Source organism: Piliocolobus tephrosceles, chromosome 4, assembly GCF_002776525.5.
Source record: "Piliocolobus tephrosceles isolate RC106 chromosome 4, ASM277652v3, whole genome shotgun sequence".
NCBI lineage: Eukaryota > Metazoa > Chordata > Mammalia > Primates > Cercopithecidae > Piliocolobus > Piliocolobus tephrosceles.
The window spans coordinates 52,875,600-52,938,852 of NC_045437.1; the positions used below are offsets into that span (position 1 = coordinate 52,875,600).

Below are 63,253 nucleotides of genomic sequence, written 5' to 3' on the forward strand. Positions count from 1 at the left end.
ACTAGAGTAGGATGGGCCCTTAATCCAATATGACTGGTGTCATTATAAGAAGAGGAAGAGATACACAAGGGCACACACCAGGAGAATGTCACATGACAATGGAAGCAGAGATTGGAAAGCTGTGTCTATAAGCCAAGTAACATCAAGGATTGCTGGTAACACCAAAAGCTAAGAGAAAGGCATGGAACAGACTCACCCCTTGAGCCTTCAGAGACAGCGTGGACCTACAGACACCTTGATTTCAGACTTCCAGCCAGAACTTTGCGAGAATAAATTTCTGTTGTTTGAAGCCCCCATGTTTGTGGTACTTTGTTACGACTGCCCAACTGTATACTATTTGGGTAAAATGAGATAACAAAATATTTCTAAAATGAAATCTAGCTCTAAGGTTGGTAGATTTTATGGATAGTAATTAGTAAGGGTGTGAAGGTAAGCACAATAAAGTATTTGGAGGACCTGGAAATGATTTCTAAAGCACGTCTTATTCCTCGAAGGTAAAACTCTCTAACCCAAACTCTAATATTTCATCTGAACCCATGTTAACCTCAACCCTTGGAGCAAAAACATGACCTATTTGATTCATTAAGCAATTAAATTCCTCATTAAACTTTTGCCACCAGACCTGGAAGAACAGGAAATCGTATTAGGGTGATGTTAGAAGATGTTCTTATTGTTTATTTTAATAGCTATAATAGTTTTAAAAGTCATGTACTGATAATAATGTTACATCAGCCTTTTAGGACACCTTTGAACACAAACTGTATTAACTCGGTTGGTTCATCAACAGTAATGGAATTATTATTGCTATAAGCCACAATTTCCATGGAAATTAAAATTGCAGTTTTTTAAATACTATAAATGATGTTTGGAAGTCCTGTAATCCTTGAATCAGAGAACTTACATTTTTATCTGTATTTTCAAGATCAATTGTAGTGTAAGAAGCACATTGGAAGAAAATCTATTCATATATTAATTTATAAAAGTGGTAAATATTGGAAAAGAAATTGCCGATGGTTGAATGCTGGGTCGTGAAAAGAACATGGGCTAGAATCGCAACATCCAGGTCCTTCCCAGACTCTGCTGCTTACCTGATGGTGGGACCTGGGGCTCCTCACTTCCTCTTTGGGCTTCGGGATTCCAAAACTGTAAAGTAAAGGTACAAAGGAAAGAACTGCATTATTTACAAGATCCTTTCAAGCTCTAAAATCCTGTTGCTTGTGGACAGTTTGTTCTCATTCCTCTGCAGCATATTTATATGGGCTCAGGATTTCATAGTCAGGTTTTCATCCTTTTTTTAAATCAACAAATCTCTCACTAACCTCTCATTCCTCTGCCTGCCAAACAGGCCAGCCAGAGGCTAGGACTGAAGGAAGGAGACTTGAAGCAGCGTCCTGCAACTGGTACTTCACCTACAATTTTGTAGTCTATTTATCGTACAACCTTGCCCAGTCCAGGAAACAAAGGAGCCTGAACTCCAAATAGAGCTCCCCTTGCCAAGCCATGCATCCATGAGGTTGCATCGCCCAGTGGCAGCACCTTTTCCTAATTGCACAAAGGCACCAAAGAGGTTAGCAGCAGTCTTGCTCCCACCCCACTGGGCTCCACAGTTTCTTTGAGAGGCTGCCAGATTACTTTCTTGCTTCAGAGAAGACAGCTGAAGAACATAATTTTTACTATTGCTATTAATTTATTACTGTTTATTATTATTCTTAACAATGATGAAAAGCTTACATGCACATGAACCTAGAGAACTCTCAAAAGAAACACACTAGCTATATAATTTCAAAATTGAAAAGTTGTCCTTATACCACTAGACTATACACATGACAACAATCTAAGTCGTTAGCTGTAGTTTAAATTGTTTAGCTTAAATTGTTAGTTTCATGATTTGTTCTATAATCATACTATCCTGATTATAGTGTATCTCTGTTTAACTTCTATCCAAGTTTCTTTTTTTTTTTTTTTAACATTTTTACTTTTAACTTTTGTGGGTACCTAGGACACGTATATATTTGTGGGGAACATGAAATGTTTTGATACAGGCATGCAATGTGAAATAAGCACATTATGGAAAATGGGGTATCCAGCTTCTCAAGACATTCATCCTTTGTGTTACTAACAATCCCATTATACTCTTTTAGTTATTTCAAAATGTACAATTAAGTTATTATTGAATATAGTCACCCTGTCAAGTTTCTGACATCAGATTGCTCTCACACCATGCAATTCACAGAAACTTGAAACTAGGACAAAAAATATATAGGCATGTAACACAGACTCAGCACAAGGAGTAAAGTGAAACCTCTTCCATGCAGGTGAGCTATCTCTTGGATGGATGGCCCATACCTCTATCCCCTCCTGAGCCACCTGGACTCCAAGTTACCTTACCTTGGAGACACAAGTAGATGCATTGGGTCTTGATATCAAGCTTCTGGCTGGGTGGTTTCCCTGAATCTTTTAAAGAGTTTTTAAATGATCCATCAAGATCCTTGTAAACACTGCCTCCATCATTGGTTGTCATTGGCTTGTTACACTTGGGGGAAGTCTAATTGGGCTGGATTGAGGCTAGTTCTTGTCCTTCCTTTTTTCCTAAATAAGACCCAAATAGGAATTCACTGTGAAGCTAATAATGTTAAGCTTCAGAAACCCCTCACTTGTACCAAACCCTTCCAAACTTCTGGGAGGGACATTAGCAATTCATTTACATGGTCAATTTTTTTGCAGTAAATAAAATATATTATCAGCAAAAACTATACAGCCAAAAAACACAGGCTAAAAATTATGACGCTGAACTTCTACTTTGGGCCAAAATTTAATAATAGGAACTGTATTTACCATCCCACCTGAAACAACAAAAAACTAGATATGCATATTGTGTGTGCACGTGTGTGGGGGGTGGTGGGCGGTGGGTTCAGACTTTGGACATCAGGCAGTGCAGGTTAGTGATCCCTTATTAAAAAAGGATGTAAGCTCTATGAGTGCCCCAGCTTACTGCCTTGAAAAAGTATACAGGCTTAAGTAGAGGGAGGACAAACCCAGTGGTCTGAGTTGAGTTGATGAAGCTGAGAATCTACTGAGGCCAAGATGGCAGGGCAGCGTGTGGAGAAGAGAGTTGCACAGAGAAAAACCTTTGAAAATCTGTAGGTAGGTCTATTTGTGTCTTCAGCTAAGTAATGATCAACATATGCATAGAGAGAAACCAACCAAGGCCAGGAAAAAACATCTGCATGATAAAAAAAAAAAAAAAATCCCTAGAGCTCAAAAAGGGGGAAAATCATTTAAAATCATTTGTGTTTCTAAGAGCCTGGTGGAAAGCAGAGGAGGGAATAACATTCCCCGGGCATGAAGTACTCAGAAGGATATCGCTTCAGGAATGTTCAAAATCATCTCTGGAGAAAAGGCTGATCTCTAACAAAGCTTAAAAATCAAGCTTTGAAATAAATTGTTCCCAAGTAACTGAAGTGCATCTAAGAACGAAGATCAAGAATATCTACAGAATACTAAAATAATCAGCACGCAACAAGGTAAAAATCTGAATTATCTTTTACATGCTGAAATTACATTTAAGCTTGGAAAACAGAAACATGGAAGATGTTAAAATGACTTAAATTGAACCCAGAGAATTATAAAATACAATATCTGAGGGGTTTTTTTAAGATACACTAGATGAGATTAACAGCAGATTAGAAACTACAGAAGAAAATATTAGTAAATTCAGAAATACAGAAACAGAAATATCCAAAATGAAACAATGAAAAAATTTAAGAAAGCATCAGCGAGTTGTGGGACAACCTCAAGTGACTAAATATACATATAATTGGAGACCATAAAGTGGAGAGGGAGGAGAAAGAAAACATATTTGAAGAAATAATGATTAGAAAATTTCCAAATTTAACAAAAACTATAAACACAGACTAAAGAAGCTCAAGGAACAACAAGCACAATAAACATGAATAAACCTACATCAGACACATCATAGTCAAATTGATTTAAACCAATGAGAAAAGAGATCTTAAAAGTGGCTACATGAGAAAAGCCTCATTCTGTGTAGAGGAACAAGAATGATGGTAGACATCTTGTTGGAAACAGAGTAAACCAGAGTTCAGTGGCAGCACATCTTTAAAGAACTAAGAGAAGAAAAAAAAATTAATGCCTAATTCTATAGCCAGAAAAGGTATCTTTAAAAAATAAGTTGACACAAAAACTTGTTCAGCATGCAAAAGGTTGTTAACGTTAGCCTAAAGCTGCCTCTTTACACATTTTAAGTTTAGCCTAACAGTTTCTCTGTACACAGTGAACTCTAACCTAACTGGATGAATAACCTACTCATGAGCCAATCACTGAGTTACAGCCAATCAAAGACAGCCAGCTGTTCAAACTGTGTTCAAATAAGCCAAATGCAGGGCTATAACCAATCTGGCTGTTTTTGTACATCACTTCTGTTTTCTGTACATCACTTTCCCTCTTCTGTCCATAAATTTTCTCCTACCATATGCTAGAGTCTCTCTGAACCTATTCAGTTTCAGGTGCTGCCCAATTCTTGACTCATTCTTTGCTCAATTAAACTCTATTAAAGGTAATTTGTCTAAAGTTTTTTCTTTTAACAAGGTGAAAGAATCCATACTCAGCAGACCTGCACTATAAGAAATGCTAAAGGATGTCTTCAGGCAGGAGAGAAATAGTGTGAAGTAGAAATCTGAATCTACACAAAGAAGTGAAAAGTATCCTGAATTGTCAACCTATGGGTAAGTATGAGGAATTTTTCATTTTTAAAATAAAACTGTTTAAAGCAAAAATAACACCATATTGTGGGGATTTCCACACATATGTTAAGTAAAATACATGACAAAATTGGCACAAAATTGGGAGTTTAAAAATGAACGAATATTATTGGAAGGTTATTATACTATATATGAAATGGTATAATATTACATAAAAGTAGACTGTGATAACTTTAAAAATACACCCACTTCACAGACACACACAAAACCCTAAAACTACTCAAAAATTAAAACAAAAAATTTTAACTAATAAGCCAACAGAGAAGATAAAATGGAATTTTAAAAATATTCAATTAGTTCAAAAGAGGACAAATAAAGAGGAAAAAGGAACACGAATAGAAGAGATAAGTAGAGGAAAATAGCAAGGTGGCACATTTAAATCCAGTGATCTCAGTAATCACATTCAGCACAACTGGCTTAAACACTCCAACTAAAAGGCAGAGATTGTCAGACTGGATAAAAAGGCAACATCAAGGCAGGAGAATGGTGTAAACCCGGGAGGTGGAGCTTGCAGTGAGCAGAGATCCGGCCACTACACTCCAACCTGGGCGACAGAGCGAGACTCTGTCTCAAAAAAAAAAAAAGGCAACATCAGACTATACACTGCCGACAAGAAGTGCACTTTAAATATGAAAATACAAATAAGTTTGAAGTAAAACATAGGAAAAGATTATACAATGCTAATTAAAAAAATGAAAACATTGTATCTGCAATGCTAGTATTCATTTCAGAAAGATTTTAAAACAAAAATATCAGAAATAAAAAAGGTAATTTAATAATGATTAAAGGGTCAGTTTAATATGAAGATATAACAATCTGAAACATTTATGAACGGAATAACAGAGCTTCAAAATACATAAAACAAAAACAGAACTAAGTTGCTGATGGTAGTTCATTCCTGTAATCCCACCTACACAGAAGGCTGACGTGAGAGAATTGCTTGAGGCCAGGAGTTTAAGACCAGCCTGGACAACATAGTAAGACCTTATCTATTAATTTTTTTTTTTTTTTTCTACTAGCCGGACATGGTGGCATGCACCTGTGGTCCTACCTACTCAGGATGATGAGGCAAGAAGATCACTTGAGGCTAGGAGTTTGAGGCTGCAGTAAACTATCATCACACCACTGTACTTCAGCCCAGGTGACAGAGCAGGACCGCATCTAAAAAACAAAAAACAAAAAGGGGGGGAAGCAGAGCAATATGGCTGAATAAAATCCTCTACTGATCATCCTCCTCACAGAAACACGAAATTTAACAATTATTTACACACAAAAAAGCACCGTCATAAGAAACAAAATCAGGTGAGTGATCACAGTACCTAGTTTTAACTTAACATCACTGAAAGAGACACTGAAGAGGGTAGAAAGGACAGTCTGGAATTACTATGCTACCCCTCTCCCATTCCCCAGCAGCGGACATGTAGTGTGCAGAGGGAATACGTGTGCTTGGGGGAAGGAGAGTACAGCAATTGTGGGACTTTGCATTGGAACTCAGTTCCGCCAACACCAGACAGAACTCAGCGGACACCCTACACAGGGAGCATTTAGACAAGCCCTAGCCAGAGGGGAATCGCCCACCCCAGTGGTCAAAACCTGAGTGTCAGCAAGCCTGACCACCATGAGCTAAAGTGCTCTAAATAAACTTGAAAGGCAGTCTAGGCCACAAGGACTGCATGTCCTAGTGCTGTGTTGGGCTCAGAGCCAGTAGACTTGGGGGGCACGTGACCTAGTGAGACACCAGCTGAGGCAGCTAATGGTGTGCTTGTACCACCCCTCCCCCAACCCCAGGCAGTGCAGCTCACAGCTCTAAAAGACGCCCCTTCCCTCTGCTTGGGAATAGGGGAATGTAAAGAGGACTATGTCTTCCAACTTGGATACCAGCTCAGCCACAGTAGGATAGGCACCAGGCAGAGTTGTGAGGGCCCCATCGCAGGCCCTATCTCCTAAGTGACATTTCCAGATACACCCTAGGCCAGAAGAGAACCCGCTGCCTTGAAGGGAAAGACACAGTCCTGGCAGGATTCATCACCTGCTAACTAAAGAGCTCTTGGGCCCTGAATACTCAGCAGTGTTGTGAGCCTTGGGTGAGACTCTGAGATATGCTGGCTTCAGGTGTGACCCAGCACATTCACAGCTGTGGTGGCTACAAGGAGAAGCTCCTTCTGCTTGAGAAAAGCAGAGAGAAGAGTAAAGGGGACTTTGTCTTGCAGCTTAGATACCAGTTTGGTCACAGTAGGGTGGAGCACCAAGCAGCCTCTTGGGATCCCCGATTCCAAGCCTCGGCTCTTAGACAGCATTTCTAGACCTACCCTGGGCCAGAGGGGAGCCAATTGCCCTGAAGGGAGAGATTCAGGATTGGTAGCCTTCACCACAAACTGGCTAAAGTGCCCTTGATCCTTAAGTGGACATTGTCACTGGCACTAGTCCTTGTGGGCCTGTGATGATTATTGACATGGGGAAAGACTCCTCTGCCTGGGGAAAGGAGAGGGAAGAGTGGGAAGGACTTTGTTGTGTGGTTTCAATGCCAGCTCAGCCACAGCAGAACAGAGGACCACATAGATTTCTAAGGTTTCTGAGTCCTGGTCATGGCTCCCTGACACTATCTGTGGACCCACCCAGGGCCTGAGGGAACTTGCTGCCCTAAAGGGAAGGGCACAAACCTGGCTGGCTTTACCACCTGCTGATTGTAGAACCCTAGGGCCTTGAGCAAATGCAGGCAGTAGCCAGGTAGTAGTTACAGCAGGCCTTGAGCAAGACCCCATGCTGTGCTGGCTTCAGGTCTGACTCAGCACAGTCCCAGTAGTGGTGGCCACAGGGGTGCTTGTGTCACCCCTCCCCCAGCTCCAGGCAGCTCAGCACAGAGAGAAAAAGACTCCATTTCTTTGGAAGAAAGTAAGGGAACAAGAGTCTCTGATTGGTAATCCAGAGAATTCTTCCATATCTTATCCAAAACCACCAAGGCAGAACCCCTACAAGTCTCCAAGAACCATAGTATTACTGGGCTTGAGGTGTGCCCTACCAAAGATATGGCTTAGATAACAACACCAAAGTCCCTTCAGATACCTGGAAGCCCTTCTCAAGAAGAACAGCTGCAAACAAGCTCAGACTGCAAAGATACAATAAATACCTAACTCTTCAATGGCCGAACACTGATGAACATTCATACGTATCAGGACCATCTGGGAAAACATGACCTTGCCAAATGAACTAAATAAAGCACAAGGAACCAGTCCTGGGGAAACAGAGATATGTGTTTATTCAGACAGATAATTCAAAATAGCTGTTCTGAGGAAACTCAAAGCAATTTGAGATAACACAGAGAAGGAATTCAGAATCCTATCAGATACATTTAACAAAGGGATTGAAATAATTAAAAAAGAATCAAGCAGAAATTCTGGAGTTGAAAAATGCAAGTAACATACCAAAGAATGCATCAGAGTTCTTAACAGCAGAATTAAGCAGAACAAACAATTAGTTAGCTTGGTGACATGCTTCTTGAAAATACACAGAGGAGACAAAAAAGAATACAACAGAATGAAGCACACCTATGAGATCTAGGAAATAGCCTTGAAAGGGCAAATCTAAGAGTTATTAGCCTTAAAGTGAAGGTAGAGAGAGATAGGAGTAGAAAGTTTATCCAAAGGGATAATAAAAGAGAACTTCCCAAACCTAAAGAAGGATATCAACATTCAAGTACAAGAAGGTTTTAGAACACCAAGCAGACTTAACCTAAAGAAGACCTACCTCAGCCGGCTGCAGTGGCTCATGCCTGTAATCCCAGCACTTTGGGAGGCCAAGGCAAGCAGATCATGAGTTCAGGAGATCAAGACCATCCTGGCTAACACGGTGAAACCCCATCTCTACTAAAAATACAAAAAATTAGCCGGGCGTTGTGGCAGGTGCCTGTAGTCCAAGTTACTTGGGAGGCTGAGGCAGGAGAATGGTGTGAACCTGGGAGGTGGAGCTTGCAGTGAGCAGAGATTGCACCACTGCACTCCAGCCTGGGCAACAGAGCGAGACTCTGTCTCAAAAAAATAGAAGATCTACCTCAAGGCATTTAATAATCAAACTTCCAAAAGTCAAGGATAAAGAAAGGATCCTAAAAGCATTCAGAGAAAATAAAAAAAATAACATACAATGGAGCTCCAATACATCTGCCCCAGACTTTTCAGTGGAAAACTTACAGGCCAGGAGAGAGCAACATAACATATTTAAAGTGCTGAAGGGAAGAAAAATTGTTATTCTAGAATAGTATATTCAGTGAAAATATCCTTCAAACATGAAGGAGAAACAAAGACTTTCCAAGACAAACAAAAGCTGAGGAATTTAATCAACATCAGACCTGCCTTATAAGAAATGCTAAAGGGAGTTCAATCTGAAAGAAAAGAATGTTAATGAGCAATAAGAAATCATCTGAAGGTACAAAACTCATAATAGTAAGTACACAGAAAAACATAGAATATTATAACGTTATAATTGTGGTGTATAAACAACTCATATCTTAAGGATAAAAATGAAAAGATGAACCAATCAAAAACAATAACTACAACAACTTTTCAAGACATAGGCAGTGTAATAAGATATAAATAGAAACAACAAAAGTTAAAAAAGGGGGAGATGAAGTTAAAGTGTAGTTTTTATTAGTTTTCTTTTTGCTTGTTTATGCAATCAGCATCAACTTGTCATCATTTTAAAACAATGAGTTATAAGATAGTATTTGCAAGTTTCATGGTAACATCAAATCTAAAAACATACAAGGAATGCACAAAAAAATAAAAGGCACCAGAAAAAAATCACCTTGACTAAAATGAAGACAGGAAAGAAGGAAGGGAAGGCCACAAAACAACTAGAAAGCAAAATCAAAAGACATAAAGTGGCTGAATGGATAGAAAACATGACCTAACAATCTGTTGCCTACAAGAAACACACTTCACCAATAAAGACATATATACTGAATAAAAATGGATGGAAAAAGATATTCCATACAAATGGAAACCAAAAAAGAACAGGAATAGCTATACCTATATCAGACAAAATAGATTTCAAGACAAAAGCTATAATAAGAGACATAGAAGGTCATTATACAGTGATAAAGGGGTCAATTCAGCAAGGGGATACAATGATTATAAATATATATGCACCCAATTTGGGAGCACCCAGTTTAGCAAATATCATTAGAGCTAAAGAGAGAGAGACCCAAAACAATAATAGCTGGATACTTCGATACCCCACTTTCAGCATTGGACAGATCATCCGGTCAGAAAATCAACACAGAAACCTTGGACTTAATCTGCTCTATAGACCAAATGAACCTAATAGTTATTTACTTAACATTTCATCCAATAGCTGCAGAATACACACTCTTCTCCTTAGCACATGGATCATTCTCAAGGATAGAACATATGTTAGGCCACAAAACAAATCTTAAAACATTCAAAAAATTGAAATAATATCAAGTACCTTCTCTGACCACAGTGGAACAAAACTAGAAATCAATAACAAGAGGAATTCTGGAAACTATACAAATACATGGAAATTAAACAATATGCTCCTGAATGACCAGTGAGTCAATGAAGATATTAAGAAGGAAATTGAAAAATTTATTGAAACAAATGAAACACAACATACCAAAACCTATGGGATACAGTAAAAGCAGTACTAAGAAGGAAGTTTATACCTGTAAGTGCCTATATCAAGAAAGCAGAAAAACTTCAAATAAATGATCTACCAATCTTAAAGTACTAGAAAAACAAGAACAAATCAAACCCAAAGTTGGTAGAAGAAAAGAAATAATAAAGATCAAAGCAGATATAAATGAGATTGAAATAAAATAATATAAAATATCAATGAAACAAAAAGTTGGCTTTTTGAAAAGATAAACAAAATGAACAAATCTTTAGCCAGGCTAAGAAAAAAAAAGAGAATAACCAAATAAATAAAATCCAAGATGAAAAAGGAGACATTATAACTGATACCACAGAAACTCAAAGGATCATTAGAGGCTACTATAAGCAACTACATGCCAATAAATTGAAAAACCCAGAATAAATTGATAAATTCCTAGACACATACAATCTACCAAGATTGAACTATGAAGAAATCCAAACCCCAAACAGACCAATAACAAACAATGTGATTTAAGTCATAATAAAAAGTCTCCCAGCAAAGAATAGCCTGGAACCCAATGGTTTTGCTGCTGAATTTTACCAAATATCTAAAGAACTAACACCAATCCTACTCAAACTATTCCAAAACATAAAGGAGGAGGGAACACTTCCAAATTAATTCTATGAGACCAGTATTACCTTGATACCAAAACCAGACAAAGACACATAAAAAAGAAACCACAGGCCAATGTCCCTAACAAACATTGATACAAAAATCTTCAATAAAATACTAGCAAACCAAATTCAGCAACACATTAAAAAGATCATTCATCATGACCAAGTGGGGTTTATTCCAGGGATGCAAGAATGGTTTGAAATATGCAAATCAATGTAATACATTATATCAACAGAATGAAGACAAAAACTACATGATCATTTCAATTGATGTTGAAGATGCATTTGATAACAAATTCAACATTCTTTTATGATAAAACAAAAAAACTCAAAAAGCTAAGTATAGAAATAACATACCTCAACATAATAAAAGCCATGTACAGCAGACCCACAGCTAGTATCATACTGAATGGGGGAAAACAGAAAAGCCTTTCCTTTACAATCTGGAACATAACAAGGATGCCCACTTTCACCATTGGTATTCAACAGAGTACTGGAAGTTCTAGCTAGAGCAATCAGACAAAGGAAAGAAACAAAGGGCATCTAAATTCAAAAAGAAGAAGTACAATTGTCTTTCTTTGTAAATGATATGACCTTATGTTTGAAAAAACTTAGACTCCACTGAAAAACTGTTAAAACTGATAGACAAATTCACTGAAGTTGCAGAATACAAAATCAACATTCAAAAATCAGTAACATTTCTATATGCCAATAGTGAACAATCTGAAAAAAATCAAGAAAGTAATCCCATTTATAATAGCTATAAATAAAATAAAATACATAGGAATTAACCAAAGAAATGAAAGATCTCTACAATGAAAGCTACAAAACATTGATCAAAGAAATTGAAGACACACAAAAAGATGAAAAGATACCCCATGTTCATGGATTGGAAGAATTAATATTGTTAAAATGTCCATGCTGCCCAAAGCAATCTACAGATTTAATGTAATCCCTATCAAAATACCAATGACAGTCTTCACAGAAACAGAAAAAAAAAAAATCCTAAAGCTTATATGGAACCACAAAAGACACAGAATAGCCAAAGCTATCCTGAGCACAAAACAAAACTGGAGGAATCATATTACCTGACTTCAAATTACACTACAGACCTATAGTAACCAAAATAGCATGGTACTGGCATAAAGACAGACACATAGACCAATGGAACAGAATAGGGAACCCAGAAACAAATCTATACGTCTACAGTGAATTCAGTTTTGACAAAGGTGCCTAAAACATACATTGGGGAAAGGCTAGGCCCTTCAATAAATGGTGCTAGGAAAATTGGATAAGAATAAAACTAGACCGCTACCTCTCACCATACACAGAAATCAAAACAAATTAAAAACTTAAATCTAAAACCTCAAACTACGAAACTACTAAAAGAAAACACTGGAGAACCTCTCCAGGACATTAGAGTGGGCAAAGATTTATTGAGTAATACCCCACAAGCACAGGTAACCAAAGCAAAGACAGACAAATGTAATTATCAAGTTAAAAAGCATCTGCCTGGCAAACAAAACAATCAACAAAGTGAACAGACTACCCACAGAATGGGAGAAGATATTTGCAAATTATCCATCTGACAAGGGATTAATAACCAGAATATACAAGGAGCTCAAACAACTCTATAGGAAAAAGAAATCTAATAATCCAATTTAAAAATGGGTGGAAGATCTGAACAGACATTTCTCAAAAGAAGATATACAAATGACAAACGAGTGTATGAAAAGGTGCTCAACATTTTGCTTTCTGTTCCCAGCAATGAGGACTATTTGAATCATCTGGATTTGGTTGATTTACTATCCTAAATCTTTATTTGAAATAGACCCTGTGTGCTACATTTGACACAGCTGCCCACAACTGACTTTAGCGTTCTCTGAATGCATCTTCATCTAGTTCTCCACGGTTCTCTCTAAAAATTCCCAGGTTCCTATTCCTACCCATCCATTTAATGCAAATGTCTACAGGGTCTTTTACTCGAACAGTTTCTCACATGCACTCTTGGTGAGCTCATCTACTTGCCTGATTTTAACTATCGTTGTTTGAAGATTACTCCCAAATCTGTATCTCTAGCCCAGACCTCTCTCCTGAGCTCCAGGTCTATATCTACCACTACCTTCTGGAGTCTCCACTTAGATGTAGCAAGGTACCCCAAGTTCAATACATCTAAACCCCATAGCCAGGTGTGGTGGGACATGCTTGTAGTCCCAGCTACTTGGGAGGCTGAAGCAAAAGGATCACTTGAGCCCCAGAGTTCGAAGCTGCCGTGAGCTAGGATCATGCCACTGCCCTTCTGCCTGGGTGACAGAGCAAGATCCTGTCAATGAATGAATGAATGAATGACCCTACTTCTTGCCCTGGATTTCCCTACCTCACTGAGTGGCCCCATCATCCACCCACATACCGTCACTATAAATGTCAAGAGTCACTTGAGTCCTCCCACTTCCTCACTTGGAAGATTTCTAAGAGTGACCCCCCAATGACCCTTGCCTTTGTATTTTCTCCTCTCTTTGAATTACGAATATGATTAGTTGCCATTCCCATGATTATGTTATGTTACATGGCAAAAAGGGAACTTTTTAGATGTAATTAATGTTACTAAATCAGTTGACTTTGGGTTAATCACAGAAGAGATTATCCAGTTGGGACCAGTTAAATCACATGACCCCATTAAAAGAGAATTTTCTCTGGCCAGTGGAAGAAAAGGAAGTCAGATAGATTCTAAGCATGAGAAGAATCTGATGTAAGCTGTTGGCTTGAAAATGGAAGAGGGGAATTTGAGAAGAAGGTGAGTAACCTTTAGAAGCTGAAAACAGTTCTCAGCTGACAACTAGGAAAGATGTGGGAATTGAAATCTGTCCCAAACCTAAATGGGCATGGAACTGGATTCATCCCCCAGAGCCTCCAGATAAGAACCTACCTTATCTGACATCTTGACTTCAGCCTTGTGGGACCTTAAGCAGAGAACCCAAGCAAGCCTTCTTTAACTCTGACCTACAGAACTGAGATGTAATTTAAAAAAAAAAAAGAATGAAAGGAAAGTACTCAACATCATTGATCATCAGAGAAATGCAAATCAAACCTACAATGAGATTTCATCTCGCCCCAGTTAAAATGGCTTTTATCCAAAAGACAGGCAGTTACAAATGCTGGTGAGGATGTGGAGAAACGGGAACCCTCATACGCTGTTGGTGGAAGTTTAAATTAGTATCATCACTAGGGAGAACAGTGTGGAGGTTCCTCAAAAACCTAAAAATAGTGGCTCATGCCTATAACCCCAATACTTTAGGAGGCCAAGGCAGGTGGATCACCTGAGGTCAGTTGAGACTAGCCTGCCTAACATGTCGAAACCCTGTCTTTACCAAAAATACAAAAATTAGTCAGGTGTGGTAGCACTTGCCTACAGTCCCAGCTACTTGACAGGCTGAGGGAGGAGAATCAATTGAACCTGGGAGGAGGAGGTTGCAGTGAGCCGAGATCATGCCACTGCACTCGAGCCTGGGTGACAGAGCAAGACTCCATCTAGAAAAAAAAAAAAAAACCCTAAAAATAGAGCTACCATATTATCCAGCAATCCCACTGCTAGGTATGTACCCAAAAGAAAAGAAATCAGTATATTGAAGAGATACCTGCATTCCCATGTTTATTGCAGCATTATTCACAATAGCCAAGATTTGGAAACAACCTAAGTGTCCATCAAGAGACTAATGGATAAAGAAAATGTAGTACATATACACAATGGAGTACTATTCATCCATAAAAAGAATAAGATCCTGTCATTTGTAACATAGAAGGAACTGGAGGTCATTACGTTAAGTGAAATAAGTCAGGCATAGAACGACAAGCTTCCAATCGGGTGTGGTGGCTCACACCTATAATCCCAGCACTTTGGGAGGCTGAGGCAGGTGGATCACCTGAGTTCAGGAGTTCAAGACCAGCCTGGCCAACATGGTGAAACCCTATCTCTACTAAAAATACACAAATTAGCTGGGCATGGTGGCAGTGCCTGTAATCCCAGCTACTCAGGAGGCTGAGGCAGAAGAATTGCTTCAACCTGGGAGGCAGAGGTTGCAGTTAGCTGAGATTGCACCACTGCACTCCAACCTGGGCAACAGAGTGAGACTCCATCTCAAAAAAAAGAAAGAAAAAAAGACAAGCTTCACATGTTCTCACTTATTTGTGGAAGCTAAAAATAAAAGCAATTGAACTCAGGAAGATAGAAAGTAGAAGGATGGTTACCAGAGGCTGGGAAAGGTAATCAGGTGGGTAGAGGGGAAGTGTGGGGATGGTTAATGGGTACAAAAAAAAAAACAGAAAGAATGAATAAGATCTAGTATTTGATAGCACAAGTCACTATAGTCAATAATAATTTAATTGTACATTTTTAAATAAGTAAAAGAGTATATCTGAATTGTTTGTAACACAAAGGATAAATGCTTGAGGGGATGGATACACTATTTACTCTGATGTGATTATTACACATTGTATGCCTACATCAAAACATCTCATATACCCCATAAATATATACACCTACTATGAACCCCACAAATATTAAAAATTAAAAAGAAACCAAACTAAAAGAAATAAACAATCCACAATCCAGTTGGAAATTTCAAGACTTTGAATTGATAGAAAAAGCAGACTGAAAATTATTAAGTATATAGAAGATTTGAACACCACTATCAAGCAACATGACCTAATTGGCTTATAACCTAATTATAGATTACTTCACTCAACGAAAGCAAGACACATTCAAGTGCTTGCAAAACACCACAGTGGATTATTTGTGGACCGTAAAAACTGTCTTAGACAATTTCAAAGGAATTAAATCATACAAACGATGTGTCCTAACCATGATGAAATCAGTTACGGAACGATCTTTGAAAATTCCCAAATATTTGCACACTAATTAACACACATTTCAATAACCCATGGATCAAAGACAAAAATCTAAGGGAAAATTATGAAGTATTTTGAATGTAATGAAAATGAAAATACAACATAGCAAAATTTGTTAGAATACAGCTAAAGCAGTGCTTTGAAGGAAATGTATAGCACTAAATACATATATTAGAAAAGAAAGGTCTGAAGTCAATGACTCCAGTTCACGCTTTAAACTAGAAAAAGAGGGCAAACTAAATCCAAAAGAAGAAAAAGAAAATAAATAATAAAGAGCAGAAATCAGTGAACTAAAAAAGAAAAATTGATGACAGTGAAATCTGATTATTTGAGAAAATAAATTGATCAACCTCTAGCTAGATTGATCAGAATAAAAAGAGAGGAAGACACAAGTTAACAATATTACGAGTGAGAGAGGACATCAGTATAGATCTTACATGTATTAAAAGGTAATAAGGAAGTATCATGAATAACTTCATGGCAATAAAGTTGACAACTTAGATAAAATAGACAAATTTCATTAAAGATACACAACATCAATGCTCATTTAAGAATAAATAAACAAGGGCCAAGCATGGGGATGTGTGCATGTAGTCCCAGCTACTCAGGAGGCAGAAGGAGGAGGATCTCTTGAGCTCAGGAGTTTGAGACCAGCCTGGGCCACATAGTGAGAACCCAACTCTAAAACAAAACAAAACAAAACAGAACAAATAAACCCTAAGAATAAATAGCATGAATAACTCTAAATCTAGTTTTAACATTGAATTTGTAGTGTGAAAGGCTATTCCAGGCTCAGGTTGGCTTTTTTGAGGTATTCTTCCTAACAATTTGACACAAATTCCTTCAGAAAAGTGAAGAGAAGGGAATTACTTTCCAACTCATTCTACTAGGCAAGCATGACCCTTATACAAAAAACCTCAGACCAATTTAAATACATTTAATCAAGTAGCAACATACGTTGAAATAAATTTGAAAAAGGTCTGGGGTTGGAAGACCAATTCGTAGGCTACAGAAACAGACTAAAAGGAAAACGGCAATTCTAATACTACAGTTACTTTTCTACTCCATGTAACTAAAATCATACAAGGGCATACTTAAGATATTCCAGAGGAAATGCAGAATTGGGAGGACTTAGCAGATGTGACTGAGGGTGGGGACAAGATGGAAGTTGCAGGCATTCTCAGGAATATTAGGGGTTCAGTTCCAGGCCACCATAATAAAGTGAGTATCACAATAAAGCAAGTCACATAAATTCTTTGGTTTCCCAGTGCATATAAAAGTTATGTTTTATAACTATGGCCTATTGAGTGTGTAATACCACTATATCTAAAAAAGTATACATACCTTAATTTAAAATACTGCTAAAAAAAAATGCTAGTGATTGTCTAAGCCTTCAGTGGGTCATAATCTTTTTGCTAGTAGAGGGTCTTGCCTTGATGTTGATAACTGCTAATAAATCAGGGTAGTGATTGGTGAAGGCTGAGGTAGCTGTAGCAATTTCTTAAAATAATAAAGTTTGCCACACTGATTGACTCTTCCTTTCACAGATTTCTCTGTAGCATGTGATGCTGACAGCATTTTACCCATGTAGTACTTTTAAAATCAGAGTCAATCCTTTCAAACCCTGCCACTGCTTTATCAATTAAGTTTAATTAATATTCTAAATCCTTTGTGGTCATGTCAACAACATTCATAGCATCTTTACCAGGAGTAGATTACATCTCAAGGAGCCAATTTCTTTGCTCATCCATAAGAAGCAACTCTTCATCTCTTCAAGTTTTATCATGAGATTGCAGCAATTCAGTCACATCTTCAAGCTCCACTTCTAATTCTAGTTCTCATGCTATTTCTACATCTGCAGTGAAGTCCCTCAATGAAGTCTTAAGCCCCTCAAAGTCATCCATGTAGGTTGGAAGCAACTTCTTCCAAGCTCCTGTTGATGTTGATTATTTATTTTTATTTTTATTTTTTGAGACAGTTTCCCTCTGTTGCCCAGGCTGGAGTGTAATGGCGCAATCACAGCTCACTGCAACCTCCGCCTCCCAAGCTGAAGCAATTCTAATGCCTCAGCCTCCTGGGTAGCTAGGATTACAGGCATGCACCCACCACGTCTGGCTAATTTTTGAATTTTAGTAGAGACGGGCTTTTGCCATGTTGGCCAGGCTGGTCTCAAACTCCTGACCTCAACTGATACACCCACCTCAGCCTCCCAACATGCTAGGATTACAGGCGTGAGCCACCCCGCCTGGCCTCATGTTGATGTTTTATTCTCCTCCCATGAATCACAAATGTTAATAGCATCTGGAATGGTAACTCTTTCCTAGGTTTCCAATGTACTTTGCCCAGATCCATCGGAGGAATCGCAATCTATGACAGCTATAGCCTTATGAAATGTATTTCTTAAATAATAAGACTAAAAAGTCAAAATTACTCCTTGATGCATGGGCTACAGAATGAATATTGTTTGTACAGGCATGAAAGCATTAATCTCCTTGTACATTTCCATCAGAGCTCTTGGGCAACCAGGAGATTGTCAAGGAATAGTAATATTCTGAAAGGAATTTTTTTTTTTTTTTTTTGAGCAATAGGTCTCAAAACTGTATTTAAAATAGTAAATCATGCTGTAAACAGATGTGTTGTTATCTAGGCCTTCTTCTGTTTATAAAGCACAGGCAGAACAGATTCAGCACAATTCTTAAGGACTCTAGGATTTTCAGAATGATAAATTAGCGTTGGCTTCAACTTCAAGTCACCAGCTGCACTAGCTCCTAATAGGAGTCAGCCTGTGCTTTGAAGCTCTGCAGCCAGGCATTAACTTCTCTCTAGCTATGGAAGTCCCAGGTGGCATCTTCTTCCAATACAAGGCTGTTTCATCTACATTGAAAATCTGTTGTTTCATGTAGCCACCTTCATCAATGACCTTAGCTTCTAGAAAATCTACTTCTAGATAACTTGCTGCAGCTTCTTACATCGGCACTTGCTGCTTCATTTTACACTTGTTAGAGATAGCTTCTTCCCTTTAACCTCGTGAACTAACTTCTGCTGGCTTCCAACTTTTCTTCTGCAGCTTCTTCACCTCTCAGCCCTCACAGAATTGAAGAGAGCTGAGGCTTTGCTCTAGATTAGGCTTTGGCTTAAACAAATATTGTGGCTGGTTTGATCTTCTATCCAGACCACCAAAAACAGCAATACGGCTGTTTTGCTTTCTTATCATTCATGTGTTCACCAAATTAGAAGTAGTACTTCTAATTTCCTTTAACTTCTTTAAATTCAAACTCGGCTTTCATGCCTGGCTCACTGCATTGTACAAGAGGCTTAGCTTTCAGCCTATCTGGGCTTTCAACATTCTTTCCCTAGTAAGCTTTATCATTTCTAGCTTTCAAGTGAGACACGAAATTTTGTCCTTTCCTTGAAAACTTAGAGGCCATAAGATTATCAATTGGCTTAATTTTAATAATGCTGTGTTTCAGGGAATAGGAGACCTGAGGAGGGGGAAGACAGAACTGCTGGTCAGTGGAGCAGTCAGAACACAAACGTTTCTCAATTATTTTGCTATCTTATATGGGCACGGTTTGTGGAGGCCCAAATCAATTACAATAGTAAGATCAAAGATCAATGACAACAGATCACCGTAAGAAAAAGTTTGAAACACTGCACGAATTACCAAAACGTGACAGAGACACCAAGTCAGCACACGCTATTGGAAAAACAGTGCCCACAGACTTGTCAGATGCAGGGTTGTCACAAACCTTTAATTTGTAAGAATACAGTATCTGCAAAGTGCCATTAAGATGAAGTATGTGGCCGGGCCCAGTGACTCATGCCTTTAATCCCAGTATGAGGCCAACGTGGGTGTATCACCAGAGGTCAGGAGTTCAAGACCAGCCTGACAACTTGGCGAAACCCCATCTCTACTAAAAATACAAAACTTAGCCAGGCATGGTGGTGCATGCCTGTAATCCCAGCCACTCGGGAGACTGAGGCAGGAGAATCGCTTGAGCTTAAGGGGTAGAGGTTGCAGTGAGCCGAGATTGCACCACTGCACACTGCACTCTATCCTTGGAAAGAGAGTGAGACTGCATCAAAAAAAAAAAAAAAAAAAAAAAAAAAGACGTATGCCTGTAACGATGGCAATGTGGAATTAGAAAAATGGTAGTGCTGGTGAAAGACAATAAACAGTATAGGCATACACTTGGGATTGGAAATTCAATGTTTTATTTGGAATGAGATGAGTTTAGAGTTCTAGCAAGATACCCAGTACTGTAATAGTTGATATTCAGTGAGTTCTTAGTGTCAGATAGTTGAAAAGGTGACTGAAGCTCAGGAGAGAGGGAAACATGGTACTGAAGGTCATGCCTATATAATTTATTTCATTTACCACCTCTCATCGTCAATTGTGGCTATTGCTACATTAAATACAGTAGTATACTTTTTAAAGAGATACTTTTCTGCAAATCTTAGGATGTTCTTCCCAAAGTAAGAAAATGATAATTATAAAAAATAAATTACTATAATGGTACTCTTAAGTAATTATGATTTGGTAGAAGTCTGCTGTTCAAAGCAGCTCCTATTACAACCTGGCATTGCTTTTAAGAAGCCCTGTGGAGAAGTCCACACACACAAACCCAAACCCACTACCAGCAAGGTGTGCATTTTAAAGACCTCTGCTCTCCCACCCCTACACATGCAGTTTAACACATCTGAAAACCAAAATGGCAGCTGGGCACAGTGGCTCACATCTGTAATCCCAGCACTCTGGGAGGCCAAGGTGGGAGGCTCACTTGAGGCCGTAAGTTTGAGACCAGCCCGGCCAACATGGTAAAACCCCATCTCCACTAAAAATACAAAAATTAGCTGGGCGTGGTGGTGGGCGCCTGTAGTTCCAGCTACTCAGGAGGCTGAAGAACGAGAATTGCTTGAGCCTGGAAGGTGCAGGTTGCAGTGAGCTGAGACAATACCACTGCATTCCAGCCTGGGCAAGAGAGCAAGATTCTGTCTCAAAAAACAAAAAAGAAAAAGAAAAGAGAAAAAGAGAAAAGAAAACCAAAATGGCTCATGTCCTTTAGCCACAGAAGGCAGCTAAGATAGCTAGCCTATGTAGATAAATCAATATACATAGCCTCAACATCTCTAGGCCAGCTAAGCCAACAGGTCATGAAGGATTCTAAATTTATCTAACAGGTAATTTTTTTTTTAGACTAATAGGCTAATAGGCTGTCTTACCTAAGTGACCACCCTGAGCACACAGCTCTTTCACCAAATGGAGAGTTACACCTGTTATAAATGGGAGAAGGCATTCCACTTGCTGTTAAAAGACTAAGTGATAGTTTTCATTGTACAAATATCCTAGCAAGACGCTGAATTTGTGGGGGCTGGGGGGAAGGGAGATTCAGAGAGCAGCTATCACTTACTTGGGTACTGCAAAATGTTTAATATGAAAAGCCTTGACTAGAGTTAACTGCCACAGAACACGAAGATTGCCCAGTATGCAAAACCTTCCATTTTTGGTAGTAATCTTGAACCCTGGAAAAGCCTATTATCCCCTTTCAGTTACAGAAATAAGATGTAAATATGCAAATAACTGTTCCAGAAATAGTTGAAATTACTACTCAACAGTGGCAAGATTTTAAGATTTTCATTTTATTAAAAATATAGCAACATAATAGCAGCATCATTTGATAAATCTTTACTAGTACCATTTAAAAGTAGTCCTACTCACAAATAAACACCACCTATGCAGCATGTTTATGTTTACATTCCAAACTCTTCCCTTGATAATCTAACACTGTTCTATTAACCTAATCATTAAGGAGGTAATTTTTTAAGCATTAAGTTGATCTACACAGCTACACAGTATACTCAAATTTTCATACTTAAATCTATTGTAGAAATCAGAAATTCTTTAGTTTATTCCCCAACAGTGTGTTACCTACCAGTACCCTCAAAATGGTTGAAATCAACCTATTCTTTCAGTGCGATTTTTATGAGTTTATACTTACATATATAGTTATGAAATTATGTCTAGCAAATAAAAATAAACCAAGAATACAAGGTACTACTCCTCCATACCAATCCTGGAAAAATAAAATTTAGAGGTAAAATATGTGAAATCTCCCAAAAGTTGGCAATTTTTAAAATTAAAATGTTAACTAGATATAAATTTAAAAATCAGGCAACAGACTTAAAACCTTTTATAAACATTATATTAAGAAATGTTATATCTGATATAAGCTAATTGTAACAAACTAATTGCTAGAAACTATAAAAGTACATTAGAATGGAAGAAAGCTAGCTAGTAGTTACTAAATCCAACTGACTGAATATAACCAAAGTCATAAATGGCTTAGCGTTTACTTTTAAAATAATGTATTGCCAGGTGCAGTGCCTCACACCTGTAATCTCAGCACTTTGGAAGGCTGAGGCAGACGGATTGTTTGAGCCCGGGAGTTTGAGACCAGTCTAGGCAACATGGCAAGACTCTGTCTCTACAAAAAACTTCTAAAATTAGCTGGGCATGGTGGCACATGTCTGTGGTCCCAGCTACTCAAGGCTTAGATGAGAGGATCATCCATGCCCAGAAAGGTCAAGATTGCAGTGAGCCATGATCATGTCACTGCACTCCAGCCTGGGTGACAAGTGAGACCCTGTCTCAAAAAGAAAAGTAATAAAAAAAATGTATTACTCTTCACGCAAAACCACCAATAAAAGTGTACTAAAAACAAATTCACCCACAAACCCAAGACTAAGTAGGGAAGTCAATTTTATTTTAAAATGTTATTACATTTATACTAAACTCCTGCTTCCAGAAATATAATTTAGCTCTTTTAAGAGCACTAGCTTTTAAAATTTGAAAATAATCTAATTTTAAGTGAAAATTACATTAGTAAATAAACATAAGAAAATAATATGTATGTAGTGAAAATAAAAAATATTTAAACACAAGAAACACATGGGCACTGCACATTTACTTCGTAGGAATGGCTCTACTTCATAATGCACCCAGTTAAAATCAGATACTGTCTTCCAATGAAAACATAAATGATTCACTGAAATTATAAGTTATTCAATGCCATCCCTCCAAAGGGATTCATTTTAATTGCTAATTCAACAATAATTAAATCATGCTCTTTAATAAGATTGAAAAAAACTTAAAGGCCTATTACTCTACATTGTAACTCTTGAATCTACACAGTATCTTCACTTGAGAGGGGAGTTAGATCAGGATTCTAAGTTTTAAAATAAAGATAGCAACACAGACATAGGAATGACTGAAGGTCTTGAAAATTATTACTATCACAAAATAAATTCTCTTGGACCACCCCCCTGCCCCCCGCCAGCAAAAAAAAACCTTTTCATTATAAACGCCAGTGTTTATTTTTAATTGAGCATGTCAAAATTTAAGCCTCTGGCACTGCCAAAGATCAACATAGTAGGTACTGAACCTCTTGAAGAAAAGAACTTGAAACACAGAGATCACAAGCTGACTACTGTTTGCAATTATAAGCTAATTAGATAGAAAATAATTAAGACAATAACTGCAGAACTTCAGGATTTGAAAGTTTTGACACAAAACTGATGCACTAGCTTATGAACTGATGCACCATCTTATGATACTAGTTCAGTATACGTTGCTGAAAGGCAACAGAATTTGTCTACAATGATAAATAGCAACTACAACTTAAGGAACAGAGTGTACTCTATGTAATCAAGCTAAAAAAGATAATTACAGAAAGTATCAAGTATAAAATGTCTGTCTTCTTGGCCTTACCTCAAGTTTATCTGACAACATCTACCTGGGATTTAAAAAAAGAAGTCTTAAAGAAAAAAACAAAATACCCTGAAAGAAAATAAACAAATGAAAATATGAGCTCTTTTAAGTCAACAGAGAAAGTATGTCTCAAACAGATACACACATGCGCGTACGCACACATGGACACACACACATCCCTCTAGACCCTAGAATGCCTTGCTTCCATAAGCCCAAGTAAGAAAATGTTAAACCCCAATAACAATCTGATTTGTTTCTCCAGATCTCTTGTATTCCTACTCATTCTTAGTTTTTACAAATCAGTGTTTCAAGATTATAGTAAGATTATTTTAAAGCTGAATAAATATCAGCAAAGAAAATAATTAGCAGCAGGAACCAAATTAAATATTACCAACATAAAAAAACATGTAATAGGTGCAGAGTACAAGAAAACACTCATACCTTAAATGACTTGTTTTATAGACACCACACAAACACACACTCTCCACGTCACAACAATCTCAATGCCAACTAAAACGAGCAGGATAAAACTGAAATGCTTTTTTGAAATGCATAAACAAATATTTTCCTCTAAAATACTTAGCTTTATTAAAGAAATGGTACTAAAAATAACAGATTTCAACAACATTTGCTCTATTTCTACTTATATATCATAAATAAGACAGCTGTTGATGCAAGACACACTCTTTCACAATCTTTCCATATGCACCCAAGCATTCTTGTATCAGAATAAGCTGTTTACCAGCCAACCATATGTGGCTGAATGATTAAAATGACCATCTATACTTTACATAGTAAAGCATCTTCCAAAATTTTAATGTACACAGTGACAAAAAGGAAAAACAAACAAAAAAACAGTAATTCTGAACACATGAAGAGTGATTAAGCAGCTTCATAATCAAATCAGGCTTCATTACTTGCAATAAGGGCAACTCTTTCCATTCCCCACCAAATACTAAAGTTTCAATCTTATTAACATTAAAAGAAAACTCTAGTTGAAACCAAGTAACGAACATGCTATTCAGCTTTTTAGATCTAGAAAAGTAACTCTTCCCATGAGGTAAGGCAACTGAGTAATCTGATTGTATTAGATTGCATTAAAATAATTATACTTAATTTTTTAATACACTAATTAAAAGGTATTACTTTTTTGAAAATATAGTAATAATCAGTTCAGAAACCACAAGTTATAGTACTGGGGGAAAACATTAGCAGTGTTGTCACTTTACTGTTTGCATACTTTCTGTAAAAAGTGAGCCTAAGAATGATGGATGACCTGTATCTTAAACTCAAGTAAACATATCCTTAAACATAAAACCAATAACCTCCCATATACTCCTAAGTCCTTAAGTACAATTTCTGCACATCATTTACGAAAAGATGATTGAGAGGTAATAAGGCCATCCAATATAAAGGGTTTCCTTCTATTTAAGGAAAATAAGAACATGTTTCATTTTCAATTATCACAGTATAAAACTGATGGTCCCAAAGCTGCATGACTCTAATGTCATTCTTGAAAACAGGACTTCCTTCTCATATTAGATGAAATCAGTAAGAAGCTGTTCTGACATACCACTTAAACACTTCTCTACAGGTATGAATGAAATATTCATCTAGATTCCATATGAATTGAGAATGACTAGCACATATAAAATTCTAGAAAACAGTATACCACATTGTAGAAGGCACTAAAGCTTCAGCTTGTGCTCCCATAGCCCATTTTGAAAAGCCAGTTTCCTTTTTATAAGGGCACCTTTGCCACCTACAGCTGACAAGACACACTGCAATATTATTCATAATAAGCTTGGAAATGTCAAGAAAATTTAAAAAGAAATGTTCATTTTGCAGGTAGACCCAATGATTCTAAAACACTGAATACTAATTCATCATTATTAGTATTCAACACAGTTGCTCTTCCTTTTGAAAGAGAACAGTAGCATGCATTGTCAGTTTTTGAATCCACTTATTTAAGCAATTTTAATCTGCAAAACTATTTTAAAGAAAAACTGTCCTAAACAGTGAGCCAAAGAAAACACAATAGTGAGAATTTAACACAATCACCATAAGTCCTGTGAAGTAAATGTTAAAACTTCTTACATACTTTGCACTTACAAGGGTGTGTATATATTTGCACCAATTTCAAGCACATCATCAAACTGTATATACTGAAATTAAAAAAAAGTAAAACAATACAAAATTCAGTAACTAGCATTTTTTAAAAGAGCCTCCAATGCTTATCTCCAGTCTCTAGGGATAGTACAAACTTGGATCTTTGATGTTCAACTTATTTGCAATGGTTCTTGGCAAACACTAACAAATCACATGACAAGTGTGTCAGCCACCATGGAAATACACAGATTTTTAGAAGATGAGTTTGGGTAACATCTGTTATTTTCATGATGTCCATGCTTTATTTTCTTACTCAATAACAAGATGGTCACAAAGTCATCTAACAACTGGAAAAGCTGTTAGATCCTATCTTTACGCTCAACTAGATTTCTTTCCTGTTTACATCTTGTTGAGAGAATTAAAAGCTTTGGATTTGATTTCAGCATTGAGTGCAGAGGTACACTTGTCGGTCCTATACTGCTTCTGTTTTGGTAGAGAGGTTTTCTTCACTCAGCTGACAATTTCCATTGTGCTGTACTTTGTTCTCCTCAGTCCTTGGTGCATCCTTGTCATCCACTTCTTTGCTCATACTTGAATCTGGTTCTTTATTGTGCTCCTTCTCCTACAAAGAGTAATTAACCTATGAATTTAATATTTTCCTCACGAACTGCCTCCTATTACGACAAAAATGTGAAACTTTATCTTTTGCAAATTAAAAAAACTGGGTATTATTTTCTCCCATTACGTTTTCACATGTAAAGAATACGCAAACACTATCAATTTCCCCTTTGTATTCTCATAAAAGATGGACAATCTATGGAAATTAAATTAGAATTGGTGAAAAGAAATTTTAAGCAAGTGCTCAGTAAATGTTGCTGACAGACTTGAAAATGTGAGACAGATCTATTGAAAGAGTGAAATAAATTCCAAGGATGCCAGGATATATTTTTAATCTGGAAACCAATGCAGCAAAAATAAGGAAATGTAGAAAAGGAAGTCATTATGCCTCCTGGAAAAGGCTGCTCAAGAACACTCCAATTTCTACCCTCAATTTAAACAAGCATTAAATAAGAACAAACAGTGCCCGGAACGTCGTAAATATAATGTTATCAATGTTATTGATGATGATGATAATCCTCTATCAGTATTATAGTACATAAAACTATAAGATAGATGTTCCAAAATTCATAATTTCAAAATACAAATATACTTTACCAGTGTAAGTAACTTAATTCACAACTACTTATTTATCCAAGTGACAAAAAAGCTCACTTGGTGGAATGTGGTTTTCCATTAAGTATTCTAACACAATAAACCTAATGTTAACCACACACAGTCTTTTCAAATTTGTTAAAACATAAATTGAGGAAAATGGCATCAGGCAGAAATACTATCTATATAAAATCAAATACATTTGTTACTGTTGATTTCTTAAATTTCCTTATTGCATGCCACGTTATGATTTAATTTAGTTTTATTTTAGTTTTAATTGGCTCTTATCTCTTCAACATTTAGTTTTTTTATTACCAATTAAATATTTTAAATATTTTAAAATGCCAACAATGTACAAGACACTGTTCCCCAAAGAGCTTTCCATCTAAAACCATTTGTATGCAATAAAGAACAATCTCAAGTGCCAAACACCGAATGACTACTGCTTACTTTAAGTGAAGTACTGTTCTTCTCCAACTTCTCTTTCCCATCTCTATCATTAGAACTCTTTCTCATAGACGTTGAACGTTCTCTCTCTCTTCTTTCACTGATGTGGTCCCTTTCTTTTTCTCTCTTTTTATCCTTCTTATTTCTGCTATAAGAATATTGATATGTCAGTTAAATTCTAAGCAATTGAAGATCGATTATATTCTTGACAAGATACCCTTTTCTAACACTGGATATCTAAAATAATGCACTGTTAATAAGCATTAACAGTAAGCTGGTTTGCAAAGTAACATAAATGAGTCCTACAACCTGACCTACTCCACCCTTACCCCAGTTAGTTTCTTAACGATACAGAAGTCATTTTGGCAGAGGCACCATACGTTCTCATAAAACACTGTTTGGTATAGCCTATTTAATAGTTTTCGAATATTCAAGATTTGTTTATGTACTGCAATAAGGAGAAAATAAAACCAAATGAATATGTATCTGCCTCATTTTGCAAAAAGAAACAAAGAAAAGACAATCAAATGATTGGTCAATTACACAGGGTGAATGGGAACAAGGCAGACGGAATGGAGACAGGAGTGACATTTTCTGAATGTATCTTTTTGTGTAATTTCAGTTCGTAAGACCAAAGTTTTGACTTTCCTGGGTAAAGCATTTGTTTCAAAAATACAAATATGGCCTGCATCTATAGTATCCTAAGCCTTCCGTTATTCTCACAAAAGCCAAAAACCTATAAGCAAATAAACAAAAGACCCCTCTGCTGGAAAATCACAGAAAATCATCTAAAAAACCACAACCAATTAGTAAGGCAGTGGGATTAAAAAAAAAAAAAAATACAGATATCAATAACTTTCCTATGTACAAACCTAACCTCCAATTAAACATAAATGAAAGAAAATACCTCATTTCCAACAGCAACAACAAAAATTTCTAGGAATTAAGAAATGCATAAAGCCTGTATGAAACAAACGCTGAAATACTCCTGAAAACACTAAGGATGGCCTAATAAGATATACCACATTCCTTGTCTACAGCCATTATCACCCTGAACATGCCCAATCTCATCAGATACACCACATTCCTGGACAGAAGACCTGTCATCATAAATCTATAAAACCACAAAAGTTCAAGAAAAAACGAAAAGTTCTATCATAATCTTGGTATAGGAAAAGCCTTTTATCAGTTTTTGACTCACATAAGAAGTCATAGAAGAGAAAGTTATTTTAAAAATGAAAAACCTTTGTAAAATCAAGTCTCACCATTTTTAAAAAGAAACAGCAAACTGAGAATGATATTTATAATCACATCACTAAACAATAAACTCCCTATAATAAAAGAGTTCTTGGAAACAGAAAAGGAAACAAAAAGGCCAACAGAAAAATGGGCAGAGTATACAGACAATTCGCAGAAAAAGAAATACAAATGGCTTTCAAATGTATGAAGTGGTCACTTCTCTCATAATTAAGACTATAAACTGCTGCAAACCCTTATAGAGGATAATTTGGAAATATCTTTCAAAAATTAGAAACATGCTTATTACCTAACCTAACAATGCCACTTCTTCAGATTTTTCCTACACACATGCACACTAAAAACAACTTAAGTCCAAAGTTATTCATTATAGCATTACATAATTTATGGTAAGAAATTCAAAAAAACCCCTTCTACTATAGCCTAGTTAAATAATCAAGGTACTGCCATACAATGGAAGCCTATGCAATTATAAAAAGGAATTGAAGAAGTTCTCTCTGACCTCGTTAAGTGACAAAAAGACTTCCTGGTAGTTAAATGACAAAAGCAAGTGCACAACAGTGTGTATTTTGTGTTACTTTTTGTATTAGAAAAAAATGATACATGCTCATCTTGTTATCTGTATATGAAACTGGAAACACATACAAAAAAACCTCATGAAGTCATTACTTATGGGGACAGTGTAGATGGGCACCAGTGGAAATTAAGACTTCCTGATATATAACTTTTTATCTTTAATTTCTGAATGATGCATATGTATTACTCATTCAAAATATAAAGTTAAAAAATAAAGAGAGAAATTTAAAATTTTTAAAAATATTTCTTGCTTTCCCCTGTTTAGTTTCAGCACAAGTTTCCAACTTACCTCCTAGGGGACGGAGATCTAGAAGATTTCCTTTTTATGGTTTTTGATGTTCTTGGTGATCTGGAAGAACTCCTGCTCCTCCTCCTACGCCTTTCCCTGAAAGCCAAAAATACATCATTTTTAAAAATAGCAATTAAAATAAAGGGCAATTCAAATATACAAAAGCAAAAGGGTCCTTGATATTCTCATATGAACAGTATTTTTTAGAAGCCAGTTTAAACTTACGTCCTTTATGAACATGTTCAATTACCTAACTTTAGAGTGGGTCAAATTATGAATCATAAATTTTACAGACTGATGAAATCATCATCTAAGACTTCATATTAGGAAGGGTAGAAGACCTCCTCCTTTTCACCTCATTTATTCGAACAATTTCTTCAGTAGAAAAAATATTAATGGTGTTTCTGCTTCTCTCAAGTATGTTCTTTCTCAGCAGCTAAAACATATTTTGTTTATCAAATCGGTTGTCATGTATCTAGCTCCTCTCTGCCCCACTGTGGATTATAACAAAGTAACAGGCCCTTTTCAAGAACTGAAACATAAATTGATTGTAAAATGTGAACTTTCTATAGCCAATTATTAACAATATCTACTTTAAAAAGCATTTACATTACTATCATTTTAGAGAAACTGCTTTTCCCTCCAACTTCCTATCATTTCATTACTGTTGTTCTATTAATTTAAAATTTAGTGTAAAAGCTGCTTAGATTTAAGCAAAATAGTTACAATCTGAGATGTAAGTATGACAGGAATAATTATAAAATAGATGACGTTTTTATTATTAACCATTTTGCTTATCAGATTAGCAAATGATACATATTCTAAACTACTTCAACTCAAGAACAAGGAACTTCACTAGGTCTATAATTTAAGGGATATGGTATGAGGACATATCCAATGATCTATCTCACAAGTTCTGATAATCACTGACCACACATAGCTGAAAAACCAAATCCTCTGGAATTCATGTTATCCTTACCATCTCAGCAAACTGATTCTAAGAGACTAATAAAATATTTTAAGTTTTTCATTTCTAAAATAAAAAATGCTCACATGGTACATATGACATTAAAATACAAAGTTCAAGAACTTTGAGAACAGAAGTCAATTCTACCTCTACCTAAGACTCTCTCCTCCACTTTTATTCCCAAGACACTCCAAAATTACACTTCCTAAAATGGAAATTAGATACCTTATTTCATTACATCAATGCCATTCTCTTAACAGCTCAGCCTAAGAACCAAAAATACTTTTTTCATAGCATGTGAATGTCAGTGTACTCCCGACTTTAAGATTACACAAAATGGCTCTGCCTTGATCAGTGTAATTCTTTTACTTATTTGTTAAGAAAGCAATACAAGGGGATGTCTAATACCCACTACCTGATGATAAGGAGAGGAAAGTCCCCATAGACAACAGCAAGCCAGACAATTACTTGGGAAAGAAATAGTATTAACTACTAGAGTTGGTGAGATTTAGACTTAAATTTGAGTTACACACCTTACCCAGCTATACAACCAGGATCATATTACTTAACCTAATCTGTTTTTTCAACTGAAAAATAAAGACAATTAATAATTCAAGTCTTATGAGGTTGTTGAGGATTTAGGATAAAATCTGTAATGTACAAAGGATAGAGTGTGACACAGAGTAGGTGCTCAACAAATACTGTTTTCTCCTTCCTTTTCTTGGTATCCCCTTTATTGACAGTAACTTTTAATCATTAAAAAATTCTTTGCCGGGCGCGGTGGCTCAAGCCTGTAATCCCAGCACTTTGGGAGGCCGAGGCGGGTGGATCACGAGGTCAGGAGATCAAGACCATCCTGGCTAACACGGTGAAACCCCGTCTCTACTAAAAACAATACAAAAAACTAGCCGGGCGAGGTGGCGGCGCCTGTAGTCCCAGCTACTCGGGAGGCTGAGGCAGGAGAATGGCGGGAACCCGGGAGGCGGAGCTTGCAGTGAGCTGAGATCAGGCCACTGCACTCCAGCCCGGGCGACAGAGCGAGACTCCGTCTCAAAAAAAATAAAATAAAATAAAATAAAAATAAAAAATTCTTTAATATCATTTTCTTTAAAAGTATAAATTGGGAGACAATGTTAGAAATAAAAATATTAACTATTTTTTGAACAGTTAAAATATTTTTATTTAGTAACAAATCAGAACATCTGAAATGCAGAAAAAAGCTAAAAAACAAGAAATTGTAACTCTTGGCTTGGTGCAGTGACTCAAATCTGTAATTCCAGCACTCTGGGAGGCTGAGGTGGGTGGATCACCTGAGGTCAGGAGTTTGAGACCAGCCTGGCCAACTTGGTGAAATCCTATCTCTACTAAAAATACAAACATTAGTTGAGTGTGGTGGTACACGCCTGTAATCCCAGCTACTCAGGAAGCTAAGGCAGGAGAAATCGCTTGAACTGAAGAGGCAGAGGTTGCGGTGAGCAGATATCGCACCACTGCATTCTAGCCTGAGTGACGAAGTGACACTCTGTCTAAAAAAAAAAAAAATTCAAAGAAAGAAATTGTAACTCTTTACCAAGCTCTTCTGAAAGCATGAAACATTCCAAATTACTGCCTTTATGAACTAATGCCAGTCACCTTTTATTCTCAGGGCCCCAGATGTTATTGAAGAATACATTTGAGCCAGGTGCAGTGACTCACACCTGTAATCCCAGCACTTTGGGAGGCCAAAGAGGGCAGATCACTTCAGGCCAGGAGTTCAAGACCAACCTGACCAACATGGTGAAACTCCATCTCTACTAAAAATACAAAAATTAGCCAGGCATGGTGGTGCACACCTGTAATCCCAGCTACTCTGGAGGCTGAGGTACGAGAATCACTTGAACAGGGAAGGCGGAGGCTGCAGTGAGTCGAGATCATGACACTGCACTCCATCCTGGGCGACAGAGCAAGACATTGTCTCGAAAAATATATACATATATATTTAGGAATGAATGTGAACACTCGAAGTTTCCTCTACACCAAACAACTTAAAATGGCCCAAGAAAAAGTTAAATATTCCCATGTCATCAGAAAAAGTAAATTCAAGTTATTAAAAAGGAATTAAAATAGTATTTGGTGCTGTGAAAGGTAATGTCTAAACAATCACAGAAACACAAAGGCACGTGTGACTCAGAATCAATAAAATCACTTTGCAGTAAAGGTGCAGTTACAAGGCTCAAACCGATACCCACAGCAAATGAGGTTACATTAATTCTTCAATTTGTGGTTCAACGTGCTGAAATAAAGCAGTGATCTGTTTATTTTCAGCCTTGTTTTAACATATACTATTGCTTTCGACTTTACACTTCTGAGGCAGTCTTTAAAAGTAAATACCAAGTACTAGTGAGAGAATTCTCAAACTTAATCTCTAAAATAAACTAAAAGGGTTACTATACTTCTTGTACAGAGCGTCAGCTTCCTCATGTTTTAAAACAGTGATGATAATAATCTTCTCCCAGGCCTGCTGTGAGGATTAAACAAGGTGAGACATGAAAAAGTATGCTGACATGATGTCTGGCATATAGTAAGTGCACAATAAAGGTCTACGATTATCTTTTATTATCTAGTCAAAGGTTGGTATTAAAAATAAACTACTAAAGCACAAGTTTTAAAAATGGGAAACATATATTCCTTTATCTCAAATTATTTTCTATTAAAAAACCATCTTAAAAATCTCTTTAAAAATGTGCTAATATATATTTAGTATTTTTAAGATAGTGTAGTACAAGTTAGGAACTTCCATTTATAGTCATGGTATCATCTGAAGTAAAGGATGTAGATTTAGATAATCTCAAATCTCAAGGTTGTTCTCATTGTTCAGCTGTTACTATGGCAACCTGCTGCCACCTGGTGGTAGTAAACCTATTAATAAACTGAAATCACAGTCCTAAGGAAAAACTCTAACCTCTAAAACTGACAAAATAAAACATAACCAAAATTTAAATGTTATACACTTAACAAAATAAGGATAAAAATTAACTTAGGTGACAAAGACGGCTAACACTGCAACTTCAGAAACCATTTTACATATTAAAATTAATCACACCATTCAAGAAAAGTCCAGGAAAAAGCCTAAGAGGCAAATTCTTACTGTGCATTTTTTTAAAAGTATCTTTCCCTGCCATCCTACCCTCTAAGAAAATAACAATTATTATTATTCTATTAAAATAGTGGTTACAAAGAATAGCTAAAACTTTTCAAATAATGTTGTCCAGTATCATCTCTTTCTCCACTCTGCTAGAGAAATGTTTACTCTGAAATTAGGAGAAAATGTTTTTATATTACTTTACAGGTTCCACTTGCATATAGTAACGTTTTCTCCCTCCATAAAAATTTTTGTTTCCAATTGTCATCAGCAAATCCTTTTGTAAAAATTTTAAGCATCATCAAACCTGCTGGAACTACGAGATCTTCGCGATGCATTATAACTCCTGGGTGGTGTTCTGGATTTTTTATCCTTCTTTCTTTTTTCATCTATCTCTTTGGATCTGTCTTTTTCTCGTTCCTTTTCTTTGTCCTGTTCCTTTTCCTTCTCTTTGTCTCGATCCTTTTCATGCTCTTTTTCCCGTTCTCTCTCTCTGTCCTTTTCCTTGTCTTTTTCCCGGTCCTTTTCCCGTTCCTTGTCCCGGTCTTTATCTTTGTTTTTACCCCGTTCCTTTTCTTTTTCACGTTCCTTTTCCCTCTCTCTCTCCTTTTCCCTGTCTTTCTCTTTCACTCTTTCCTTTTCCTTGATCTTTTCTCGAGTGTCTTTTCTCTTGTCCCTTTAAAAACAAAAATAAATAAATTCATAACTAAAATAATTCTACCTCCTCCAAAAAGACCTCTCTCTCTCTTCAACAATTACCAACACAAGACAATTTATAGCAGCTACAGACATTTACATATACATTTTCATGAAGCTCAGGTGTACAAGAAGCTGCTAAACAAAGCTATTAATATTATACAAGCTGAAGTGAGTAGTTTGGAAACCTCATGAGTCACACTGACATCAGATTCAAATCAATGGTAATCAATATCAATACTAGATTATTAAAACAATAAAAAAGGTTTCAATTCTCTCATTAAAAACCTAAACTACAACAGATTTTTAACAAATGAAGCCAATTAAAATATTATCCCTCAGCACTAATAGAACTCTGAGGAAAAAAAAAATTATTGTTAATTTCTCTAAAACTCACCGTGAACGCGAACGACTCCTTGACTTCCGTCTCTCCCTTGATTTAGAGCGTTTTTTATGTGGGCTCTTAGATCTTCGCCTGTCTTTCTGTCTTGAACGTGATCTATTATGGGATCTACTTCTAAAGAAAAACAAATTGTTAGAATATCAAAACTTATTCTTAGAATTTCAACTTTTAAGAATTTACGATCCTTCAAACAAGAAAACAAAATCTATCCTAACAGTATTTGACAATATTTTAAAATTTTCTCTTACATAATACTTTAGTTACATAATCCCAACGTTTATTGGAAACTTTATAGGATATTTCACTGTCTAGAACAGAGATAAAAACAAAGAATTTAACAGTTATTTCGTGTATTTTCAGATGTGGCTTTTGCTAGTCATTTTGTGCCTCTAATCAGTATAGAAGATTTTTCCCTGTTGACTTGCATGTAATCTGATCATAACACATCATGATAGGGAGCAGTGGTTACATGGTTCAGTAGTTCCTGTGAATGTGTAGTGTTTGTCAACAAACAAAACGAATATATAAGGAAGCATAGTCCTAATGACAGCGCTACTGTGACAGGAAAATAAAAATCATTAATCATAAGTTAAAACTAGATATAATCAAATATTGATTTGCAATGCCTTGATTTTTTAACTGTATCAAGTTATAAAATTATGTGTAACTATAATCACAGCTACCAGTTGAGTATCCTTTATGTGAAATGCTTGGAACCAAAAGTGTGTTGAATTTCACATTTTGGGAGATTTTGGAATATCTGCATTATATATATATACACACATGTATAAAACTGGTTGAGCATCCCAACCACAGAACTGAAAAACCCAAAATGCTCCAGTGAGCATTTCCTTTGAGCATCACGAAAGCATTCAAAAAGTTTTGGATTTTGAAGCCTTTTGGATTTCAGATTTTCAAATTTGTGAGTCTCAACCTGTATGAAAAGAAACCTTTAACTGCAGGAAACATTCAATTGCAGGAAAGGTAACTGTTATTTTAATTTGGACTAGGCCCCCTTTCTCACTGAAAAAGTGTTTTGAGAATTTGATTTTTTTCATAATAAGGTATCCTAACTACTTATTAAAATGTTAACAAAACAGATGCACACAACTTAAATAGCAAAGTGATTAGACTCAACAGCTTTGGAGTCTGACAATCTGGCTCTGAGAGTCAGCTCTGCCACACACTACCTGTGAGAACTCTGGCTAGTCACTTAACCTCTCCAAGCCTGAGTTTCTTCCTCTATAAAGTAGACTAGGAATCATACCTACATCTCTTACGGCTGTCATGAGGATTAAAACTGATGATGTATGTAAAACTGCGGCGTATTCTCTAGCAAAAAGTAAATGTTTAAAACTCTTAACTCTCAAAGTCAAAATCATTAAAAGTTAACATAAATGTAAACTTTGTATCTTTATGTATGTATTCCAAGGAAGCTGAATGAACTTCCATAAGTATCCTTTATACAGCTAAAACTCATCTTGATAGTCATGTTTTAATAAATTAAGTTAGAGCAATTATCAGTAAAAGAAATACAGTTGGGCCGGGCACAGTGGCTCACGCCTGTAATCCCAGCACTTTGGGAGGCCGAGGCAGGTGGATCACTTGAGGTCAGGATTTCAAGATCAGCCTTGCCAACGTGGTGAAACCTGTCTCTACTAAAAATACAAAAATTAGCTGGGTATGGTGACATGCACCTGTAGTCCCAGTTACTCGGGAGGCTGAGGTGGGAGAATCAATTGAACCCAGGGGGCAGAGGTTGCAGTGAGCCAAGATCACGCCACCACACTCCAGCCTGGGTAACAGAGTGAGATTCCATCTCAAAAAAAGAAAAGAAAAAAGAAAAAGACCATGCTTTGTGGTATGCTCTGAACCAGAAAAACCTCCAAATAATCCTCATTAATAACAATCATTTTTTGTTTTTAAACACATTTTTCAGTTAGTCAAAATGTTGATTAAAATACTAATCAACACTACAAATCAAAATTTCAATAGCTAATTTCCATTTAAACTACTCATCTACTATTTGGCTTTAAAAATAATATACAATCGTCTTCATTCCATATATATTTTTTTAGCCTCATTTGGTTCAACATACATTATTTTTCATTTTTTTCCAAAGACCCTAGATAAGAAATCACATACCACGTTTTTAATACAAAAAGATAATTCATAGCTTACTGAAATCTTTACCACTAATAACTTAAGAGCCATGAAGGTTAAGGAGTAGACGTTAAGGCAAAACTGAAAAACTGAGAACATTATTAGTCCATTTACAGATATCCACACAGGGTAATCTTTTAAAGTGCCTTTGCTTCTATATACTTAATAAAAAGTCTTACTATAAGATTTGTTTTAAGCTGTCCTTGCTAAAAATATAATTCTTTTGTTTTCCTCAAAGCAATGCTTTCCAACCTTAAGCAAAAAAACTTATTTTAAAAAATAAGTATAACGCTCATAAATAAGTTAATAATAAAAAGCACTGATCACTTGGCTTCCAACCTTATCCTGCAGCTGAGATGTCAAAAGACAGTGACTAAGAGTAATTATTACATTTTAACTGTGACATTAAATATTTTCATGTCAATCTTACCCACTAGTAGTTTTCTGATTAAGAATGCTAAAAGCAGTCAAGAGCAGATCTAATCTAACTAAAGATTTATCACTAGTAGCTCTCATTTTTAATGAGAAATTGTATTATTCTGAATAATGTAAAATCATATTTTTAAATTAAACTGTAAATAAACAGCAACTTACCATTATGCTGCATCAAAGTTCATTTGTAAATCAGTTGTTTTCCATTAAAATATTATAAAATGTCTAGTAGTTCCTGTGCTAATCTATAATCTATAAAAGTTACTTAAAATTATAACAATTATAGTACTATCCATCTTTTCTATGTCTCAATAAATAAAACAGGCATCAAAACTTGGACAAAATGGAAACATACCTCCCTAGTCCTAGCCAAGGTCACAGTGACAAGAAACCCCTTCCTCTCTCTAACCATAAGAAGGGGAAGGAACAGGGAAAGGCTGTGGGGGAGGGATGGGAGGTAGGAAGCATGGCTCTAGAAGCATTTGAAAATGGTGAAAAAGTAGAAGGTGGGCCTTTAAGTTAAAGGGTTCCTGCAACTCACACTCATGCTAAGTCTAATAGGTCAGGGTGAGATTCAAGAACATCAACTTCCACTAGTAGAGGAGGAAATGACAAGAAAGGCCTATTATCCCCTTCCTGATTTCTGGGGGATAGCGGGATCCTTCCAGGTCAGAATCTTCAAGTCAAATGTTTTTAGGTATGGAATTTTTTTTTTTTCTCATTTAAAGAGAACTTACTCTCTTTTGTATTTGTTCATGAACTTAAGGCTACATTTCCACATGCATGCACAAAAACAGAATATGCTGACAAAAATATGTATGTATATATACATGCCAGTTAAGAACATGTATACCATGCCTGTAATCCCAGCACTTTTGGAGACGAAGGCGGGAGGATCACTTGAGCTCAGGAGTTCGAGACCAACCTGGGCAGTATGATAAAACCCCGTTTCTACAAAAAATACAAAATTAGCCAGGTGTGGTGGTGCTTGTCTGTGGCTCAGCAACTCAAGAAGCCGAGGTGGGAGGACCACTTGCGCCTGGGAGGTGGAGGGTGCAGTGAGCCGAGATAGAGCCACTGTACTCCAGCCTGGGCAACAGACTGAGACTGCATTTAAAAAAAAAAAAAAGGAACATACATACATTATTTCTAACACTACATAGACATTTTGTGTACATTTGTATAAACAGATCTACACAAAAGTACTCCCATAAATAAGAATACTAATCAACAAATTTCAGTTTAGACTGAATAACCCCTCCCCCACAAACCCCTGGAGGGGGGAATATCTGTATATACTTAAAAACCTCAGAGTAGATAGCAAAATTATTTGCTATAATTTCAAACAGCACATAAAACTTCACTTAGATCATCAAAGAAACAACAATGTTATTAATCATCAAGTTTTGGCTCGTTCCAGTCTTGGACATTAGCTCTCTCTTACAATCAACACAATGAGATTCAGGTCTCAATCTTCCTCAGAAAAGTTGTAATATTACTCTTCAGACCAATTCTATTATTTCCTTAATTTCCTCTACCCTCACCACATCCTGTCAACGTATGGAAATATCCACAGTCTAGTACCACTGCAGCTTCTGTTCCACTATCCTTTCCTGATTCTGGCCTCTGCTGCACTGCCTTATTTCTTGTACATGAAACAACCTCCTTCACTTGGTTCTGAAAGTGCCTTACCGTAAGTCCTTGGATAAAGGCAGTAAAACCAAATTCTAAAGGAGATTTTGCAAACTAATAGACAACTATACACTAGTATATCTGGTGTATACTTGTTTACTAGAATCTAAGAAAGAACATCCTATTTTTCCTCATTCTTTGAATCTCCTTGATCAACACACACAAACACACAAAAAAGTAAACTGAGCCTGCTGGTAAAACAATGGACAATAAACTGGTTCCTTTTCCCTCCCCCAAATCCTTTCTCCTTCTTTAAAACCCCAACATACACAGATATACTCTTCCCTCTCTGCTCTCTCAAGGCATATGTATGAGTACATATGTACATATAACATGCAATTAGGATCCACTATATATACTTTCACACTTCAACAACAGCCCCCTCCGTACCTTAAAAAAGACAACAAAATTTGTAACTTTAGTAATGCTCTTTAGGGTACTTCCAATCAAGATGGTATTGCCAAGTTTGCATTTTGAGGTTCCCTTTATACCAAAGACAAAGAAATGGCAGATAAAATCAAAAGGACAAAGCTATGATGAAAAATAAGATAAACAGAGCTTAAGCAAAGTACTATAATTGAAGCTGAAACTGCATGTTACTCCTGTGTTTCAGGTCCAAAAGTGGGCAGAGGAGGCTCTTATCACCAGCAATACCAAGGACTCAAAGTGTTCCTTTGGACACATGGTACTGAAAATAGGGAACTGTGCGAAACTAAGATCTGGGGTGGTGTTCCCCAGACCTGGAATAGACTGGGAAAAGAAAACACAAAGCTTCAACTTGGGCAATTATTTTCAGCATGATCACTAAGTATGTTCCCTTTTCTCAATATGAAGAATGAAAACAGCTTTTGTCAATTCTATATAAAGACTAGTTTACTCTTAGAAAAATCTGGAATAGAGTATCTTTAGACACAAAACTAATTTCTAAAAATAAAGTTCAAATATTTAAAAATTAAATATTAGACAAAATTTCATTCTCAACTACAGAATTACAATTAGAACAGTATTTAATGGTGATCACACTTCAAGTGTACACTACTAAAATTTCTAAATTCTGATATTTTGACAAAAACTCATACACTCTTAATATTTTAAATATAAAACTAAACTAAAATTTAAATATGACAGCAGAAATTCTCACCTGTGCTTTGATTGTGATCTTTTCCTTCTAGAATGGGATTTTGAACTAGACCTGGATTTTGAGCGAGTATGGGAACGAGATCGACCGCCTTTTCTTTCATTGCTCTTTCCAGACTCTGGGAGGAAAAAACCACTTTGCAGTGTAAGCTCAGAACAATTAAAGATCCCAGTTAATAATCAGGCACAAGTGGAATGTACCACATATAGTGCAAGGGGCCTACTCTCTGTACATCCTCCTCCTTCAGAAACATCCAAGAAAGTCATTGCATAAACTCGTTGAGTGCAGCCACCCTGCAGCAGTACATATAAACCAGATGATTATAAACAGCTGTTCGTAATATTATGTTGCTGCCGTAACGTACGATTATAACATGTCTGTAATTCCTGTGACAGTGATTTTAAGTCCTTTCTCCACTTATTCTGCTAGAATTGAAGCTTAAATTCCGAGTGTTGATTTAGAAAATCTGCTCAAATGTAAACCACCTAGATGTTTTTAGAATGGGTTTTTAAATTATTTTCATTAGTAACACAAAAGTTTGAATAGGTGGTGTTCCTTTACCTTGCTAAAATACAGTATCTGTATTTTTTTCTAAATCACGGGCTCTCTTTTCTATTTTCAAAATTAAAATGTTGAGGAAAAGTAAACCTGCCGAATCATAACATCTTAAATATATTTGCTCTTTTTAGCCTTGCAATAACATTTTTGCTTTTAGCAAATCATTTTTGAGCACTGATTTTGCTATGAAAATACAGGGCTGATTAGTTCAGACTAAAGTGCCTCAATTCAGTACCACGGAAAAGAATAAAATACGTGCTAAGTTTTACTTTGACATGAGTATGCTACTTACTATTTCTTGAGTTTCAGTCTTCTTGTTTGTAAAACGAAGAGACTGAACAAGATGATTTCTAAAATTCCTTCCAGTGCTAAGATTCTATGATCTTTAAACTATGACCTGTGTAACAACGTTATGGACTTACCTGGTTCAATAGCTGCTGAGATAAATGACTGAGCTTCTCGTACTCGCTTCATTACTTCTTCTAACTCCTTAGCTGCAGCCTGAGGTGTCATCTCAGGGGGTTTTACTATTGCATTGTTGGAGTGATTTATTCTAAATTAAAAATATTAGCATATCACAAATACACACATTTTATAAAACAAACATATGATACACATATTTATAAATTTGAGGACATCTCAGAAGCACATGAGAATGATATAAATACAGAATACCCAAAAGCAACCTCAAAACCATGATTAATCTCTCATCCCCACTTCCTATCATTCCTTGCTAATACAACCAAAAACGGGAGATAAAGAAAATTGGACCCTAGCTAACTTAATTCAAACAGACTAGATTAAGTGCTTTTCCATAGCTTAGAATTAAAATAAATTAAAATGCTGATACCAATATGAAAATGAATTATTTCTATTTTCAGATCAAAAGATCTTATTGATATCCTGTACACTCTAGAAGAAGGGAAAGCTATCTGTATATTATCATATTATGTGCATCATTGTAACCAACCCTAAACCATGGCTGAGTCAGACAAAGCTTTGAATGTGCAAGGCATCTGATAAAACTCTTTCTCTACGAGATATGAGTGCCTTCTCTGATGCACATGAATGGATGTTATGTGTCTTGCTTTACCCCTTCCATACTGAGAAGACAAGTACCCACTAACAACAATTAGTTATCCTTTAACAGAAAAATCCTGATCAAACTGTGTAACTAAAGCAATCTATGAAATTCAAGCAAAACTGTATTTGCCTCAATAATCTGCATGAAATAGAGTATCTGGTGTGGAGTTCATCTCGAAGGCTGTATCAACGTTTTACAAACAAGGATGTAAGCAAACCTTAAAAGTCAAAATGTCTGGTTTAAAACACTTGTAGGCACTTATAATTTCCTTCTGGAGATTTTTGAATTTACCACAATTACTGGAAGTACTATAGTTCAACCTACATGTTAAGTTGCTCAATTAGTCTAGAGTCATAATGTAAAACTAACCTGACTTATTAAAGTCTATGGAAAAAGACCTACAACTGTTGTGCAAGGTATATAAATAATGTTAACATTGAATTAGAACCTAGAAAACAGAAAATGAGAAAATAAATGTCTCTAAATAAAGGAATTTAAAGACTAAAATGGTAAGTATCTCATGTATTCATTTATACTTAACACAAAGTCTTCCTTTCCACAAATTGCCAATTACTATTAAAAAGAAAAAAAAAAGCCTTAATTACATCAAAAATACTTTAAATTTTTTCAAAATCATTAAAATTTCTTTGTTTAGGATTTCTTACTTCAGTGGCCTGTCTCCAAACATAACTCCATTAAAAGCAAGGGCCCTTGGTACAGAATTTTGGTCTGCAAATTCCACAAAAGCAAACCGAGTTGGCTGAGTCTCATCACCTGCCATCCGTACAAACTTCACTTCTCCAACTTGTTTAAAAAATTCAAGTAGCTGATCAGCTGTCGTTGTCTAAGGAAACAAAGCGACACTTTGATAAAATACATCCATTAAAAAAAATCAGGTAAATATTACTGTATCCACTGATACGATTTTTAAGAAGAGAAAAAGAATAACGGCTACTGCTGCTTTGTTTCTTCTTAAATTAGTTACCTGGGAATTCAAATTTCCAACATAAACCGTTCTCCTAATTTCATCTATTTTGGAAGGATCCACGTTTCCCATAAGTGGTGGCTGTGGTATCTCTCCAAGTGTTGCAATGTTGGGGTCTAGTGCTGCTGCTGGTATAGCTCCCAAACTGCTAAGTGAAACACCAAGCTATCAAAAGAAGAAAAAAAACACACAGAACACATATTTTCTATTAGTATCCAAAGCTACCATTCTCTAATCTTGAAAAGAATGAACTCAACAAGAATGAAAGGAGACTAGGGACTCCAAACTTTAACTCATATATATGTCTGACTTATTGAAGTAAGGTCACATTAGTTTTAAATGTAATTCAAAATATATTTTACTGTCTGGATATTTTAGCCACTTTTAAACTTGACCCTAAAAAACAGGCTGTTTCTCATTACTTGAGGTAGCTATGTTCTATAGTTTCCACGAACAATGAATTATTGACTACTGAACCATTATTCCCAGGGAAAATACAGGGTGGAGTTCCTATGAGCCTCTGGTCACATTTACATTAACTAATAAAATATTTAACCTTATTTTATATGTGCTTCTGTTTAAAGACACCTTAGCTGTTATATATTGTCAATTCATTAACACTTAACTCACAGCCAGCAGCACCACAACTCAGGCCTGAATGAAGTTTATCTAATACATGTATTTAATATTTTCTCCATGAGGCACTTCACAATATTCCTGTACCTAGGAACACTACACAGCAGTTTGGCACTACACTTGTGGGCCCATCTTAACAGTGAAGTCACCAACAAAAAGCACAACAATTCAAAGAACATAGCACTAAACAGACTACGTGCCTGTTTACAGCCTGAGTGCCAAAACAAGAAGACTTTGACCTCCATGCACATAGACGAACCCAAATTTTTCATCACTCTGTGTATGTCCACAAATCACCCCAAAAGTGCTGCAACTGTTGATGTGGGGTTTCAAAAAAATTTTACTAAGTGAATTCAAAAATACAGAATTCACAAAGAATGAGAATAAACTGTACCTTGGTCATTGAAAAACATAGACTATGCGTTCCTAATAGTCAACAATTATCACAGCATCGAATTTAACTGAAGTAGTAACTTAATCCTCATATCAACCCTAAGAAACGGGTATTATTATCATGCTGAAAGTTTACGTAAGAATATATATCTAAAATATTGAGCCCTTATTTATGCCATGGTAGGAAAAGGACAAAAGGCTTTAAAAAAAAAATCTGTGAATGATCTTTCTATAACATTACTAAATTCAATTTTTACTTTCAGCATTAAGGAACATATTATTTTTAATGTGAATGTAAACTAGAAGAAATACAAGATCTCAGAATTTGAAAGCAGAAAAAAATTTTTCAGAATTAAAAGAGATTTCAAGAAAAAAAGACAACTCTTTTCATTTCCACTTTGCTATTAGAGAACATTTTGACCATTAATGACTATATATACGAACATGGTGCAGAACTAAGATTTAACAACTGTTAAGTAAAGGCACTTCCTAAAGGTGAAAGCGGAAGTTTAAGAAATCAATGTCACCTATTATCACAGCAGCCAGTCTGATCTTTTTAAAACATGTCAAATCACGTCATATCCCTGCTTAAAACCCATGAATGGTTTCTAATTACCTTAAGAATAAAATTCAAACCCCTCTTTCCATGGTCTAAAAAGCCCTACCATAATCTGTGTCCTATCTATCCCCTCCAATCTCAAACACTCATGCTCCTCACTCACTATGCCTCACCCATACTGACCACCATTCTGTTCCTTGAACATGTAAGTTCAATTAAAAAACATTTCCCCCCAAGAATCAGAATGTAGGTCTTTAGCATAGCAATGTTATGTAAAAACTACAAATCTAAAATTTTGCACTTCAAAATTTCAGGAACCACTCTTACAATCTAGATAAATTAACTACAGTCACATAGTTCATTTCTTAATTCAATCCCTATCCAACACCACAAAGGTAGATTCAACTTCCAATTAAGGAGAGCTTTCTATTTTGCTTTAGGTTGCCTTTTGAAGAAAAATGGCACTTCTTTTAAAATAAATACGGCCGGAATTTTTTAACCAAAAACCAAGAGGCAGTAACAGTAATATCCTTTTTAAACCCCACTTGGAAATCACCAAGGAAGAATTACTAAATTATGATTTAATTCTGCATAGTTAATGGAAAAATATTTTGCCATGTTTTCACCTTATCACATTTTCTCAATATCAGACAAAGGCCTATTTTTTCCCATTACCAAAGTTGTGGATCATTTCACATATTTTAAATGGACTTAGTCCTCATTAACTGAGAAATACAGTTACCTAGATAATCTATGCTATTTAAAATATTGAGTTTTAATAACTGGTTTTCTAATGAATAATCTATTTGGGTTCTCAAATTTGAATGAATCCCCTATTACTTCAGGAATAAATCCAAAACGCAGTTTAAGTCAGTGATAAAGTGAAAAAAAAAGCTTAAGCAGTGATTTTTGAATCCTCTCCATTAAAAAAAAAAAAAAAAAAAAAGAAGATCCAAAAGCAAATAATTTGAAACTCTCTATTCAACTGGTCACATAGTTTAACGTTCACCTCTTTCATAAGAGGGCTTATAGTACTTACAGTAGTCAAAGGATTTGGGGTCGGTATTGGAAGCAATCCTGCACCAGGCATCAGACTTGTCATGGTTGGAGCAGGAGCCAATAAAGAGAGGGCTTTGGATTCCTCTGGGATTTTACCTGCAGAGGCAAGTTCCAAACATTACAAAAAGCAGAAACACCACACAAACTTTACACTATGATTTTACAATTACCCTTGCAGTTAAAAAATAATAATAATAAATGTATCTATCTATCAGATCCGTATAAAGAAATAAATAAGAACTTAAGTCTTTCCTTTTATCCTGCTCTACTAGGAAAAATAAAAGTGAGCAAAACTTCAAATATTAACAATCTCATTAATGGAATATTATTTTAAAAACTGAATAATGTAGACAATTATTTAACACTTTGAGCTATGGGTCACCTGTACTGGAAACTTAATGTTCATGAACCAAACGATATCAAGCATGGACGCTTTCCCAGGACGGTGTTTTCGCGGTGATCGAAAGTTGTGTTACACATGACAACCGTTCGTGTTGGCTGCATCACTAATAGCACACAGAACATCAGATACAGAAAAGAAGAACATTTTTTAAAGTTTAATCCCCAGAAATGGCAAATAACCAAATTAGTCAAAAAAAAGAAAAAGAAAAAACAAATATGTGCGAATTGAAATTTCTTAATGAATGCCCCTATCCTGTTATTGAAACTACCTATTTGTGATGCAAACAATTTTGACAACCCTCCAACAGATTCCATTTAATTTCAAATAGAAAACAAAAACTTACTCCATGTAATCAACTTCAATGTAAAAGGAAGCCTACATCCATTCAGTTAGTAAGGCATCTCACCAACATCGGAGATGCCTAAAAGAATTCAGTTCCAAAAAATTTGCCTTGGGAAACTACTAAAAATGTTTTAGGGAAAAAAAAAGTTCCCTGGTTTCAGAAAACTTCTTAAAATATTAACTTTTAGAACCAATTTATGTATACTTATCTGAAGGGGGAGGTTAATGCCTTAGAGATTGCTTAAAAACATTTTAACTGCCTAATAAAAATAGTAACACTAAAATAATCTAATAACATTAACTAGGAAAAAAAATCCCTACAACCTAAAAAAGTGAAAAACTTACTCTGAAATAAGTACGATTTGTCATATTCATTTCTGAATTCTAACCAATTACTTCTGATAAGGACTGCAACTTTCCCATTATTTTTCCTTATCCCCTTAGGCAAAAAAAAAAAAAAAATTCTTAAATAGTTGACTACATGTGGATATATTTAGAAGAACACTCAGGTGGTAGCTGGTGAAGCATTTCCATTATTAATTCTCCAAAAGTGTTTTAAAAGAAAATGTACAAAAGCATGCTAAACTGAAATATAGCATATGCAGTAAATTTTCACAAGCACCATGCCTGGTTTCAGTTGTAAAAATATTTAAAACAACCAGATGTGCAGAGATAAATCCCTAAACAATACTATCTGAATATATCTCTAAACATGGATGGAACTCAAGTCGGAATTTAAAACTTGATTTAAATAATGGCTATGCCTTATTTATAGAAAGCAAATAAAAATTACGTTTTATTAGCTTTAGCAAATGCCTACTATTTTCTAACTTTGCAGCTTCTAAGTTTATGTTACTTTATTAATTTCAAAAACAAAGTTATCTTTATTATTTCAGTATAAATTCTGGAGAACAGATTTCTTAACATGCATCAACAAAAGGCAGGTAGGCCTTATGGAAAACATCAAAAAACAATAATCTGCTTTATATGTATTAGTTATTGATAGCAACACATGTATTTATATATACCCACATATACACTATACTATTTATACTGATTTCACCTGTTTTATCTGTTATAAATTGGTATTATCTTAAAAGGTTTGTAAAACCTGAACATTCTTGATAAATTGAGGTTTTGAGGCAGAAACTCTATCTTCACTACCTTAATGTATGCACCTAAAGAAACTAAGAGTTCTAATCTAGTAATGTTCCACATTTAATATTACTTGTCCATTAACAAGCAAAACTACCTATTGAAGACATTGTAGAAAGACTATACAAACAAAAAGGGTATTCAACACCAGCCAAAAGTTGACTACTTAGTGTTATGAAGTCTTTCACTTTTAGCTTAAATAAAATATTAGTAGGTTGTCAGACTCTCTCACTGCCTTTCAAAAGAGTAATAAACTACTATAAATGCGTAACTTCACTATAAGCACATTTTTAAACAAATTAACGGTTAATTACCATTCTAATTACTCTATATACTTATTCTAATTACCTAAAGGTAATGGTAAAAGTACTTTAAGAAAAAGCTCCATTGCTTAATTTCCAAGACAGAATTCTACCAAATTTACCCTCCAAATAACAGAGTTTATAAAAGTATAAAACAAATAAGCATTTAGCATTTTTCCCAAACTATACTCCTCAAAGTCAACTAAGGAAAACATCTCTCACTTTATTAAAGTAATAGTCCTAATCTCAGAATCCATTTAGAAGCTAAAAACCTCTGAAAAATATTCAACGAAAAATTCAAGCTAACAAAAACCTACATGCAAATAAGTTTCTCAAATATCCATTCCCCACATAGACAACAAAGTCTTCGTAAGTCAAGGAAATAAGTTCTATAATAAATAACCATTATAAAAATGAAAGGCTCTTCTCCTCTACTCCCAGATTGTTACATTTACTTATTTCCTTGATGATTTTGTATGTCTAAAATTTCAAGGGGAAGGACAAAAATTAGAAGCTATCAGTTTTTATGAGAGATGTATACTAGGGGAAAAAAAAAACACTGGAAAAATGTTGCGCTGAGATCAGAAAGTGTTCCTGAGATACTTATCAGTCTTTTAATGTTTCAAGAACAAAATGTACCTTATCAGTCCATACACACGAATTAAGACTCACACTGAGCTTCACAACACTGTATCCTAATTTACCACATGAAAATTTGCTTTATCTTAAGGTTGAGCTCTGCTAATCATCTCCCAATATAATTTGCAACACGTTATGAACCCTTAATGAAATACCATTTACAAAGAACTGGGAAAACCAGCTCACAAGTTAAAGTGAAAGAGATTTAACAAAACAAAAACAAAAACGAAAACAAAAAAAGGGACAAAATAAAGAAAAAGAAATGAAATTAAAGTAAAACAATAAAAAACAGAGACAGGGCGTCCATCTTCTGCGGTTCAGACTCCGATCTCATTTCCCCAATGAAGATTTCACTTGACGGCAGGTTTAGTGGCATGGCAAACAATGCCTAACTCAGGCAAGTGTAACAGGTCTGCCTTGGCCAGTCTAGTCATCTAATAATGCACAAATATCACATAGAGAAAACATACAAAACCAAATTAATAGTCAAAATCCATCTACTAGAAAATGTGGACATAAAGTTATGACTGATGATTAGGCTGACACCCTTGTTATGTTTGACCGTATCTTTTTCTACGTGTTAACATTTATAAAAAGAAATCTGAAATGCACGCAACAACAAAAAGAGGTCATATTTGGACAAGCATAATGAAAGCATATTTTATTTTGAAATGGCATGTTTTATTAACAAAGGCTAAGGCTTAATATGCATGAAACTGTTACACATCAAATATTACTTTTACAACTTAGGATCTTCTCACATTACTGTCTGCACTAAAAAACAGCAATTCAAAGAAACTGAAAAAACTTCTTAAAATTTTTTCTATGGTTTTTCTCACTTATGATGCTGTTTGTTCAACATCAAGGAAAGGATGCAGTCAGTGAGGTCAACAGAACACTGCTTGCTTATAGTACCACAGCACATCTCCTCTTACAGTACTCCACTGGAATACTTTCCTTTGGTTATTTCACACTCACTCTGCTATCTTTTTTAATACAATAATGCACTATTTCTTTGCTTGCAGTGCATAATCAGACTTTTAACAGCTCACTGTGAAATTCTCGAGGTTCCCTAAATTCATCTCTGCTGTATTTAATACAACTAATGAAAAACACATATCTGAATGTTTCACCAATACCAATTGTAGGTTAGTGTTTTAAAATATTTACTTACTTATAAACTGCAATAAAAGTATGCTTAAATTTTTCTGTTCAAAAACGGTAAAACTGTCCCAAGTTGTAATATTAAAAATATTAAAAAGGTACATCTGACTGTGCATTTATTCATCTCTATCGAGTAAAATAAGCAATAAAAGGGACATCTACATGCCCATAATCTTGAACATTTATAACAAAATACTGTAGGGCTTCTCAGATATATGAAAGATTCTATGGGAATATAGCAGTTTCCAACCAAGCAACACTGATAAAATTATTCCTTCCAATTAAGTAATAAGCTAACATAATAAAAGATCCTGTGTTATTGGTGGCATTAATTTTCTGATATAATTAATATTCCACTTTAATAAACCTTTTACCTGATTTCTTTTTTCCCAGGCAGTTTCTCAGTATGAAATTTCACTACAAAGTTTGTAGAACAAAACCATTAACTAGCTCCTTTCCCACCTCACCAATCTGGGGCTCACGGTAGCCTTACAGATCAGCAGATAAAGATATATTTGGCCAATAATGAACTTTAATCCATTTTTATCTTCCCTACCCACTCTAACCCCCAAGCATGGGAAAGACACTTCCAAGTTTATCTGAAAAATACTGAGAATGTCCTATTCTGGGACTTCAAAAATGCCAGCCTGGTACTCACTGTATTACATATATAATAATGATCTCATAGTAACAATTAAGGTAAATTACCTTAAGAGTGTACTTGAAAGTATAAATTACAAATATTTTTCTTATAAATATCACTTAACCCCAATTTGCCAAAATGTGTACATTGTTTTCATTTGTAATAGTATTAATGTTTTTGTAATGTTTTTGACGTCCCAGAACAGGCATTCTGAAATAAGCATAAAACCTTGAAAGCGCAGCAAACTGCTTATTATCTCTTATTTTAACGGTAGCCTGGCCACTGAAAGAGGTTTTAAAAATTACATATGAAAGCCCATCAAACTGTTTCCCATAAACTTTTAGGTTTAAAACAGTTTCAGTTACAATCATCCACCAGAGAAAATCTACTTAAAGACATTTTAATTAATAATAACCCAATTCTAAAATCCTGTACACATGCTAGTCAGTGCTCTGAATAAAAGTTTATTACACACCAGAAGTGTCAAAATTCAGCACAGTCTATTATACGTGAGTGGCTCTGTAAATAGAAGTTACTAAAAAATATTAGTAATAATTAGTTCTTAAAGCAGTTTAGGTCATAAAATTTAATGGATACTTTAAGGCCTTTGTTCCTATCTTCAAGAACTATTTCCTTTATGGAGGCTTTGGAAAATTGCTTTCCTTTTTTTCCAACACTCCTCCTGCCCCTTTCTGGGGCCAATAAAAGAAAAAATTAAATTCCAGTTGCAAAGCAAACAATTACACTGAATATAAAATAATGATCTCATAGTAACAATTAAGGTAAATTACCTTAAGAGTGTACTTGAAAGTATAAATTACAAATATTTTTCTTATAAATATCACTTAACCCCAATTTGCCAAAATGTGTACATTGTTTTCATTTGTAATAGTATTAATATTGAACACACAGGGTATATGCTTAATTACACATTTTAAATAATTTCCCATATCAATTTTTTTTTAATTTCAGAAAGCTTTCTTTGCAATCTGCAAATTGACTACAGAAAGCCAAAGCAAACCAGAAGCCAATTTATAAATGTTAAATTGTAAAATCTCAAATGTACATAAGTTAATTTATAACCATTTTAATATTACTATTAGGTAAAAATGTTTACCTTCTCCAAATTTCATTCTTACTTTCACACACATACCAAGAGTATTGTCTACTTGCCAATCTCTAGGAAAGCTAAAGGCAATAACAGACAGGACAGAAATTAAAATAAGAGGAAAAAAGTGAGATACCAACCTTCTGCACAAGGAACAACTATCAGAGCTCTGTCAATAAAAACCGTGTTAGTTAGATGCTGGGCCACGCCAACACTTGATGGATCACGAAACTTAACATAACATACTTTGGAGGAAAAAGCAAGAGGTGCGTTGCTGCAAGATAAAAAGAAAAACAATTGAACTAATAAACATTTGCTTGGTTTTATCATTTTCACTTAAAATTTCTTTCTTAATCTTTACATAATCTTACGAAATTAAGACTTAAACACTTTTTGATGTTAAGGATCATTAACACATAAAATAGTGAAACTTAGTCATTCAATGGTGATTTGCCTACCAAGACAAAAGGCAATCCACGCAGGCCTATTGCGTTACTTGTAAAACTTGGAACTCAAATTAATCAATCCTTAATCTGAGTGAAATGTAAAAAAAGGTAATTTAACCCAAAAATTAACTCAAAAAGTGTATCATATGTAAGCAAAAATCCCTTTATAAAAGCTCCAATCCTCAAGATTTCAAATTTTATCGTCATTCCAACTCTTCTTAAATGTGTTTCCCAAGCATTTAGATCACTAAAAAACTTCACAACAGTCTTAGAAACAATCAGGTAATATGGAATTTAAATTAAGGTCTTTTGCATACACCAGAGCTGGACAGTGATATGGTTTTCCAGACAAAAGATTTTACAAACAAAATCTTACATATTTTATAGGCAAAACAGCATAGACTCTAACTGCTCCTACTTGATTCAGTTCAATCCAGGCAGGCCTATAGTAAAAATGAACCAGACATAGCACAAATGAAAGGAACTTTTCCTAAAATGAATACATCCTGTTAGATTCGAAAATACATTATCCTCATGGATAATCATTTTGTCAGCCCATCCATAATTACTTTTCATTAAAATCTGTAACTGTTTAGCAGGACGAAACTAAGTATATATGTAAACTGTAACATAGATTTTGTGCTAAAATCTATTAGAAACATTTCAGATTTTTCACACCAAAAAAAGAGATCACTTGAAAAATACATGACTTAACAGTCAGTTACTTTTGTTTACAAAACAGGAAAGAATTCCAGAACTGGTAAATGGCAAAGTTAACATCTAACATCTAATCATCTAATTCCAAACTTCATGCAACTAATCATTCAACTAACCAAGAATCTTTAAACCATTCTGATATACTATTAAATTAGCGATTCCACAAACAGTGATTTTTAAAATCCAAAAATCCAGATTTCTTTGTAATTCTTCACGTTCAGGAACAAATCCATCTTTAAACAATGTAGAATAACCACATTAATAATGGTTAAATTTATATACTTATGCTATTAACCAAACAATGTGATAATAAAATGTATCTGCATTTAGAACTTAAAACTATTAACATTATTAACACAATTAGTAAGGCCAAAGTTGAAAATAAAAGATGTACCTCTTAGCATCCAACTCACTTCTGCCTAAGGGCATCCAATTCAGGATTCACATCAGCCCTCACCAAAAATCCCTCTTTACCCAACCCAACACCTAAGACAAAGCAATTTGTGTACTGACACTGAGGTAATCATATCCACATCCAGACTTAACTCACCATCTTTACATGACCAAATTGCCAATTCAGGCCTCTTGTGAGCTCTAGACTCCCACTCCCACGTCCAAGTGCCTGCTGGAATATTACACCTTGATGGTCACTAAATAAGTCCAAAATACATTCATCAACCTCCTTCCTTACCAGTCTTGCCCTCTGTCCCCTATATTCCATATCTCAGTAAAAGATACCATCATATTACCCAAGTCTTGAAACCTAGGAGTCACTAGAGTGACCGTCCTAAGTGCTGCCCACCAACTACTTCCAAAGCTCTTTCCAGGTACACAATGAAATTTCATTTTTCTTTTCCTTTAAAGTTAGGTGTGGCCATGTAACCTGCTTTGGTCAGTTAAATATGAGCAGAACCAACATGTGTCACTATTCTGAAGAAGCTTTGAGAACCACTGTTTGGCTCTTTTCCTCTGCCACAATGACTGGCAACATTCAAAAGATGGTTGGGACTCATCAACTTCATCCCAGAATGAATAACCACAATGAATAAAGTTCCCACCCCCATGAATTTAGTCTTAAAAATAGTATTTTGTCAGCCAGGCAGGGTGGCTCATGCCTGTAATCCTAGCACTATGGGAGGCAGAGGCAGGCAGATCACCCGATGTCAGGAGTTCAAGACCAGCCCGGCCAACATGATGAAACCCCGTCTCTACTACAAATACAAAACTTAGCTGGCTGTGGTGGCACACTCCTGCAATCCCAGCTACTTAGGAGGCTGAGGCACAAGAATCGCTTGAACCCGGGAGACAGAGGTTGCAGTGAGCTGAGATCATACCACTGCACTCCAGCCTGGGCAAGAGAGAGAGACTGTGTCTCAAAAAAGAAAAAAAAAATTGTCAAACTACAAAGATTTGAAGTTATTTCCAAAACTCTACTTATTCTAACTGAAAAATTATCCTTGACCTTTCTGTCCTCCTCATCCAATTGGTCAATAAATCCTGTTTAGAGTACCTTCTAAATATTTGTCACATTAATTTTTTCATCATTCTCATTACCAATGCCTTAATTCAGACCCTCATCATTTCTCATGTGAATTACTAAACAGCTCTTAACAAATCACACAGCACCCAACCTCAAATCCTTATTAATGGTCTTCCACAAAAACTCCCACAGTGATCTTTCTAAACACTAAATTTCACTGTGTCACTCCACATATTAAATTTCCTTAAAGTACTATGCTGTTCTTGCCTCACCATGTAAATGATGATAACCAAAAATTATACCTGTGGTTCCAACAACACATCACAAACATAAGGGTCTTCATATATGCTGTTCCATTTGGTTATGGTATCCTAACTCCCATTTTGAATGCTAATTCCACTTTTCTTCAAGGCTGAAATTTCCAAGTCTTCTGGTAAACCATCTTAAGATACCACAATCATTAGGTACAGCCTCCTACATGTGCTACCAAGACATTCTATATTGTTTCGGCACAGGCCTTAGCATTCCTTATGTGAAACCCTCAACAGATCCTGTAAGCTTCTCTAGCCACAAGTGATTAGTCACCAGTCTCAAGGGCCCATTTCCCTGGCTGACCAGCAACCTATAATTTGGGAAGTCAGGCTCAACCAAATGAGCTAGATCAATCAATCAGGTTCTCTCTATTGGGCTGGAAGGTGACTTACAGTAAGCTGTAAGCCAAATGATGAGTACAGAATAGGTATGCAAAGAAATAGAGTAGACAGAAACAAACTGAATTAATAAACACTGGAGAGAAAGCAGCAGATAGTCATCTTGATTGCTGATACTCTTTCAGTTCCCAGTCATAGTTCCCATGAGGCCTGGCTGTACTACAATCTTTATTTTTCAATGTAGTGAAATCTTTCTTTTTAATAATAATGTCTCTTCTTGATCTACCTTGGGTAACACTCTTTCCGTCCTTTGTAACCGAAAACAGTCTATGATTACAATAACCTACTAAAGCCCTAGCAATTCCAACAAGAATAACTCTTTTGCCTCTGAAACGTTCAAGAGCCTGACAGTCATCACTGAAGCAACAATTACTAAATTGACCAATCCTTTGGTGAAGGAATGTAAACGTAAGTAAGAACTACTGAAAACTAAAATCACATTTCCAAATACCCCTAGTTGAAATCTACTTCATTTCAAATTTAAAACATCCACAGAAATATGCACTCTGAGTCTGGATTGTAATGTAACTATATGTGAAGATACACCACCAACATTTCACAAGCCTGGGAACTGGTTTAAAAAATGTTGGTCTGTTCTGAATAGCATTATCATGGAAGTATGGACACTAGGTATGGCTACTCCACTAATTTAAGCAATTTTTTTTTTTTTTTTTTTTTTTTTTTTGAGACAAGAGTCTCACACTGCCGCCCTAGCTGGAGTGCAATGGTGGGACCTCGGCTCACTGCAACCTCTGCCTTCCACGTTCATGCGATTCTCCTGCTGCCTCCCAAGTAGCTGGGATTACAGGTGCACACCACCACACCCAGCTAATTTTTTGTATTTTTAGTAGAAACGAGATTTCACTATGTTGGCAAGACTGGTCTTGAACTCCTGACCTTGTGATCCACCTGCCTCAGCTTCCCAAAGTGCTGGGATTACAGGCGTGGACCACTGCACCCGGCCAATTTTCTTAATTTTCATTTCCAATTACCTTCCTTAAAATAGAATAAAGATCAACCTACATTTACTTTATAAAAATACAAATATTTGGAATTTTCAGGAAAGGTAACACTATTTTATTTTAACCATTATAAACTAAAATTATTAGAGTGGCAAGCCAACACACAGACAGCTCATCAAACAAATGTGTACTTGCTTGTGCCCAGGAATTCAAGACCAGCCTGGGCAACAGAGAAAGACCTTGGGGAAAAAAACAAATAAAAGGGGGTGACATATTCCATTTGGTCTAAATGTATCCATCTATAGAAACTAGCAGGCCAGGCACAGAGGCTCACATCTGTCGTCCCAGCACTTTAGGAGGCCAAAGCAGGCAGACTGCTTAAGCCCAGGAGTTTGACTCCAGCCTGCGTAACATGGTGAAATCCTGTCTCTACTTACTAAATAAATAAACTAAATAAATACAATTTTAAAAATAAATTTTAAAAAAGTAGCAGTACCCAAATTTAGCAGATTTTAGTTTGATCTCATTCGTTGACTTAAGTTTTGTTTTTTTAAAATACAAAATCTTACCAATTTTTCAAAAAAAATTAAAACTTCTCACTGGGTAGTAAACGCAGAAACCAAAGAACCAACTTTTTGGGCATCAATTAAATTTCTTGGCCCTAATGGGTTATTTTGTCTTTTATTAAACATAATAGCACTATACAATATTTTTAAAGCCAATGAGGTAATAATATGTCCAATATTTTATCAGTACATTAATATATACATCCTTTAGAGGACATAGGACCTACCAAAAAAGATACGCCAAAACATGAGCAAAGCACACAGTATCATGTACAAAAATATTAGTTGGTGCATTATATGTAACAGGGTTTCTCCACAGGGCTTCAGTGGCCCTACGGATTAGCACAATTCCTCCTGTTTAAGACTACTCATTATGCATTGCTAACATTTACCCACTAAACGCCTACAGGCCCTCCAATCATTGTTGACAATCAAAAATACACACCTCCCAATGTTTCTAGCTAAAATCCACTAATTTGAAATACCAAAAAAAGCAATCAAAATATCCAACAATAGAATTTCAAAAACACACAATACACTCAGAAATTACTAATCTCTAAATATTATTACTATAAATAAAACAATATGGAAAATGCTTATGACAAATTAAGTGAAAAAAGTTTAAAATCACAGTGTATGATTCCTTTGATTACACTATATTACATATGTTACATAACGATAGCACTATACAATTATTTTTAAAACCAATGAGGTAATATGTCCAATATTTATTAATGCATGTGAAAAGGACTGCAGGGAAATACATGGAAATGGAAAGAAGCTTTGATAGAGTGGTGGGATCACAAGTGCTGTTTCCTTTTCTCTATTTTCTATAAAGTGGTTTTAGTGGTTATTTTTTTTTTAACTAAATAAACTTAAATAAGTAGTTGACAAATTTTTCCATTCTTTCTTAGAACTTTTGAAGACCAGAGAAGTGAAGGAAATCAAGCAAAAAAAAAATCAACACAGGAAAAATACCTTGTGTAACAAATCAGGATAGGCTTACCCTTCAGGGTTTAGTTACCTGAAGGGGGTCACGGGGAACTTACAGGGTGCAGATAATCCTGTGTGCTGGTTATACAGGTATAGGCCTACTTTGTAAAGATTCACCAATCTGCGCTTACCATCTGTGCACTTCTCTGTAGGTACATTAAACCTCAATGAAAAATTTACCGAAAAAACAACAAAGATTTCTTACTTGTGTAAGAAAGTTTTCACAAGCTGTGAGATTGATTTATCGTGCAAAAAGTTAATAGTAATTCTACATATTTATCAACTGGCAGCACAAAAAAAGGATGACCAAATTGCAAATAAAAATTAATGCTTACAATGAATGTTCACAAGAATTCCCTAACCTTAAAAAATTCTTAACGTTTAAAATATAAAGATGAAACTCAACCACTGCATCATGCCAAACTCTGAATTTTCATATTAGCAACTTAAGTCATTTTTTTTTAAGAGATAGGGATCTCAATATGTTACTCAGGTTGGAATCAAACCGTGGGCTCAAGCTATTCATTCACCCACCACAGCCTCCTGAGTAGCTGGGTGCACACCACCACACCTGACTGAATCATAAAATTTTAATGAGAAACTATTTTCACATTCTATTACTGTATTTCCAATATACTTGGAAATATATATATATATGGAAATAAATATACGAATATATTTCCAATTTTAAAACGATTAAGTTTCTACTCGGTTCTAAAGATGTCATAAAATAATTTATGTGACACTGTAAAACAATATATTTTCAATATTTTCAATACAACTACTACTATTGCAATTTTTATCCATTTCGGTCCAAATCTGCAAACACGTCTTCTAATATAAGGACCAGGCAATGACAACTTCATTACGAAGCAGAAAACCTGTGAATAAAGCATGTTAATATTGCTTTAAAACATGAATGAGGGATCTAGTATTGCACTTAGGGAAAAACTAGTTAAGGATTCTGCCTGGCCTATATATGTTACATGTATGCAATAATTTTGCTTTACATGTTACAGTTTGTGACACACACTACCGTAATCTTCCATATGTTTAAGTACTTTTTATTCTCTTTGACTTTTAAACTCCAAGTAATAACACCTGATTTCAAAAAAGTAGCCCATTACTGTCAGTTAATAACTGCTAATGTGTTGTCACCCAAACCCAGGTTTCAATCAAATAAATGTTATGTTGATAATGAAGAACATTCTGCAATATATTTCTTCTACCTATGAGATACCTTATTACCACAGCCTTGAAAGCAAGATTTACAAAGGTTCATGTACAAAATATTTTACTGATTGATTCCAATGCCTGCAGGATACGGCACTCACCCCAAACAATTCTCAATTATTAAGAAATGTTCTGAGATCTTAAATTGAGATGGCTGAAAGTATTTCCAAAAGTTAATTAAAGCAATAATGCCATGGTTAATCAATCAAAATGTATGTGCGTGCACTTATGCAGTATTCTCGTCAAAAATGTATTACCTGAATCTCGTCATGAAGAAATATAAAGAGATATATATATGCACATATCTCTATATATCTCATCTATATAAACTCAGATTATGGGTCATTTTACAAGACAAAATGAACTACAAAACAAAATGTCAATGTCACGACTTTAAAATCTTTTAAAAGGTGACGGTACTGTACTAGATTAAAGGAGATAACTATTAATACATGGATTACTTGGCATATTCAAGGGAGACATTATATCTAATTATATACTACATCAAAAACAGACAAAAAAGCATTATTAGAATAACCGGGTAAATTTTAATAATCAACTGTAGCCAAAAAAAGACAAAATGCTCGTGAAGGGAACATGGATGTTCAATGTATTACTCTTTCAACTTTTCTGTATGCATGAAATATTCCAAAACAAAAAGCAGACAAGAAAAACTTAAAAAGTAAATCTTAAATAACCACACAACTTTTACATAGCTATGCAGCAATACTGTTACAACCTAAGATAGAAAACTAAAGAAAAACAGGTTTAAATGCATCACTAGGAAATAAATCACTTTCTTTTTTAAAGAAAGAAATCTTGGGTAACAATTACCCCTTCCCTCAAAGGATTTTGATATCATGAACCAAAAACAGGATCTTAATACTGTAAGATCTACTATTAAAGAAAAAAAAGTTTCTGTGTGCAAGAATGTGAACAACCTGCAAACCCCTTGCGAGTTTTCTAAATAGATAACATCGTACGAGGGAAATTTTACCATTCCAAAATACACCATCTGGGAAGTGGCCGCGAGCCGTGAATGCCAGCCAAGATCTGGATTTTAAATGTATACGGCAGGGATAACCCTGCACCGACTGACACTTTTTCTGAAAGCTCTGGGACAGTGTGACCTTTCAGGAGGAAAATTTAATCTGTTGCCAAAACGGCGAACAGACATGATCTTTGGGAACATGGATGCGCTCGGTTAGATAAACCAAAATGCTAAGTTTTGTGTGACCGTCCTGGGAAACAAATACAGCCCCAGTTCCATCTTGTCATCAGCAGCAGGCTTTCTCGTCAGCAAAACGGCCTGACACCAAGGCCTTAAAAACTGGACAGTGGCTCAGGCGCGGTCTCCGCGATTTTCAGAGTGCAAAAACGCGATGAGGCGTTTGCCATGAGGGCTGTTCCGGGCCCACCTGCGGCCATCTTAAGTTCGGGGGGAAATGAGGAGGAGGGGGCACGGAATTCGAAGACCCATGAGCTAACACAAGTCCCGGAGGCACGGAAAGGGCAACCATTCTAAATCCTTGGTAAGGGCTCCGTGCAGTAGTTAACCCCCCAAATCCGACTAATAAGGAGAGTCGGACGGCGGAACCCGCTGCCGTAATCAAATATGGGCACCAAGGTAAGCCCGGGCGATCACGTGACACGCACCGCGCGCCCGCGCTCTCCCCCACGCCTCGGCTCCCGAGGTCTCTATGGCGCCCGCGCCCCTCCCCCAGCCGAGCTCCAGCACTTACTCCGGGGGGTAGAGCCGCAGCTCCTCGATTTCTCCTAGGAAGGAAAAAAGCGTCCGCATCTGCTCACTGGTCACCGCCGACGACAGATTCGTCACCTGAATCACCGACGTGGGGGTGAGGCCGAAGCCTAAGCCCAAACCGAAGCTGCCGCCGCTGTTCATCCCGACCCCGCTGCCGCTGCCTTCCCGCTCCCCAACGTCTACGACGCGTCAGCGACGGAACCGGGAAAGCGGAGAACGCGCGGCCGCGAGCGCGCTCCCGCTGGCGAATTCACAGCGCCGGGCAGGTCTAGCCACCCATTTCACAACTCCCCTGCTCCCGGGGCTGCGCGCGCCAGCCGGAAGCGTCGCCCCGGCAACCCGGCGGGTCTCGCGGGGCTGCGGCCTCCTGTTCCCGGGTTCCTGGGGCTGTTGCTGCTACTGGTTTCACCGCGAGTATTTTTTTTTATCGGTGTTTTTGTTTTCCCCAGAAGTCGATGCGAATCTTGTGCTCCTGTCTACCCGGTTCCTTCCGGTCTCGGACTGGGAAACCAAGCGGCCTGGCCTGCTGGTGCGGGACTGTGAAGGAGGACTGACTCTTCGGTAACACAGAAAAACACTTGACCAAACTATAGGGCATCCTTATCACATACAGGCAGCACCCCAACTCCAACTATTTAAAAAAATTGGCAAGCGTCCTAATTGTGAAAAAAACAAAATTTTACAAAATGTGTAGGTTCAGGTTGAATTAAGGAAAGAGGCAGTAAGATGAAGGCTGCGCACGGGTTGTTTATAACCTGTATTTATTCCCTTTCCACAGGTATTGATGTTTATTGAGTGCTATTGAGTGCTGTGTCCCAGGCACTATGAGGCAAGGGCGCGTAACAGACAGTTAGTTACAGACAGTTCACATAGAACTTGCAACCTAATGAGAGACAACAGTAGTGAGTCCAGGGCAGCTGCTCCCAAAATGCCCTCCGCAGATCCCTAAGGGTACCGAGACCTTTTCAGTGGGTTGGCAAGGTCAAAACGATTTTCATAATAATATTAAGAGTTTGTTGACCTTTTTCACTTTGTTGACATTTGCACTAGTAACGTGAAAGATTAAACTGCTGACACCTTAACAGCAATCAAGGCAGTGGCGCCAGTCTGTACTGGTAGTTGCATTTTGTATTCTTCACATCATACAACATTTCAGGTTTTAAAATAATGCTAGTTTCACTTTAAAAATGTCCTTCATAAAGAACTAAAAATTATATATATATTTTTCAAATCCATCCTTGCATACATGTCTTTTAAAGAATATGTGTGAAAAAATGGAAACTACTGCCGCTACATGCCCAACTGAAATGGTTGTCTCCGGAAAAAGCACTAGTGTAGCTCTGAATTTTCACGGGAAAATACAAATTTTGTTACACTTGTATCCACCAACTTAAGCTTGACAGCTTTCCAGTACTTACAGACTTTTCTAGTAAGAGAAGCATGATATTAACAATTTATTTTTGACATTATATAATGAAATATGTCAACATTTTTGTGATTTTTACAACTTAGTGGTGACCTATTTTTCAAATGGCCACTGGGTGCCATTACAAAGGCAAAAAGATTCTGGTATGTGCAAGATAGACTGTTGGATTTCAGTGCTTAATTGATGTGGTTTCAGATTCAGTCCACACTGCAATGCAGGCTAAGAAACTACCACATGTAAGTTTGGGACAGTATCAAAGAATAATATCTAGAACTACTTGGAAAGGCTATAAAATAGTTTTCCTTTTTCCAACACCTTATCTTTATGAGATCAGATTTCCCCCATATATTTCAACCAAAACATATCGCAACAGATTGAATAGACAAAAAACTCATGATCACAAAGAAGGAAACATCAGACACTAGTCTACTTGAGGGTGGAGGGTGGGAGGAGGGAGAGGAGCAGAAAGTTATTGAGCACTGGGCTTAATACCTGGATGATGAAATAATCTGTACAACAAACCCCATGACATGAATTTAACTATGTAACAAACCTTCACATGTACCCCTGGATCTACAATAAAAGTTAAAAAAAATAAAGAATACATACATAGGAGAATTCAGCTGTCTTCTATTAAACCAGACATTAAAAAGGTTTGAAAAATGTAAAACAATGCCACTCTTCTCACAATTTTTTGGGAAAATATTTTATCATAAAAAAGCATCATTTTTGCCTTCAGTCTCAGTTTCTAAGGAAAAAAATGCATTATTTATATTAACAAAATGGGCTTATAATTATTTTTAAATGAATCTCAAAAAGTACCAAATTTCTCAGGTTTAATTTCTAATATGGATAGTAATAAAAGCATTTTAGAGTCCTTAATAATTTTTAAGAATGTAAAGGGACCCTAAGATCAAAATGTTTGAGAATTATTACTACCATAGGGATAAGCATGGGGGGATTCAGAGCACACAGGAGGGCCTCTTAAACTGAGTTCTAATGGAAGACCCCAGAAGAAATATTGCTTGAGCTGAATATTGAACAAATAGGAACTACCCAGGCAGGCAGGGAAGGAGGAGCAGTGAAGGGCATTCCAGAGGAAGCATGTACAATATACAAAGGCAGGGAGGTAAAAGAGAGCTCGAGTGAGGTCCAGAAGATTCTAAGTCTATTATTGCTGGGCTGAGAATGACTAGAGATGCGTGCAAAGGAATAAGCCTTTATGAAGGGTATTATTTGTCATGGTAGAGGTTGCTTTATCATAAGCAGGGAACCACTGAAGACCTTGGAGCTGAAGAATGACCATGATCGGATTCATGTTCTAAAATGATTGGCCATGCGCAGTGGCATATGCCTGTAATCCCAGGAATTGGGGAGACTACTGCAGGAGGATTGCTTGAGCCCAGGAGTTTGAGATCAGCCTAGGCAACAAGGAAAGACCCCGTCTCTACCAAATAAACAGTAACAGCAAAAAATTAGCTAGGCACGGTGGTGCATGCTTGCAGTCCCAGCTACTGGGGAGGCTGAGGTGGGAGGATTGCTTGAGCCTGGGGGTTCGAGGCTACAGTGAAAATGAGTTGTGATTGTGCCACTGCACTCCAGCCTGAGTGACAGCGTAAGACCCTGCCTCAAAAAAAGGAAGGAAGGAAGGAAGGAAGGAAGGAAGGAAGGAAGGAAGGAAGGAAGGAAGG

General features: G+C 36.1%; 1 protein-coding gene across 8 annotated transcripts; it reads right to left on the minus strand.

The window, feature by feature from the left end:
- Nucleotides 1–22,710: 22,710 nt before the first annotated feature.
- SREK1 (splicing regulatory glutamic acid and lysine rich protein 1) lies at nucleotides 22,711–60,491 on the minus strand. Of its 8 annotated transcripts, none has more exons than XM_023195757.1 (13): nucleotides 60,117–60,491; nucleotides 51,408–51,541; nucleotides 45,894–46,017; nucleotides 45,492–45,607; nucleotides 42,865–43,029; nucleotides 42,654–42,723; nucleotides 41,218–41,348; nucleotides 40,241–40,355; nucleotides 34,807–34,926; nucleotides 34,021–34,389; nucleotides 29,626–29,721; nucleotides 27,507–27,651; nucleotides 22,711–26,466 (listed from the first exon to the last, which is right to left on the minus strand). In XM_023195757.1, exons 7-13 carry the CDS (start codon nucleotides 41,306–41,308, stop codon nucleotides 26,317–26,319), a joined length of 1,086 nt encoding a protein of 361 aa, XP_023051525.1. In that variant the 5' UTR covers nucleotides 41,309–41,348; nucleotides 42,654–42,723; nucleotides 42,865–43,029; nucleotides 45,492–45,607; nucleotides 45,894–46,017; nucleotides 51,408–51,541; nucleotides 60,117–60,491; the 3' UTR covers nucleotides 22,711–26,316. The 8 variants fall into 8 exon arrangements, with proteins under 8 accessions (XP_023051525.1, XP_023051521.1, XP_023051520.1 ...); XM_023195753.3 differs by having other exon boundaries at nucleotides 27,507–27,648; nucleotides 42,545–42,723; XM_023195752.3 differs by having other exon boundaries at nucleotides 42,545–42,723.
- Nucleotides 60,492–63,253: the final 2,762 nt, after the last annotated feature.

Coding starts and splice junctions, on each gene's coding strand:
- SREK1 (XM_023195750.3), bottom strand. CDS start 60,277: ATGAACAGCGGCGGCAGCTTCGGTTTGGGCTTAGGCTTCGGCCTCACC. Junction 29,722..34,020: donor AGATCTCGTAGTTCCAGCAG/GTTTGATGATGC, acceptor TTTGGCTTTCAG/GGAAAGGCGTAGGAGGAGGA. Junction 27,652..29,625: donor AGATCTCCGTCCCCTAGGAG/GTAAGTTGGAAA, acceptor ATATTCTTATAG/CAGAAATAAGAAGGATAAAA.